This window comes from Uloborus diversus, chromosome 1, assembly GCF_026930045.1.
Source record: "Uloborus diversus isolate 005 chromosome 1, Udiv.v.3.1, whole genome shotgun sequence".
Lineage (NCBI taxonomy): Eukaryota > Metazoa > Arthropoda > Arachnida > Araneae > Uloboridae > Uloborus > Uloborus diversus.
The window spans coordinates 20,274,904-20,327,639 of NC_072731.1; the positions used below are offsets into that span (position 1 = coordinate 20,274,904).

The 52,736-nt window shown below is 32.9% G+C and overlaps 1 protein-coding gene across 2 annotated transcripts; it reads right to left on the reverse strand.

The window, feature by feature from the left end:
- Positions 1–372: 372 nt before the first annotated feature.
- Positions 373–46,158, reverse strand: LOC129234475 (probable cysteine--tRNA ligase, mitochondrial). Of its 2 annotated transcripts, XM_054868475.1 has the most exons (15): positions 46,021–46,158; positions 39,553–39,780; positions 34,892–34,942; positions 33,185–33,302; positions 27,488–27,665; positions 26,278–26,485; positions 23,997–24,130; positions 22,751–22,882; positions 21,731–21,869; positions 18,622–18,847; positions 16,105–16,195; positions 4,490–4,605; positions 1,891–1,981; positions 728–846; positions 373–615 (listed from the first exon to the last, which is right to left on the reverse strand). In XM_054868475.1, the coding sequence occupies exons 2-15, from the start codon at positions 39,759–39,761 to the stop codon at positions 559–561; spliced, it is 1,869 nt and encodes a 622-aa protein (XP_054724450.1). In that variant the 5' UTR covers positions 39,762–39,780; positions 46,021–46,158; the 3' UTR covers positions 373–558. The 2 variants fall into 2 exon arrangements, with proteins under 2 accessions (XP_054724450.1, XP_054724451.1); XM_054868476.1 differs by lacking the exon at positions 39,553–39,780.
- Positions 46,159–52,736: the final 6,578 nt, after the last annotated feature.

Genomic DNA, 52,736 nt, shown 5'->3' on the forward strand with positions numbered 1-52,736 from the left:
TGCAACATCCTCTTACAGCAAATAAATACATCGATGCCAGCAAATCAGTTTCAACTTTTGAAGACAAATTTTTTGAGTTTGCATTTCTCAGTTCACATTCCAATTCATCTGAAGCAAAACCTCAGAATGAAGAAGTGAGCGTCGTTTGAATATGCAAAAGACTGCAATTAGTAACTAACAAGATTCTTACAAAAACATGCGATTGATATAAAAGTCATGGACTCGCATTAGAAAAAGACATAGAAAGAGTTATTTAGGACAAAAAGTAGCATTGAAAAATATTTTTACCAAAGAACAAGTTGTAAGACTACATAAATGGTTGGAGCTCTGAAATATCATTTAATAAAAAAAAACTCGTTATACTAATAAGGCAAGAACATGCTTTATTTCATCATGTTTCTTAATAATACTATTCTACATTTTTGTGTAAAATTCGATGAACCGCCAAACTTAATACAGCGCCACCATAGAATCGGATCCGATAGTGGCATTATATCGGAGTTTATATACATAAGTAATGTACTTAAACACTCTTTCAATGGGTATTTTATTGAGTAACTACATATGGCTTTTGTAATTTACAAGTGGAATCCACGAGGATGCATCACTTCGATCCTAAAAAGAAAAGAAAAAAAAATCAGGAAAATGAGTCTTCAAAACTGTTTTCATTAAAAATTAGATTTTTTTTTTCAGAATAAATTTTTTGCACCAGCCAATCAAATCTTACCTTTATACCTATCCCCAACTCTTGTACAGAAGATCTAAATTCATCACAGAGAGTAAGAAGAGGAGACATTTTTTTCCTATCCTCTTTTGACATTTTCTCTTTTTTCATCAGATAAAAATCTACAACAGAGTATAAACCCATAACTTCCAACAGTATTGAAGTAAAAAAATGCATTATAATGTTCTTATAAAAGAAAATTTTGTACACGTGAGCCTTCATAAATAATTCAAAGTTCATGGGGGAAAACCATTAAGTCATTTGTTGCAGATTCAAAAAAATAGAGAGAATCTGATAGGTAAATAAACAATTTATGACATAGTTGTACAGTTTTGAACAATCAACTCTGTCCAAAACTACTAGTGCATATTTTTGATTATAGCAGTTTTTATATGAATACATACTTATTACCAACATTTTAACCCCTTGAGTACGTCCTTGAAATAAGCGTATGGTTTCCCGCTGCGAGGCTTTGCAGGAAAGCAAAGACAATTCAGCAATTCAGGGAGACTTGCAGAAGGAAAGTGCAAAATAATAAATTAAAGGTCGCACTTTACGTTACTCAACTTTAACCATGAAAAAGTTTATTTATTTACAAAATTGAAATTTGTTTTGATTGTCATCTCACATTTATTGAATTATTTAGAAGTTTACTATCTTGCAAAAACACAATACTTTGAAATTAAAAATGCGCTCACACACAAAGCAATAAAAAGAAAAAAAAAAAATCCTCGTAGATAATCCGTCCTATTGCACCTTCTTGTTTGGGTGAACGTTTCTGGTATGCTATTGATTCAGAGTTCACATGAATCAGTTCTATCCCCCCTTCCTTCTTCGAGTTAACAGCTATAGTTTCAAAGTGGTCATGTAATCTCATGTGCAAAAAAGTATATCTCCCCTATGAGACATGAGAGAAAGGACACTACAAACAGAGCATACGTAGCCATTAATATGCATTGTGCATAGCCAGAATCAAGGGGTTAACAACGTTATTTGTGTAGAGCTGTGCCTACTAACAATGTGACAGTCAAAACAAGCAACATTTTTTTCTTAATTATATATAAAAGAAAATATAAAGTAATGTAGGCGTATTCAACATAAATATATTAAACTAGAATTTTAAAATCTGAAGTTTTGAAAAATAGAAATAAATAAAAATAACTCACCATTCATTTGTTCCATCTTCATGAAAATTGAAGTTTTATCATAAAGAATATCAACTGCTTGGGAAATAAGACGATAAATTCCAAGGATTTTCTAAATAAAAAATGCACAAAAATTATTCTGCTCTGGTATATTACCAAATAACTGCATGTGCAATTATAAAAAAGAGTTAAAAATAAACTTTGATTTATACATTTTCAAAGCCTAGGTCCAGTAGAACCCAGATTTTACATTGTCTGTTTCATACATTATCCTCCTTCCAAAATTGTTCTCTGCAGGTGGGTGAAAATTACTATATATTGATAATATTAAAATATTTCGGAATTTAACTTACCCTTTTTCAGAAAATATGCTTAATATGTTTTTCTACAAACAGTTAAAAATTATTTTTCATCTACAGGAGAGACACAAACTTAAAAAAAAAAAAATCTTTTTGTCAAGATAAATTTGTTTTATAACTTTTTGAAGCCGCTTTGGCACTCTTTTTGGTCTGACTTATTGCCCTTTATCTCTGAGGGTTTCCTCTGATTGTCTAATCTTCCATCGCAATAGTTGACGAATTGGATTTAATAAACGCTTACAATAATAATGATGAAGAAATAAAAGAAATAATGGAGGATGTCCCTACAGCTGATCAAGTGATCCCCAAAGCATAGAAACTTTAAAACAATTTTTATTTGCGAGCACAAACCAAGAGGCAAATCTGCAACCAAAGCAAGAAGCAAAAAAATGTTGGTACAGAAGGTACCATGAATAAAATTGTAAATAAAAACAGAAACAAGTAAAGCCTACACTTTTCTTTCATTAGTTGAGTGGGTAGGAGTCAATTTTTAATAATGTGCTTAGATTTTTGACCCTGCCCCCGATTTTACATATTCCAGCTTCTTTCGGCTTTTATCACTAGTCTAACAGAATACATAGAATTTGGGCTCTACAGCACTGTCAGCCCCGCTTAATCAGGTAACGGATAAACGAATATAAAACCTTCCGGAACCAAATATTTCTCCATAGATGCAATGCTAAAGATACCCGAATAATCTAATATTGGTCAGCTTTTGCAAATATTTTTGCTGAGAAAAATTTTGAATAAAATAAAAATAATTTAAGTATGAACAATTATTCACGTAAAAAATGAAACAATATTTCCCGCCAACATTGTGCTAGAAAAACAACATTCACACTTCATCAAAACATTTCTGTCAAAACAGTTCCATCCAAATCTAATTTCTTTTGTCGTTGCCGTTACAAAAAAAAAAAAAAAAAAGCAATAAATAGGGCTGACGATAATAAAATCATGTAACACAAAGAAATATTAACATTGCCAACCATAAGAAATTCATAAATACTCGCTGTGTTGCCCAGCTTTGCACGGTCTACCTCAAAGATAAGAGTTATGTCAAGTGACACGTATGTGTTCAACAATCAGTGTTGAAATTTAAAAAAAAGTAAATTTTGCAGCAGATTGCATAAAAATAACCAAAATGGAAACATTTTAAATCCCCCAATCACAGGAAAAGTCTCAAAACAAAATCCAGAATTTTATTTGTTCATATTCAAGAAAAAAAAAATGGCAACAGATCCTTCTTCTCAATGATTTTCTTCATGCTAAAAATTTTGATAAAAACCTTATTATGGAAAGTTGAGATGAAGCACTGAATAATAATTTGAATGGAAGAAAGTTTTCGAAAAATAGGGATTTTATATCCAAATCTAAGTATTATAATTAATATATATATAGTTTTCAATTGATATCTCCACTAATTATTATTGGAGGATCATGTTAAATTACGAATCTATCGATACCTGGTTCGATGGTTAGTTCACTGGCATTCTGGAGAAGTAATTTGGACATAGATAAGTACATACACACGTTCAGTTTTTAATTATGTAAGATTATATGTAAAGCACGACAAACAAAGAGGGAAAAAAAGAAGTTAGAAAAGTGTTCTTAAAAACCTTCAGTAAACAATATACTATTATGAAACTTTTCAAAAACTAATGTACGAAAAAAAGGTGCCAAAACAAAGATTTTACAACTCATGTTGCAAGCTGCTTTTTTTTTAATAATTTTCGTACTGACACACACTAATTATTAAACTATTTTGTCGTTTACATAGCTTATTTCAAAATGTTTTATCACATACATTTCAGTGCAAATCACAATAAAGTTCTTCGTCAAAACCAGACAAAAAGAAACCCATTTATAAATGTAAGCAATCGTGGTTATATTTACAAAAATGGGTTTTATTTTCCTTGCTTTTTTCAATAAGTTGGGTTGAACATTGAGTTACTAACTCACAATTTATAAGACCAGAGTTGGAAGTCTTTTTATCACTTAACATCTTTGCCTTACCCCATCCGACAAGTATTTCTTATTGACTGTGGACAATAAAGAGCTTTTGAGTGATGCAACATCCCACTTATGAATTGTCCCCCCCCCAAAAAAAAGACTAAGATTTATCTTGGTTCCTGACTAGCTTTTGTGGTCCCCCTTGTGGGTCAGGGTGCATGGGATGGGAGCCGCTGTTCTGCTGTATTACATATTATTATTTAGTACACCTGAGCCACAGAAAATTAATAGAAGCTTTTAAAAAATTTTACCTCCGTTTCGGTAATAGCTTTTTCTGAACATATTTCAGAAATAATTTTCATTTTATTTGTGGATGAGTTATAAATGCATTCAAGATACTCAGAACATGTTTGTGTCTGTTCGGGAGCTAGAAAAAGAAAATAAATATGCATAAATACATGTATAGTATACATAACATGAAATACTTTTTAAATGCTTTAACTGAAAATGACAAAAACAAGTGGAAAATATATATGACAGAGCGCCGATTATTCAAGCTTCTATTTATCAAACTGCCCAATTATCCACACATTATCCCCACTCATTTAGATAAAATATTCCATATAGCTCTATACAACAAAATTCTAACAGCCAAATTCTAGCCTGCATACAGTGTGAAAGTAAACTATGTATGTACAGTATTTTTCAAATCCACCAATTCAATGCTAGATTTGATTGAAATATAAATTTTATGCATTAAAAACATGTATTTCAATTGCTTTCATCTAGTCAAAATCACCCTTGAAGCTACTTGACCAATGATTTGAACTTTTATATATCCTAACTATCATTTTGACAGCGTTGGATTACTTTTGGCTGTCTACAAGAAAGTGGTTTTGACTATTATAGTGTACTAAAATCACTTAAGCCTCTAAGAAACTTTGAAACCATCTTTACACACAAACACCAGAGCCTTTTCACGTGGTTTTATTTCACTTCACTTACAGACACCAACAGACATTGATTTACAAAAGTGAAGTAAATGAGGTTAAGCTGGCTTCATGCCAAATAATAAGCGCTCTCCATACAATTGGAAATTCTCATTAACAACCATCATTTGGCGAGTAAAGCAGTCTAACTTTCAGCCAAGTATGTAAAACTGGTCAACCCCTCTTTAATACTAAATGCCTAACACATTTGCTTCAAAAAGTTATCCTCCAGCAGTACACTATCAACGCTATCTGGCGGCAATACATGAACGGCGTTGCTATGACGATGGATCCAAAAATTCAAATCAAATTGTTAATTGGTTAATTTCAAAATTTAAATTTAGAAGTAACCAATTGTGTTCCCCTGTTGATTTCTAATACTTTCAACCTTTGATAGAAGGCAGTAGCGAGAGTACAAAAATTGTGCTTACTGGAATCATTTTGTTCTACGTTAAAAGCGAGAAGGCGATAAGCATTTAGTATTTAGGAGGCGTTGACTTGGTTAAACACATAATTTTATTCATCTGTCATTTGGCGAAAACGATGCCAAATGCAGGATGCCTGCTCTTATTTGCAGGGGTCGGAGTGGTAATTTAGAAAAATTTAGGGAACAATTTGGACAAAATTTTAAAACACTAAATAACAAATATCAGAAAACACTAACTTCACTATTTTGAGCATATGCTGCATTTTTGTCAACTTTTATGGACCTGCATCCCTCTTCTCTGAATAAAAGCTATGCGTGGATTTTTTTTCCCGTAAAGGAAAATCAAGAGCAACTCCTAAGTGTGTTTTACTATAAGTTATTTTGTACATTGTGAATAGTTAGTTCCCACTTTTCTTTTTTCGATAAGATCAATAGATATAAGTCACGCACAAAGAGGAAATTCTAGTTTTGAGAAATAGAAATTAGATGAAAACTAACTCCAACAATCACTAGTTTTGCACCCTTTGCATGTGAGGCTTTCAACTTTTTCATTACAAAAAATTTAAAAAGTATTTTTTTTGCTATATTCATGTATACTCATTTAGTTATTTTTTTCATACAAGAATTGATGGTTGACAAGGATGGATCCAGAAAGTTTTCAAGGAGGGGGTGATTGATTTTTTAAATGACCTTTCTTACAACAAACCTGATTTCTATATGCTCTGAGGCGGTAGGGGGGAGGGGTGCCACAGTATTTTTTTCTAAACCAACTAAAGTATAGAGATTTACTCCGGAGGTCCCTAAAATTATTCCGTGCTTTTTCCGTTGAGAGAGGTATTCTAAAATTGCGTTTGAGAATGTTTCGAAACCTTCCAAACATAATCGAAGGTAGTCTAAAATTAAGCTTTTTAAAACTTCAAACCCTATTCCTTTTCTCAACGTCTACAGTCTACACTTGCAATTTAGGACTTCAGTTCAAAACAACTGCCGGTGCAGGTTCCCTCAAGGGAGGGGTGGTCGCCCCCATTTCCCCTCCTTTGTATCCGTCCTTGTTGGTTGAGACAATATTACTTTTTTAAGTTCCGTTTTCCATTTCACAGTACATATGCAGAATAGTAACAAGACTCATATGCAATACTTTTCTTCATACAACAGCATTTATTGTAGTGCTTTAGGATTTTATTTATGCTGTTGACATGTTGTTTTTTTCACTTCAATAAAAATTACTTTGTTTAAGAGAGAGACTCTTGTTTCACTTATTTTGTTTCTTGTTTTTAAGTGAGTTACTAAAACAAAAGAAGGAAACAAGGTAGGATTCTCTCTTTGTGATGGGAAGAGCTAAGATCCCTAGGGAAGCATCCCTACCAACGAAATAAATATTTCAATTATCTCTTACCAGGAAACATCACGAGCTCAGTAATCATGAAAAAAGTTAAAAATGGTCGCATTCGAAAGAGTATCTTTAGAAAAAAATTTGACCCAAATATTGTGTGCCCTCGTCCTTTAGTTTTTGAGATATGGGGGGTCAAAGTTTGTCGAAATCTTACGAAAATTCGCCAAATTTAAAGACTTGGCAGGAAATGGCAAATACCACGTGATTTCATCGCCTGCGTCTAGCAAGACTCTCATTCCCATTTCTGGTCATCTGCAAAGCGCGTAAACGATGTTTCGAATTAACCCTTTACTTGTGTGTGTAAAATTAAAAAGTAACTATGAAGCCTGTGAAATGGAAACTAGAGAACTTTATCCAGAGGAGCTACAACATTACAACGAAATTGAACGTAGGATTTAACTTTGTAATCGTGATAATAATGCATTTCAGAATTTAAGTGCATTTCAAGTGTGTTTTACTTAACTAATTTAAATTTGTACTCTTGTTATGAAATGTGTTGTACGTAATTAATAATTATGTACGAGAACTAAAATGAATAAGTAAGAAAAACATGTTTATTAAAGCTTATATATTGAAAATAAAATGGATAGTTTTTGATGTTGAAAGAAAATGATCATGGATTGTAGTATCCCAGCTCTTATTTATTTTTTCAAAAGTTATTATTATTCATGAAGTTTTATTGTCTGACCACTGCTAGCGAAAATGTTTAATTTTTAATTTAAAATCAAAAAAAAAAAAAAAATAATAATAATAATAATTCAAAAAAAAGAAAACAACGGATAGTAAATGTCAAAAATTTGCACAGCAAAACTAACGATGTCGAAAATTACTTCACAACAAATTCTTATCAAAAATTTTATAGTCTACGTTCATTACAACAACCCCTGTAGTTCGAAAAAGTCTGTCACTGCAACTGAAAGTCGCTATAACGTAAATGCACATCATATTGCATGTTATTTAATCATTTTTAAAAATACCTAAGTCACTTTTACCAATTATGTTTCACGTTAAAAGGGAATTCAAATACGAGCAAAATAAAAATTAATACAGTTTTTTTTTTATTTGACTTGTTAGAGGGCATAACTTGAAAACGATACACATAACGAAAAACACACTGGAAATAACTGACAGAAATCGTTTTTTTTTTTTTTTAAATTTGAGAACATGGTTTGCAATCTTGAAAATTGTCGTTTTCTTCGTATTTAGATACTGTTGAAGACTTCAGATTTACGACTTTTCAAAAAAAAAAAAAGACTTTAAAGTGTGTTTATCGTTTCTCTACGGTTATAATATTTTTTTCAAAACAGTTTCATCATCGAATAAACTCTTTCAGTGGAAATATTTCACCCGCAGAAGCATAAAAGTTTTAAACATCAGTTTTTTAACAGACAGTCTTAAGAATAACAAAAAAGTTTAAACTTTGAACGGTATACTCAAATGTATTCAGTTAATACGTTCTATTGGATGCTAAAATATCATTACATCTGTGGAATTTTAAACGAGATTTTGTGCTCGAACCCTATGACAGATCGGTCGCAGTAATAGGAGGTCGTTCTTGTTGACTGCAGTTAGGAGCGCACTGATGGGATTTCACTGTGACCTCCCAAAAATTTTCCTTATTCGACAAAGTTCGTCCGACAGTTCGGCAAATTAGAGGACATAATTACAATTTTTTAACTCCCGAAAGTCACTTTTCATACATTATTATTTGCGCATACTCGTATTTTATCGCTCGGCAAAATTTGAATTTTCTTTGGCAAATTGAGAATTTTTGCTTTCCCAAAAGTTTAAGCTCGGGGAACCTCTCACTGCAGTATATTTTAATTTGCTTTATTACTATAGTAAAATGTCAAAAATCAGAACAAATTAGCTTTGCACAGAACCTAAAAGAAAAAATAATTAATACTTATGAGAACCTTGTTTAGAAATAAAATATATTTCACCAATAATAATAACCACGAAAAATAGTGAAGAAAAATCTACTTACATCTACTACTACTACCTAAAATGCTAAAAGACATTTTTATCTTGACCTTCTCCATAACATTTTACAGGGGGGAGGTTCAAATTAAATTATTCGAGAAAATTACTTTTAGTTATTCGAAAAGCAACAAAAGACACACCCACATTCACATTTCTGTAGTTGGAAGCAAATGTTTGTTGGAACTCCCCTCGGGGTCTAGGGGATTCGTCAAAAGAAAATATGATTTGAAGTCAATATACATTATATTTCCATTGTTTTTACAATAAAATAAAACAAATAGTTTGGGCGGTGGCTTTTCCCCTATACAGTTGCACGTTAATATCCCGGAACACAAGCCCCTAAAAATTTCAATGCCGCAGTCTGTGCCACGACACCCCGCGCCATGGTAGTCACCCCGAGTAAAGAATTAATGCGCTATTTCTCACCGCTTTGGTGGTGACCAAATATGGAAGTGAAATGTCTTGTCAGATGCAGATGTTGAATTCGCGCCGTACCTTCCATTTCTGAACAAAACTCGCTAAATTTGGCGACTTTACTAAAAATTTCGGCAATTTTTAAGACCTCATATTTCGATAACGTGGTCACGAGGGCACGTAGTTTCAGTGCCATAAACATGTTTTCCAATGCTCTTTCGAATGCCACCAATTTGGAATTTTTTTGAATTTCCTTGATCGTGATGTTTCCTGGTTAGTGGTGCACTTATTGATAGGAAGAAAGATAGAAAAGGAAGATTAGGCAATTCATCAAGAATGATGAATAGACCTTCCAGACCATGGAAAGAAATTCTTTCAAAAGAAAACGTTCAGTCTACTCTTTAATTTTTGAGAAATTAGGAAAAACAAATTGGCAGGGGAAACTGTTTGTTCTGCAGGATGTGTTACAATGCGGTTGATTCAATAGATTGATTTCAGTACTGTCTCATTGAAATCGAAATGCACATTTAAAATAACCGTAGATATCTAATAATAGCCCGGTCAAAATAGACATTCGAGTTCGGAAAAATTCCCATAAAGCTGAAAATTGGTACAGACCTTAAGAACATCATTATAAGTGAAATATCAAAAATCCTCATCGATCCGAGTGGAGCTAAAAATTTTATGCAAGGTCAAAGGTCAAAATTGAAATTTTTTTAAAAAAAAATTGAAAACATTCGTACAGTGCTGAAAATTGGTACAGACTTGAAATGCATCATTGTGAATGATATATGAAAAATTCCCATCGATTCCACTTGAACTAAAAATTTTATGGAAGGTCAAATGTCAAAATAAACAAAAAAAACTTAAAAAATCGGAAAAATTCACATACAGCTGAAAATTGGCAGAGACACAAAATACACAATTATAAATGAAATATAAAAAATCCCCATCGATCCCACTTAATATAAACATTTTATGCACGGTCAAAGGTCAAAAAATGTTTTTTTTTTTATTTTGCAATTATTTCAAAACCATAACTGTTATTATAAAAAGCGCATATTAATTTGTAAATTATACAATATGTTGAAAAGACGTTTTTATAGGAAGTTCAACTCTTTCTGGTTCAAATTATGTGAAAATGGTGAAACAAGTACAACATTATCCCTTATTTAATGGATATAAGATGCCTCTCAGTACCTATTATCCCTAATCAGATCCTTCAGATGCAGCAGCAACAATTTCTCTAGCCTTTGCATACAAAGGTTGATCCAAAGTAACAAGTAATGCTTTGTATTCTCCAAATCTGAGCGCATCCACTCTTCCCTGAATGTAATTTGATCTTTTCAGTTTGAAGGGGGTGTGTGAATCGTAAGAGGGGATAGGCATAGCGGTCAAGTGTAGTTTCTTGAGGTCACTCGAAAGAAAGAAAAGGAGCTTCAGTACTATTTCCAAGTTTCAAAAACTGCGATACCTTATGAATGTTATCATTTATTGGGGGGGGGGGGGGGCACAAATATTGGGCTTTTTTAACACCTAGGGCAGATCTAGCTTCTGGTTTTGGAAGTACTCGTTATCAGAAAGGGATCAAAGTAATTTTCGGGCACATATAGGGGGTTTAAGGTCAACAAAATATGTCACCGAATTGCAGCTTTAATTTTGTCGCTTAGGGGGGGGGGGAGGGCTGGGGGGTAAGACCACCAAGGCACAGCCTCTAAATCTCCGCTTGTATGTACATTAATGCATAGTTTTCAAACTTTGTATCCTCTATTTTAAGACACTTACCGTTTAAGAGATATTTGTGAAAAATTGATTTTCTGAGCTTCGACCTTGAATAAAACGTTTAGCTCCACTGGGATTCTTTGGGAACGTTTGAAATTTCGTTTATAATGATGTCTCTAATTATTTCTATGGTAATTTCATAGTCAAAGTGCAATATTTGGACAAAAATTGGGATTTTAGGGTGAATTTTAGGGTGAATTTTTAGAAATTTGAGTCCCTGAACTGCAGTTTTAGACTTTATTTTATTGCTTTAGGGAGAGGGGGGTATGACCCCTTGACCCATCCACTGAATGCCCTTCCGTTTGTGCATAATTATCTATTAATTATCTATTAATTTTTAATCTTTGTATCCCCTATTTTTACAATAACACTTACCGTTTAAGAGATAGCTGCGAAAAATCGGTTTTTGACCTTTGACCTTGAATAAAATTTTTAGCTCCATTGGGATCTATGGGGACTTCTGACACTTCACTTCAGTGTTGTCCTTAACTATACTTGTGTTAATTTCATAGTCAAAGTACCAAATAGGGGTACAAATAAGGGGTCTAAGGGATTTTTTTTTTTTTAATATGTCTCCAATGCCATTTTAACCTATATTTAGTAGCTTTAGGGTGGAACAGTGGCGTCGACTCCATGGGGCTTGAGGGGGCCCGAGCCCCCTCAAAAATATTTTTGAGGGGGCAGAGCCCCCCCAATAAATCAAGAAAATTCTAAGTTACATTATGCTTTCTAAACTCATAAATTTATCTTTTATTTTCCTTGTTTGAAGATAGTTTACCTTGTAAAATATATTCAGTAATGAGTTAAAACAAATAATTATTACGGTTGTGTAAGCAGGTTAACTGAAAACGAGTGGTGCGAATGATGATGGTGTTACAGTGCTGCGAGTACTGTAAAAATTTGTTCCAGTGCGCGAACTTACGGGTCAAGTCTGTTGCCGGTGGGCAGCGCTGCGGCGCGCTCACCTAAGTGTTGCTGATCTGGAAAAATATATATGAGAGTTTGATTTGTATATAAAATGGGAGGCGTGATAGTTTTGAATACTTTTGGGAATCGTGTTTAAAAGAAAACCTTCACAAAATGATGATCCTTCCCTTCCTCGGAATCGACGTGTACCAAAGAAGTATGAAAACAATGAAGGCAGCTCACCACACACTTTCAAAATCCCAAAGGAAAACATTTGACTCGCGCTACTTATGCGAAATAGCTATAAACACGATTTTTTCTCCAGTATTCAGACCTAACGCGAATTCCTCACCGCAACACGAAAATTCTCGGAAGGGAATCGTGGTGTGTTCGTATCAGCTTTGTTATTGGTTACTAAAAAATTTTTTTCATGAATGTATCTTTATCCTTTTACCATCGCTGAGAGTAGAAGTTCCCTTTTCATTTTAAATGCGAAAGTTAATGAAATATAATGACACCTAAGAGCGCTGTTTCATCTAAAGTTTGTGAAGATAAAAAGAGAAAGTTTCATGACAATTAAAGAAAAGCTAGAGCTTCTTGAAAAGCTGATGGTCAACTAAAAAATGCGTTGAAGGTAGCACGAGAATTAGATATGAGTGATTCTTCCGTACATACAATTACAAGTCAAGAAAAGGAAATCCGTAAAAATTCACCGAGTAGTGTCTTGCAAAAATTTATGAAAATGGAAACTGCTCATGTATTGTGTACGAATATCATTAATTGATCGACTGTACAGTACAACTAAATATGCATTTGCTTTTCTTACTAATTACTGTGTCTACCGTATACTGGTTTATTTTTTCTTTTTTTCCCATTAATCATTGATTTTGTACATCGTAGCAGTATTTTATGTTGAATAAAACGCTTTTTTTTAAATACAAGTAAACATTCAGTTCTTTATGTAAGAGACAGTAATGTACAGTTAGTTAAGAGATGGTTTTTAACAGTTTGAGGGGGTGTTTAGAAGTGTCTAAAATAATTGGGTACGTTTATAAAAAATTTTACACATACCCTTTTCCACAACGCGAAAATTCGACCTACGCGAGAGGTCTTGGAATGCATCCCTCGCGTAAGACGGAGTTGACTGTACTACAAGGCAATATACATTGAGGTTTGTAAAATGGTGCAATTTTGCATTATTGGGCGATTTACATCAACTGGACGCACACAGGTCATTGCAGTTGAACAAGAGTGCTTGCTTTTATTAAACAGAGGTGAAAGAGAAGAGAACATTTTGAAAAATCAACTGAGTTTTTCAAAAATGACCTAGACATTGAGAGACTGCGTTTACACTTGAATATGTTAGCCGATATCACTAATGTAAAAACAACTGGTCTTAAAAAGCATGCGTAAATTAAATTTCCTTTTTACAAAAATACTGTGTGTGTTTGTATTTATTTCTTCCGGTTTTCGAAGCCAAAAAATATGTGTCGGGCTTGTCGAGTTTTTGAGGTTCTAATGTTGATTATATGATTTTAAAAAAACTTTAAAATTCACTATTTTTCATCTCAAATTTAGAAAATGTCCTGCGGCATGCCCCCTTTCCCCGATATTTTTTAAGTCGGCGTCTCTGGCAGTGCCCTTCAATGCAAGTCAAGCGCCCTACCTTTTCCATGCCTAGCTACGGCACTGCATGACTCCCCATAAATTAGAACAAAAAAATGTCTCTTACTAAGACAAGTGACATGATCTAGTTGAACCAGAAAAATTTGTATACCAATTTTTGGATTGTTTTACTTTGAAAACGCCATGCCACATACTGTTTGTTTTTTAAATTATACACACCAGAAAATATGTAAATTGGCATTTTCAAGGCACAACAATCGACCTTTATTTGGGGGGGGGGGAACCTCCATGGGATTACATAGCCCCCTAAACCCCCGGTGATGACTGGGCCAGCCCCCCGAATGATTTTTGCAAGTCGGCGCCCCTGGGGTGGAAGGTATAACACCCATGACCCATCCTCGGAATCCCCACTTGTTTGTACACAATTGCATACCTTTCAAACTTTGTAACCTCTATTTTTTCGCTAACAATTATCGTTTAAGAGATATATATGAAAAATTGATTTTTTGACCTTTGACCTTGCATAAAAGTTTTAGCTCCACTCGGATCGATGAGGACTTTTGACATTTCATGTATAATGATGTTCTTAAGGTCTGTACCAATTTTCAGCTTTATGGGAATTTTTCCGAACTTTCGCTTTTTTTTGGTCTATTTTGACCGGGCTAATAAGTTAAATTGAGAACTCTTTAATTAAAAACTATTACTTTCAGCTAATTCTAAAAATACCAGTATTTTACCTCAGCAAATACCGGAATTACAAAATTGTAAAATAGCTTGAAATACCAGTATTCGGTATACCTGCATTGTGATCACTAGTTATGATCAAATTATCACATAATGCCCTAATGAATCTAACTTAGCCTCTGTTTATGGGGATTTGTTGATTTTATAAATGTTGAAAGTTTGTTTTTCCTATACATATATACTCAGGTTTTTGAATAAATTGTTATTTAATTTAAAATGAGTATGGAATTGCTTTCCTCCTGGGCAAATCACTAAATCTCAATTGGTTTAGGGCCAATAGTACCTACCTTCCTCTTAATATGAACAAAGATTGCCTAAAATGTCGTTTTCTGGGATTCAATCCTGAAAATATTACCAGTAATTGCCCATGAACTCTCTGATAACACCATTGAAGGTCCCCGTAGGGATACAAAGATGGCCTACAATTTCATTTTTAAGGTTTCCTTTTAAGTTCCTTTCCTAAGAAATCTCTTTTGCCAACATCACCAAAAATCATCTAAAACTGTGTTTTTCAGTTACAATGTCAAAGAAAATTCGGGGGAGAGCCCTCCTCCCCCTCTGAAGACCCCTTTTCCTTACATAATTGGAAATAATCTACCATTATGTTTTTTAAGTTTTAATTTCTAAAAATAACTAGGGGGGAGTGTTCCTAAATCTTGTTTCCTCGTAAGTAAATATTGTCAAGAATGCCTTTTTAAGACTAAATAAGGAAAATTTCCGATGGTGGGATCACAAATCTCTCCTTCCCTTAACATCACCAAAAATCATCTGAAACCGCCTTTTTTAAACAACAATTTTCAAAAGTTTCCAGCGGAGAGCCAACGAACTCCCTCCTTCTTAATAAAATTGGAGATAATCTTTGCGCTTTTAAGCTTCAATTTTGCAAAATGGACGGGGAAGCGTCTTCGAACCTCTTCCTTTATAACATACCAAAGATCGTCTAAAATGTATTTTTAAGACTACATATTCCAAACTTTTACAAGGGAAAAACCCCCTTAACCAGCATTTCTGCGTGAATATTATACTTATGCTTAGTTTCATACTATCAATACTTAGATCTAGTAATGACTTCCTTTAAAACAGAAACTGAAAATTGAAAAACATCCTCTCTCTCTGTAATTAAACGTTTGTAGTAACTCAGGGGCCACCAAATTAATACACCCTCTACTTTTTTGACATCGTAACAGTTCTGATCAATTCTTATAATTTTGTCTCTGTTCTTGCATGACCAATTTCTTTGATATTATTTACTCATGAATTTAAATTTTAGAATTTTACCACTAAATACCAGGTTTCAGACAATTTCAAGTGTGACTCAGAAAATTTCATTTGCTATCAACACACATAGACAGCAGATAATGATAATATAGTTTTTAAAAAGGGACTTTGTTTACTTCAGTGACCTTCAGTGATGTCAAAGGGACACAAAATTTTAATGAACTCAGCTGCCCTAAGAACAAAATCCTGGATTCGCCACTGCAAATGAGTTCAAATGTTAGTAGTTTTAGAAAACGTTTAATTTGTATTCTAGCAAAGTATTCTTCAAAATTAACTTCCGCTTTGATTATGGATTTTCAAGGCATTTTAGAAAAACATATGCCACATATGCATTGTTAAAAGCAGAGAATAAGAATTATTCTAAAATAATGCAAAAAGTCCTACCTAATGTTATGGGATGCAGAGCTAATAATCTAATTTGGTTTCTGAATTTCACAGCTTCATCAATGACATGAACAACACTCAAAGGCAACCTCTGAAAATTCAGGAATAAATATAAAATAGAGAAGATATAAACATAAAATGATCAAACTTTTGGAAAAGTCAATTAGTTGCAAATTCACAAACAACATTGTAAGCAGAAGAAAACATTTTTTCCCACTTGACAACAGTAATGGTCAAAAGTATTGCAAGTTTGAGAAATCTGTTATATTTTAAATATAAGTCCCCAAAAATAATATTTTTGAAGTTAAATTGATTGTTGAAAGTGCAAATGTAGAAAAGAAGTTTCATCAAACAGCAAGTGAAGTTGAGCACCGTGAAATAACGAAAGAGGTATTGCAAAACTTTGTGGATTCCACGCCTAAAAGCGCGGCTACTGTAATAAAACGCCCTCGAGAAGTGGCTGCAAAACTTAATCTTCTTCAGTTTAATTGCACTCACTTATTATTTTTTCTGCTCAGAGTGACTTTATATTTTGTTTTATTTCATTTTATTTGACGGGAAGGGGAGGGGGGGGGGAGAAAATTGCATTTTTGCTAACCTGAAAAAAAATGTATTTTTTATGAAATTAAATGATTACTAATGTTCAATAATTTGATCGCAATTGTCTTTCAACTAACTTAACATTTTGAAAACGAAAAACATATCAGTTGAATTGGAATTTTTTTCCCTTTTGGGATTGGGGGGTAGAGAAGGAGGGGGTATCATGCTTGAAAAAAATGTTAGACTTTCTCCAACTTGCAATACCGTTGTCCAGTAGTATAATTAGTTTCAGATTCACGTGGGTATAACTTTGCATTTCATTCATTGCATGCACTGCTTAAGTTTTTTTTTAACCTATTGAAAACAAGTGTGATAAAATCATGCTGGGCACAGAATTGCTCAAAGTTTTAATTGCTACACTTGTCCTAAGGCTACCAATTCAGCTGAAAGAGAATTTAACACAAATGTTGTACGGACAATTTTTCACTTTTTGTAATATCAAAATTTAAGCATGCAAGTATGTTTTCATACTTAAGATAAATATCAATTATGATTAAAATACGTTATTCATTTTTAAATTTTTTTTTTAGATGAAACATGATACTATATCCCAATGGACAATCACTAAAAGGAAAAATGATACAGACAATATAAAAATAAATAAATAAATAAAATCTAGCTTGAAAAGTTAAAAGATACACTCTGCCATGTAAAATGTAGCATGTAGTGGCCAACTTTCTTCTATACGAAACTTTCTTCTATATCTTTCTTATGAATCCTGATCCCTCCCCATGCTTGACGAGGAAGCAATATTCCCAACAAAAACAAATTACACATGCAGAAATTCGACGACCATCCCAATTCCGGAATTACTGTAAAAGCAAAGCAAAGAGTAAAAATTAAAAGTTATTTTGAAACTCTTGCTTAAAATAACTACAAATATTTTATTTGTTGACAAACGCAAGATGGCAACAGTTAAAAAGTTGGAATCATTGAGATTTTCCGGTCATTTTCCAACAATCAAAATCACCTGAAATGCGCAGAAGACAGTATATTATGATTTATCTTTTATATTGTTGAGTTAATAAAGCTATTTTTATTCCCACGAAAAAAATAAATAAAAGTCAGTCTCCCTTGGAGCGATTGGGGCTAAAATTGAACCAACGACTGTTTGCATATAGGTTCAACTTTATTCCAAATTTCATCCAAAACGTAGCAATACTTCTTGAGATGTAGCACTTGCAATGAAAAAGAAAAAACATTCGATTGCACCACCCTCTTTTCAGTTATTGACGCCAAAATAGAATCAGCTCTTGTACTCTCTAAGGGCTAATTGTCGATAAATTTTTGTTTGATTCTGTTCATTATTTCTTGAGATATAGCAGTCACAAGTGGCGACAAAAACGTTTTATAGCTCTGACCCCATTTGAGTTATTGACACCAAAATTGAATCAGCACTTGTACATGTTAAGGGCAACATATGGACCAGAGTTTGTTTGATATCGCCAGTTACTATTTGAATTTTTACAACTAACAGTAACTGCGCAGCAGAAAAAAAAATTTCTGTCGAAACATCAAGTGTGCTTTTGAAAGTGACTAATGCTTTTAAAAACTTTTATTTGGAAACTTTATAAAACTAAAACTTAATGCTCTGGTTTTAAAACAGCATTGAAGTTTAAGAATATGCCTGAAAAATTTTCCACGAAAATTTTATTTCTAAACAACAATGATAGGTATAGTTTATTTTCTATAAAAGAACCTCCTTGTTGGAGTGACCATATCCAGTATGCTATTGGTTCAAAGTGCCCATGGGATCAAATGTGGGGAAAAAAGCATCATTTCTCTCTTACAAGACATAAGCATACTTCATTGACACTATGTACAAAGCGCACACAGTACAAACTAGGTACGCACTGTACGTAGAGGTAGTCAAGTGGTTAAGAATATTTGAATGCAGGGATGACACAAATAATTTACCTTTTTACAGATCACCGTGACTCCAAGTATCTCCAGAATTGAATCCACATAATTCATGCAAGCAGCGACTGCTACGAGACCATCCACATTGTTTGCCTTAGCGTCAGCAGAAACTTGAAGGCACTTGTTGACTTCGTCAATCAAGTCAGTTAAGCAAAGAAGGGCTTGACTGCTGTTGAAATCATTAGCAAGTAAAGATATGATCTTTTCCTTTGTGCTTGACAGTCTGAACTTAGGAGAAAAAAAATACTTTCATTAGTTTAAATAATAATTTTAAAAATCTGACGCTAAATTCACTAAAAAAGAACTTGTGACATTTCTTTCACAACCCTTTTCAAATGGAGAGGAAGTTTTGGGTTTTTGAAGCAAAGGAGCTATGAACAAAGGAGGAACACCTTGGAAACTCCTACTTATTTATTTACTTTTTCATTAAAAAAGAGGCTTCCTGTAGCTCTGAAACATACAGCTGCAAAAAAATTTCTTTTCCTATGCTTCTGATAAGATTGATTTTGACACTTATTTACAACTGCTCCAAATAAAATTTTAAATTAGGTAGGAAAATCTAGCGAAGTAAAAGAAATTCATGTAACAGTAGTTTTTAACATTTCTGATACAATGCTAGATTTAAAAGAAATAAAGAAATTGCTTTCATTTATACTATAACAAGCAAATTTGTTAAATCTCTAAATGCTATCAGATGAAACAAAATAAAATTAAATATTGGGTGAGTGCAAAAGTTCGTGCGGAGTCTGTGAAAGAAAGTCATACAGTGATTAGGCAAGCAAAACTCTTTATTCAATCAATGATATATTCTCCATCATTGTCTATAATCTTCTTCCAATGTTCTGGCAGCATACGGATGCCCCGATCATAAAAACTAAGTGGTTTAGATTCGAAGAACGAAGATACAACGTTTTGTAAGGCATTCAAAGAGTCAAGATTTTTTTCATTAAAATGATTTTGCAATGACCAGAATAAGTGATAATTCGATGGTGTGATATCAGGAGAATACGGTGGATGAGTTAGGACATCCCATTTCATGCTGTTCAGTTTGCGTAGCGTCTGTCTTGAAACGTGTGGTCTAGCGTTATCTTCATGAAAGGCTATGCCTTTGCGATTTGACAAACTCGGACGTTTCTGTTTTATTTCTCGGTTCAGATTAGTTGATTGACGACAGTACTTGTTTGAATCAATCGTTTGGCCGGCGGGGAGAAACTCAAAATAAATTATACCCTTGCAATCCCACCAAACACAGAGCACCACCTTCATCGGATGCAAATCGGCCTTTGCCATTGCGTCACCATGTTCACCTGCCTGTTTCCATGTTCGTTTGCGCTGAACGTTGTTGTACAGTACCCATTTTTCATCGCCCGTGACTAATCAATCCAAAAACGGCTCATTTTTGAGCTGCCCGAGTAAAGATAGGGCAGCAGAAATTCGCTGGATTTTGTTGCTCTCGGTCAACAAATGGGGCACCCATATATCGAGCTTTAAATCGAGTCCGATTTTTTTTAAACGCCGAAAAGCGGTTGATCGGTCAACGTTAAGTGCTGTAGCAACTTCCTCCGTTGAAATTCGCGGAGAAGAACGTAAAACGTCGTCACCAATGCCGGAGGGTCGACCTGAGTGTGGCTCGTCTTCCAGCTTTAAGTCTTCGCAACGAAATTTTAAAAACCATTTTTCCACAGTTCGTTTAGCTGGTGCTTGATCTTGATAAACGTCTTGAATGTTTTTTACGGCTGCTGCAACGTTTATTCCCTTCCGAAACTCGTAAAGCATAACATGCAGTAAATGCACTTTATCAACACTCATTTTAAAAGTAATCTTTCTCGAAGCAGTTTGTATCTGCACAAATTATTTTGATTGGAATGAAAGCTGCACACGTCACCTTTCCAACGATCTGACTTACGTTGATAGTGGTATTAATGACAACACGTTGCGCCCGTTCTAACGCCATCTATTGCAACTCCGCACGAACTTTTGCACTCACCCAATAATACGTAGGTAATGAAGTAATCAGGTTATCCAAAGTGGCGTATAATATGCACAACAAAATTTGAAACTTTTTAAACACATAATCAGTAGATTATATACAGGAAAATATGTTACTTTAAAGAGTACAAACAGGTTCGTTTTCCAAAATTCTTTTTGCAAAATTTTGTCCAGAGCAAATTTGCTTCTTAAATTCAGACTTATAAAAGATTCAATGCTTCCTTTATAACCTAATGAAATGAAACTTTTAGAAGAACACATACACATAACGGTTTTTAAAGCTTCAACTAAACAAAATTGTGCTCCAATAAAAAAAATCAATAAACATGGGACTAAAGTTTTCGCTGTAGCAAAAATTTTTGTAAGATAATCTTTCAAGCATAAAATAAATTATTTGAATGTTTAGATGTTTCTTTTAAAAGTTATTTTAGGGAACCGAACTGAATAACACATCTCATCTTATAAGTCTGTTACATTTTTATATTTTAATATTTGAAAATCTTACGTATTTCTACCTTTCTTTCAGACAAATGTTTAATAAGACCTCATTTGGAGTATGCTATTCAGTTTCGGTCTCTTTATCTCAGGAAAGATGTTTCTGTATTGGAAAGGGTTCAAAGAAGGGTAACTAGATTAGTAAAGATACTTTTAGATTTAGATTATGATACCAGACTTAATAGGCTTAATACATACCTGGAGCAAAGGAGAGTCAGAGGGGACATGATTCAGTTGTTTAAATTTATCAAATTGAAAGATGTTAAAGGGTTAAATTTTTGCACAGAAAGCAAGATCAGGGGTCATTGTTTTAAGCTATTCAAATCTTAGGCTAACCAGGAAGTTAGGAAAAATTACTACTTTAGTAGGAATGTGGGCACTTGGAACAGCTTACTGGAAGAGGCAGGTAATAAGAAAGGGGCTGGATAGCTTTAAGAGGGCATTAATCTTCATTAGGGACTAATAAACTGACTAGTACAAGCCTAGTTGGGCCCAGAGCCTGTTGCTGGTCATCACATTAGTATTAAACCTAGTATCATGCTTTTACTTATTTCCTTTATTCATTTTAATATTCTTTTCTATTTTTAGGTGAAGGTAGATTAAAAGAAAAACTTTCACTTACTTTTGCAGTATCTCACTACCATCAAATGACACAAAGCCTAATTCTCCTTTTATATACAATTCAGATTCATTAATAAAGGTGTGAAACTTTTTGTGCAAGGCTTGAGCTCCAGATAACAGCTCTGTATTGTAGATAATATCTATAAGAAAGATGATGCTCATTTTATATTTTTGTTATTAAATCAAAACATCGGAATAAATAAGACAATAATCATAACACCACATTTCAATTGCTTTTTCAGATGCATCTCCGTTTTTCTAAATGTCTAAAAAAAGAAGAAAAAAAAACTGCTTTGGTTTTTTAGAAACTAAAGCAATAAATTCATGGTGGGTCTAAAAATTTCAAAGAAAGTAAGGCAATTTTGATTGTTACTTTCAAGTAAACAACTAGTTTTAAGGGATAAAAAAGCAAACAACTTGTTTCCCATGAAAAAAAAAAAAGAAAAAAAAAGAATGGACAACAATAAAGTTACTTTTTAGATCAGTAATAAAGATTCAGTAAAATATTTTTTGGGCCTAGTGTTTGTAAATTTGAGTGGATGTTTTCATAAAACTGAGTGTGAACGGTATTACCTAATAAATTTGTTACACCTTCAAAGAACATACCAAATTAAAATTCCCAGCATTCTTTGCATTTTTTTGCTTACAACTTTACATACAAATATATGTTTAGACATCATAAAAACTAATCAAAATTTGCTTATGAGTAACTAAAATTTAAATTTCTATTGCACTATGAGTAACTTTTCTTGAAGACAGTATATTCTTTTCTTACACAACAAAGCAAAAGGTGCATATCCTTATGCCGTCTGAATAATGTAATACTTTTAATCACTAAAAATTTTCTAGACAATAAAAGTTTTTAGTAATCCAAGGTGGCATGAGTTCCAGTTATCTTGAACTTTCGAGACTATGTACTAGTTTTAACAAGGTTATGAGATAGCAGTCTCAACTTTAAAAATTTTTTTTTTTTACAAATATTGCAATGTGATAGAAATCTCAAGTCTTTCTGAGTACTTACTTTTACGATAAAGTGACTGCAAACACAAAATTCGAAAATCATTTGCAGAATTTTCTCTTAAAAATTCCTTCACAGTTATTGTGTTTCCAACAGATTTAGACATTTTTGTATCCTCTTGTAATTGAAGAAGCCCTTTGACAAAAAATAAGTAATTAAATTTGATTCATAATTATTTTTGCAACAAGTAATCATTAAAAACATTTTTATGAGCAACACGTAACAAACTTTTACTAGATCTTGTATTAAATATTGTTAAAAATAAGAAAAAAATTCCTATTTTTAAAGAATAATAGTTTGTAATTAATCAAATAGAAAGGTAATTTTTCATGCTAAGCGTACTTATAAACGCTGTACATTAGTAGTATGTACTATATACATTCTATACTGTAATTGAAAGTCATCTTGCTGAATACCTTGGTCAAAGTAAAAGATTCAGATAGTTTAGTCCAGTTAATTGGAGTTCCACTGTGCTTAATCTAATATTAATGCATACAATATAGAATTATTGGATTAATTAAATCTTAAGATAAAAGAGGCACAAACATTTTAGGTTTCTTTTTCACTTTTTCAAATTTGTTCATAATTTTATTGCATTAAAGACTGTCTAACAGAGCCATTGGATCTTTCAACACACTTTAATTAAATAATAACTGAAAACAAACAGAAACTTAATTTTTGTTTCATAACAATGTATTATGAACCCTTGAAAATAAAAAAAAGAAAAAAAAAAGAATCTTAAAAATTGGTGCAGAAAGTTAGCACATTCATTGAAGACATTGAAAAGAAATTCCTTCAGAACTATTTACCATACTTAATAATTTTATAAAGAGACATAATCACTTGAATTTCAAGTAAAATTTTTTTAAAAAAATTTAAAAACTCTGAATCTGTTACTCACCTTAATTGATTATCAGTGATAACGGCACCAGAGATTCGGGCTAATGTGTAAAAGAGCTTAAATGATTTAATTTTACACCCAAGCTATAAAAGTTGGAAGGTGACATTGAGGACAGGTATTCAAGGATATATGTTATTTATCTCTCAATTCATTTAAAATGATAGTTTATGATTCATCTTTTAAAAATAATGTAGTTAGAGATTTACTAAATAGTCAGTAGGTTAATATTTTACTAAATTCTTCGAGAGTTAAAAGACATATCTTTTTAACCGTGCAACCAATTTTGTAAAAGTACTGTAAAAAACAGTATTTTTTAAAAGCAGAACAAGAGTTGAGAAGTAATGATACCTGCATGCAACCAGTAGTTGACCCACTGACTGCATCCATGGTAGGCTTCAGACTGTGACTTCTCGTTGCAATGATGAGGGAACAACAGATCAGAACCTCCAGAATGAATATCCAACTGAGACCCAAAAATGTGGCTTAAAACAGAAAGAGAATGCTATATTAGTAGCAAAGGTTATCTTTTATAAATATCTATGCTAGGATACAGACACAAAAGTTCATCCAAAGTTAGTGTCTTCAACATATAAAGACTTTTCTATGACAAGTAGGATCAGTTGGGGAAAAAGAAAACATAACTTCAATGTTTTTAACTTTATATCTTTACCTTTTTTCTGGATGGGTATATTGATTTTCTGAATGTAGTCTTGGACACAAAATTATGTGCATTGTATCCAAGACTACATCCTCCAAGAGTAATTTGGTATGAAAATTTTGATTTTGTGATTGTTTGTTAGTGAATGAAATCGTCTTCCTTTTACCCCAGAGACTGTGGGGTGAATGTAAACACACATGTGGTATCAGTTTAGAAGCTCAAGAAGTCCTACACCAACAATACTCAATCTGCAGCCTGTAGGTAAGTGCATTCAACATAGACTTTTTTTATGACAAGCAGGACCAGTTATGGAAAAAAGAAACAAAATTTCAATGTTTCAACTTTTAATCTTTCACTTTCTTCTAGATGAATTGAGACATAAAATTCTGTCCAATGTGCCTCCCGTTTAATCCTTTAAATGTAACATGACATAATTTGAAAAGAAAAATTATACAATTTTTTTTACAATGCACTGAATTCATGAAAAATTCACACAAATGTGTCATTTACATCAAAACTTAATCTTTCAAAAAACTGAAAGAATAAAAATCTTAGCTGTTTCTATTTACCCCAGAGTACAGAATTTATGGGGCAAATGGAAATACAGTCGGACCTCGATTTAATGAAGTTAGCGATTTATTAAATTTTTCTTTGTCCTCGACTAAAATGAAGGCAAAAATCCCTATTTACCGAATAAAGAACCTCAAAACAACGAATTATTTTAACAGCCGAAAAAAAAATCTTTTGTTAACACTAGAAAAACGACATTTTCCGTATACCTAGACTAGAAGCAGTCATTTTGACTGCCATACTTAAAGGATTGTAAATTATTTCTTATCGGGATTTTTCATCAGAGAAAAGGATTTGTTTTGATACTTAATGAATTAATTTAACACTTTAATTATGATATGACTTATAAAGAACTCTCAGGCCACTTTTTTAAAAATTTTGTTTGATTAAGCAAAATACACATATGCATTACGTATGTGACTTTGAGGAAGAATAAATTTGTACAAAATAGGATACATTTTTCAAGCATAAAATCACCAACAAGTATTTTCAACCATGCATGGGATTTTTTTCATAAATGCATAAATATCACAATACAAATTTACGTTATTTACAAATACTCATCTTGATCATTTCCCTTGTACATGAGCAAAAACTTTCTTTATGCAATCAGAACAAATTTTTGTAGTTTTATTTCCAGATTGTTTCATTTGACATTGCTTTCGTTTTTCTTCGAAGTAGGGACTTTATCATTTGTAGCAAAATTGATCAGTGCACTTGGGATCAGTTTATTTGGAGGAAATCAACTTTTTACAGTGCTTGTCTGCTAAATTTAACACTTTCTCGATACTCAATCTCTGCACAAGTAATCAGAGGCGTGCACACGGAGGTTACCAGAGGTACCGCGGTAACCCCATTAGCTCAAAAAAAAAAAAAAAAAAGATGAGATCAGAGAGGAAGAACTTGTATTTCACGAAATCAAGCCAGGTTCAAATTTTAATGGGAGCTTCTTTTGACACCCTTGAAAAGCACTTTACCCCCTTTTATACAAATAAAGTTCGCAACATTTTAATGCTTTGAACGCTGTATAAAAGAAAAATTATCATTTCAGCTTTGGGCTACAATATGATTACAATGAAAAACCAATGTAAATAAAGCATAGATTTTGAAGAAAATACAGCATATAGCTATTTCAAGGCTACAATGGAGACTCTTCTTCAGTGCAAAAAGCTCACTAACACAACAGAAAGCCACGAGAGAACTGACAACAACCACATGGACACCGGTTTTTATACCAAAGAGGGCCAACCAATAGGAATTCAGGACACAAGACAGCAAACAGCATGTCGACCCTGGGCTCAGAGCAAGGGGGAGAGACAACCAGTCATTTGGATTGGTTGTCTCTCCATTTTACCTGTCACATAGAAAAGACATATCTGCTGAGTTTTCCAAAATGAATACCTGGCCATGGCAGAGCATTCAATATGCCACCCTGGTCTGCCTTCCCCCCACGGGGATGACCAGAATGGCTCACCAGGTTTAGCAGCCTTCCAAAGAGCGAAATCGCGAGGATCTTTCTTTTCAGGATCTATCGTTGCTTCCACTTCTGCAGGCATCTCTTGGGCTAAGTCAGATGATATGCCTTTACTCACCACAAAATACACACTACCTAGGAAACACAAATTTAGTGTTGTAGAAGTTTTACATATATCTATATCTCTATATATTTTTGTATATATATGTGTGTGAGTCAATAATTTTTAAGTGGGGCGAACAAAAATAATGATGGAATGAAAAAAAACGAAGATAATGGTAATTGTTGATAAAACTTAGTATAATCTTTCCATCCGTAACAATCAAGAACCAAAAATAAAATTGAATCCTTACGCTTGGGAGAATAAAGTTTTAGCTTTTGATTGGTGAACGTGATTACCTTAAATATCTCACAATAACAAAAAGAAAAAAAAATCGCATAGGTAGTTGGTGCATTAAAAAAGTGGGGCTCAAAGGAAATGCTGTTAAAGGGGGAGGGAAGCTCTCTAAAGTTGCCTTCAAAAAAAAAAAAAAAAAAAGGTCTATGTTACTGGATTTTAATGTCATTATATCTTTTAAAAAATTTAAAACATGGCCTCAAAAATAGAGAGGGATGGCAGCAGTAAACTCTCTCCTTAAAATTTAAAGTTTCATTTTCATTTTTATGAAGTAGAACATAAGAAAAACATAAAACAGAAAAACATATCAAGTCAATTCTTATCATTTTAAGCTCACAAATCAATCAACACTATTATTTTTCAATTGAGAGTTAATTTTGAATTTGGACAAGTGAAAGAGCAAGGTCCCTTTACTTTTGAAAACAAGGGGGTTGCTGTCCTCGTACAAGTCGCCTATGGACTTGCTCCACAGTTAAAATAAATAGCTCTTGTGTAGATGTAGTACCATGTTCATAATGTGAGGTAGTGTTTGGACACTCTCTCAGATACAGACTTTCCGTTTTGGATAGATGATGAGGATAGTCTAAATACAAGTATGCTCATAACATTCATAATTAAAAGGTAAAATGTAAATTTTGGACCAGATACAAACAAGTTTAGTTTAAAACTTGTGGAAAATTGGTTTGTCAATTTTCAACAATAAAACTCAAAAGTTTCAAGGAACTCAAATTGATAGTTACCTTGTTTAGTAACATAAGCATAACCATTCTTGATTAGTTCTGCACAAAAGGAGATAATTAATGGGATGCTTTCAGAAACTCGAGAAATACGCGTTGGGGGTAGGACTCCCATCATCTTCATATCATCAAAATATTCCACCTCATACCTTTTAGATATTTCGAAGATGGGGCGATTTTGCTGTGGATAAAACAATTTCATCAGTTTTTTGTAAAATATACAAGGTGTTTACAAATCAGTTGGGCAAAAAAAAAAAGAAAAAAAAATATTGGATGCAACTTACAAGAAAAAAATAAAAGTACATACAAATAGAGGAGATAAGATCTTCATTGGGAACTAATTAATTGACTAGGACCAGCCTAGCTGGGCCCAGAGCCTGTTGCTGGTCGTCACATTTGTATTTGTATTAGATAGAGAGTTATAAGCTAGAGAATTGTAAGATAGAGAAATAGTCCAAGTTTACCATTATCCCATATGTTTGAGGGGACTTTTTTTTGTTACTTTGTCAATGCCCATGGCCCACTGGTAAATTATGTTGGCATAAAATATTATTTCATTTATTCTCGGCCCACAGCTGATAATTTAAAGAAAATATTTTAAGGTTGAATATTGTAACCTGCTTTTGTCCCAGGCTGGTAAAAGAGTAATTCAACTAGTCAAAGTAAACATTTCAACCGACGTTTTTCTCATGCCATAATTAATAACGACTGTTTTCTTAATCTATTGCAGATTGCGTGTTTCGATGTATCAATACGAAAATGTTGAGCTGTCACATGATGATTTTAATTTAATTCCTCTTGTTTAAGACCGCATGTACCATGAGGGAAATACTAAAATTCATGGCTGTGGTATAAACAAATGAGTTGTAGTTGAAGTTAATATCTTGGCATCATTGATGCATGCAATCTCATTGGTCATTGGTATATATAGAAGTGAGTGGCAACACTCGCTCTTTCTCCTCTCTTCTCTTTGATCCCTGGTTGTTTTGGTGGCGTCGTGAGGCCTAGCTCGGCTCAAGTGTGGGTTTTTTTTCCCCCGCTATGATGTGGTGTGTCATTTGTGTGATGTATTAGTCACACTGTTTTCAAGTTTTCAATTGAAAGTCCTGGAAATGAAATGAGATCAGGTGAAGAAGTGCTTATTTTGTGTCCGGCAAATTGACATTGCCGGGGAAAGGAGTTCCAGATGTTCTATTGGATAGCTCACCGAATCATCTCATGTGGATTACCTGTCACAATAAGTGTTGTGTTCCTGGTGTTTAATTCGGTCAACTTGGCCTAGGATTACCGACTCGGGACTACCTTGTGATATCATCAGCAAACTGGTGACAGTTTTATTCTTTGAACTATGGAACTTCATTGTTGTGATATTTTTGGGGGTCGTTTTAACGGGAATGTTTGTTACACTTTTTCTAGTCATACTTAAATAAATGAATTTTTTTGAAATATGCTTTTTACTCGTCTCCAACTTGACATTTCATGGCCATTTAATGTTGGTTTAGTTTAATTTCTTAAATAGAATATTGGATATTTAAACTTAAATTTTAATTATGCCAACAAATTAGTCCTAACCCCCTGACCCAAGACATAAATTTTCAACATATTTCTGAAAAACACATTGAAGTGCAGATTTTCCATTTTAAGAATGAATGCAGAAAGTGGTTTATATTTTCTACCACTCACACAATTCACTATAACATAGTTTTTGCCAAGTTAAAGAACTCATTGAACAAAACATGAAATTCTAAATTTTGTTTCTACAATAAAGTTATTCTCTGAATAGGAATGACAAACAACAATGTTTTTATGAATTCTGAAATGTCAGTACAATATGACCACCTTTTTGAAAAAGGTAGGCATATTGAAGTACAACCAAAATCATTCCTGGCATTCAGTTGATATGTATCTTGATGAGGACATGTATTTCAGGGTTATGATGCTGCCCCATACTTTTATGAGAATTTTTATAAACTGCTAAATGTGAAAAATTTTTAAATTAAAAAATTCAAATATCTATCTGAACTTCTTAGATCCTTTTTTAATAGCTGAGCAAAATATAACAACAGGAATAATGCAGGTGAAATTTGTTTTTTTTTCCAATGACTGACACTGGGAGTCAAAATTTTACAACGTCACACTATACAAATACAAAAGTGACGCCAGCAACAGGCTCTGGGCCCAGCTAGACTGGTCCTAGTCAATTTACAATCCCCAATGAAGATCAATGGCCTTCTTAAAACTATCTACTCCCTTGCTCATTACCACCTCTTCCGGTAAGCTGTTCCAAGGTTCCACTACCCTGCTAAAGTAATAATTTTTCCTAATATCCATGTTAGCCTGAGATTTAAATAGCTTAAAACAATGACCCCTTGTCCTGTTTTCAGTGCTAAACTTCAGCCCCGTAACATTTTTCATTTTAATAAATTTAAACAACTGACTCATGTCCCCTCGGTCTCTTCTTTGCTCAAGACTGTAAATTTTTAGCCTTCTAAGCCTGGAATCATAATCTAAATGGGAATGTCCATTTATTAGCCTTGTAGCCCGCCTTTGAAGCCTTTCCAATACATTAATATTTTTCTTAAGATAAGGAGACCAAAACTGAACAGCATACTCCAAATGAGGTCTTACCAAACTTCTGTATAAGGGCTGAAGAACTTCTTTAGATTTGTTTGAAATAGATCTATTGATAAACCCAAGCATCTTATTGGCTTTGTTGCTAGCTATGCTACACTGTTGGCTGAACTTTAAATCCTGACTTATTAAGACCCCCAGATCAGTAACTTTTTCTGCCTGACTAATGACCGAACCTTGCAAATAATAACTTGAACACTTATTTCCATGCCCTAAATGTAGCACTTGACATTTCCCAACATTAACAGCCATACCCCATTTATGCCTGACACAATGGTCGCAAGTACTGCATTTGTCTCAGAACCAGAAAATCCCGAGTTATACTGCCGGCATCGCTGTCACCACTTTGAAAAACGTGGGTGTGAAATGATTCTTATCGTAACCTGTCTAACTATAAACTGCACTTATAGTTAGATAGGTTACACGCACAGGCTTGACTGAACTTTGGCTGCATATTTAAAGACACTTTGATATTCTTTTTTACTGGGAATACAGTTCTTTATTGAAGATCTTTGAATGAAGGTGAAAAGCTTAAAAACTTTCAAAATTTAATTTGATGGAGAATACTGGTTCATTCAATGACAAGTGATCCAAAATTTGAGAGATTTTTTTCACTCACATTTTTAACTTTCTTTGAAATTTGGCTCATTGATTGTACCCTTCAAGGTAATCAAAAGTTCAAATTTTAGATTTTTATCTCTTTTATTTTTATTTATTTATGAGACTTTGATTTTTGGAAAAACCTTATTTTTTTCATGGATGCTTGAACATAAAATGGACGGTAACTCAGCACCAAATATAGATAGAAATATTTGGTAAAAAGCATTTTAGTTGCTGTTTAATATAATATGCAACATGACTAATTTTGTAAAAATTTTTATTTTTAAAAATTTAAATTTAAAATTTAAATTTCTCAGAAAACATATAATGGTTTTTTAAAAAAATATTCCCAAAACATTTGTGTATTTTATCTTTATTTGTGCAAAATTTCAAGTTGGGATCTCAATGAGATCACATTTTTATGAATTTAATAATGATATTTTTCAGATTATACTTAGTTAAATATGGGATTGGATTCCCTTACTGGTGATGGTCAAATGAGTAGTAAGTAAACATGACTATGCTTTAAATGAACTGGCATGAACTTGTAGATTGGTAAGTCCCTCCCCCCCCCCCCCCGGCTCCATCACTTTTAATCTTTCTTTAAAAAAATTTTTTTAAAGTTTTCAAAATGTAATAAAATAAAATAAAATAAAACAAAATGAATAGTAAACTTATTTAAGTGGGGTAAATGTTCTTTAAAACAAGATGAAGTATATCCCCTCCTCCCCCTATCCATACATATGATTAACATTATACTAGTATCACGCTTTACCTGAGGATTGAATTGAGAATTATTTTCACCCCATACGTTTCCTTTTTTTTTTTTCAGAGCATGTGTTTCTTTTAGACCATAATTTCACAAAAGTGTACTTGATTAATTCAATATCTGATAAGGAAAGTTATGATTCATTTCATTCCTTATCCCCTACCCCAGCCCCAACCCTCAATTTCGGAAGGATGAAAGAAATAGTTTGCCCCAAGATCATAGCAAAATAGTGTTTCCCCCATGTTGTATTAATGTTTTTCCATTATTTTCACACAAAACTACAAATAAATCAAAGCATCAGATCACATGTCTGTCCACACATAACTTTCTACAACATCTGGAAAACAGCTGTTTTTACTTTTCTTTATTGCTTGCTTTCTTTTTAATTTCTGTTATGAAGGAGAGTAATGCAATGAGATCTATCTATACATATATTAATAGCAGTTATAGATCAAACAAACTTTGCTCTTTTAAGCATAACCTTCCATGTTGTTAAGCTTCATTCCACATTGCCTCCCCCACCCTCACTCTACCATCCCACTTTCCAAAAAAAAAAAAAAAAAAGAGCTGCAAGTGTAGGGAGTGGGGTTCTATTCAGTGATGTTCCCATCAATTTTTCTCAGGGTATACTCCAAGCAATCCATTATACACAATATGTGTATGCATCATATACATAATATGTCCAAAAATTGTTTGATAGCATGCGGCATATCAGTAGTATAACCCCTGGTTCTTTTTGTCTCTTAAAGTTTCCCAAAATTTCAGTGTTTGTGATCCCCCTTCCCATTTATGAGCTTCAGTCACTTCTGATGTTTGGCAGTGTATGTTTTGATTATTACTCTTACATACCAGCTTTTTTTTATTTTTGAGTTTTTTTAAATTTTGAAAAGTTTTGAAAAAGATAAAAAGTGGTGATGGTTTGGCGATGGGGGGAGGGGGGGGGTACCAATCTACAAATTCATCCTAGCTCATATCAAGCATAGTCATGTTTACTTACTACTCACTAGACCATCACCAGAAAGAGAGCCCCATATTTAACTAAATAGAATCTGGAAAATATCATTATTTCTTGAGTCAAATTTTATTCAAAAGTTCATAAAAATATGATTGCATTGAGATCCTAAGTTTAAATTTTGTACAAATAAAGATAAAATACACAAAATGTTTTGGAAATTAAAAAAAAAATCATTATATATTTTCTGAGAAATTTTTAAATTTAAATTTTTAAAATGAAAATTTTTACAAAATTAGTCATGCTGCATATCATATTAAATAGCAACTAGTGTACTTTAAAATGCATTTTATCAAATCTTTTTATCTATATTTGATGCTGAGTTGTTGTCCACTTGATGTTCAAGCATCCATGAAAAAAAGTGGGTTTTTCCAAAAATCAGTTTTATAGATAAAAAAATAAAAGAGATAAAAATCTAAACATTTGGACTTTTAATTACTTTGAAGGGTACAATCAATGAGCCAAATTTAAAAGAAATCCAAATATTTGATGAAAAAACTTTGGATCACTTGACATGGAATGACCCTACTGTTGTATTTGTGATGTGAAATATAGAGTTTTCTTAGCTACACAACTTATTGTTCAGATCTGTAAAGGTGTTGATTTTATAGATTGGCTGTTTAAAGGTATTCTACTGAAATAACATAACATAGCAAAGAAAAATACAAATTTCTATGTAAAAAAATACCTGCTGAGCTTTTTTAATTATTTTATCATCAATATCGGTTACACCTATCAGCAATAAAACATTGATATTGAAGACTTTTTCCATGATTCTTCGAATAATGTCAAACTTGACGTAGGAGCTAAAAGGTAAAAACATCTATTAAATATCATCATTGATGTGTAACATTTTTCATGCTTTGAACGTTTATTTGAAAAAAATAGAAAGAAAGAAAAACTTAACCTACATTAGGTTTATAAATGATTTTGAGTTTAAAATGTAAGTTGATTTTTTAAATGCATGCAATTTCTTCCCAAATTCTTTTTACAAATTTTGAACAATATCATGCATTTTCAAAGACATGTTTACCAAGTGAATTCCTAAATCAATAAGGTGAATGCTCTAGCATACAAAATATGAGAAATATATAAATACAAATACAATTTATTGCATTTCTCTTATAACGATTTGAATGTACCTGCAGTGAGTCGACTTTCTGGTCGATGCCAAAATAAAAACGAGTGATAGCTAAAAGTACTTCCCTATGCTCCAGATGAAGTTACCATGGCTTCAGATAACAAGAGTGTGTAGAGATGTTGGTTATATTTCTTTTTAAAAAGCTTTCAATAAGGTACCACATGTTGCTCTACTTAGAAAACTAGTTGATATAATAGTAGAAAAGTTTTCAAATTTGAGTATGAAATGCATGGACTGAAAGGAAACAAAAAATAGTTGTTTGGGAAAATCATTCTAAATGGAGTGAGTTTTGGAGTGGGTTTCCTCAGAGATCAGTTTTAGGGCTCTTTTGTTTATTATTTTGAATGATATTAATGAAAATGTTTTTAGTTCCATGAATACTTTTGCTGGTGACATCAAAGTTATGGGGTTGTAGAATATAAACAAATAAAACAGTTGGAAGAGGTTTAAGATCATTTTACTAAGTAGGCAGATAAGTGGAGTACGGCAGTTAATGTTGGGAAAAGTCAAGAGCTACATTTAGGACATGGAAATATGCAAGCAAGTTATTATTTACAGGGTTCAGTCATTGGTCAGGCAGAAAATGTTATTGATGTAAGTGTATAAAATAAATCAAGACTTTGTCATCAGAGCAGCATAGCTAGTAACAAAGCCAATAGAATGATTGGGTTTATCAATAGATCTATTTCAAACAATTCTAAGAAGGTTCTTCTGCTGTAAGACCACATATGCTGGAGCATGCTGTTTTGATCCTCTTATCTCAAGAAAAATATTTCTTTATAAGAAAGGTTTCAGAGGGCTACTGACAGGCTAGCAAGGGACTTTTAGATTAAGATACCAGATCTATATCAAAGCCTTAACATGCATAGTCTTGAGCGAAGGAGAGTCAGAGGGAACACGATTCAGATGTGTAAATTTATAAAAATGAAAGATGTCAATAAGTTAAATTTTTGCAAGGGAAAGCAGGACAAAGGGCTCATTGTTTTAAGCTACTCAAACATTAGGTTAATCTAGAAATTAGGAAAAAAATACTACTTCAGTAGGGCTGAGGGCACTTGGAATATTTAAGTAGAAGAGGCTGCGATGGGCAAGGAGGTAGATAGCTTTAAGAGGGCCATTGATCTTCATTGGGAACTAATAAATTGGCAAAGACCTGCATAGCTGGGCTTAGAGTCTGTTTATGGTCGCCATATTTGTATTTGTAAATCATAGAACACAATCAAGATTGTTATAAATGCAACAATTTTTTTTTACCAAGCATGACCAATGTGAGAATCATCATAGACAGTGGGCCCACACATGTACCTGAAAATAAAAACAATATTTTGGTGATATTTTACACCCTTTTTTATTAACATATGCATTATATTTTGAAGGGCACTAATACAATAAACTTTGCATTATTCTTGCTAAATAATGTTCATATTCGGACAAAAGTTAATGTGTATGACAAATTAAAGTGTAATAACCAAAAAAAAAAAAAAAAATGTTGTGCAAATAAATATTGTCAATAAAATAAGTTGATAATGAATAAAAGACAATGCAGGTGGTGAGAAGCAAAGGGATGTAAGTGGCAAAATCAAAAATTTGGAGATAACCAGTACAACCTCTTGTCTGTCTTGAGGCAAGATATAGTACTAGTAGTCCTGGTAGGTTCTGTAATACAGCATGATTTCGAAAAAAATTTCAATGAAAGTCTACCTAGCCCCACAACTTTAAACGAGTTTTATTCAAAGCTTGAAAATGTCCACTTACATCCCTTTGCTTCTACCCATCTCAATTCACAGTATTTCATGTGTGTGTGTGTAGAGATGCACCGAATACCATATTTTAACGAATGCCGAATATTTGTTAAAATTCAAACTGAATATTCCACCGAATACCAAATATTTGTACTAAAAAAATTAACTGTAATCTTTGCATTTTACACCAATTTAAAATAGCAAATATTTATTTATTTTGGGAAATTCAAATGCATTTCCATTTAACATAGTAAATTTATCTACATTAAGTAAAATCTTGAAATAAACCATTCCAAAAGCAAAAAGAAATTAATATTTTTGTTTTTTATCTTTAAGTGTAAAGGATTGTTAAACTTTGATTACAATAATTAATTTTAATTAGGGTTTTTTTAAACAATATTCAATATTTCAAATGATGTAAAACTTCATAAATTGAACTGCTACAAAATTTAATATTCCAAGTGTTTTTTTTTTCTTTAGATTAATGTTCTAACATATATATTGTGTAGATTCTGTGTATTGAATATTCAAAACAAGTAACAAAAATTGAAAATTAAGAAAACTCCGATTGAGTCTCAAATGTAGAATCAAGAGGGTGAATTGAAAATCCTTTCAAAAGCCTTGAAATATTAAAAATCAATTACATCTTTTTTATTTGTTAACAAATAAAAACTGGCAACCAATAAAACTTTTAAATTATTGCATTTTCTTTCTTTGTCAGCCAAAAACGAATTCGGTTAACAATCGTGAGAATAAAGGCTTAGCCACATTTAAAATCTGGTTTAAAAAACCGATATAATTTGAATGCTATATAACATGGAAGTTCCAAACACATTCTATCAGATGCAAATACGTTTTCACTGAAAAAATCATGCAAAACCTTTTTAGAGGTTTTTAGTTAATATCTTTGCTAATTAGTGTCATCTGAAAATGCAACATAGCTAAGAACACTCTTGATCAACTCTCCTTTCGAATAACTTTTTTTCTTCAAAATCGGCCCATTCGTTTAGGCGCTAGAGTGCTACAGACAGATACACAGATACCTCAAACTTATAACCCCCTTCCTTTGTGTGTGGGAGGTTAAAATAAGCAGTTAATATTAAGTAGTACTAAATTAACCTCATTTATAACTGCATAACATTGAGTTTTTTTTTAAGTTACTGTGTCATATTTAAATGAGTTTGTGATGTTAGGTTAGTGTGTCTAAGATTTAGGAAAAACTGAAAAGCAACAAAATTAAAATTTAACATCAGAGTCTTTTTCCTCACATTCAAGTTACTTTGAATGTGGTAAAATTAGTAAGTAATAATTTAAATTAATTTCATACTGTGGTACTAAATTGTAACTTTCATTTAATGTATCAAAAAATAAGTTTTTTAACAATTATCGTGCATTTAAATTTGTTTGAAATTCGGTTTGTCTGCCGAATATGCAGTATGCCGAATACCAACGAATATTTGGTGCATCTCTAATTTCATGGATATAATTGTCAACCATAGAGCTATACACAAACTTCAAGAAGAAAAAGGCCCAGAAGCAAACAAATCCTTGATTTGAAGAACAGATTTGTTACAAATCTCTTCTTGTTAACAGACCTAGACAAAATGTAAAACTGCCTGCACACTCAAATAATTTCAAAAAAAATTATGCAAAAAAGCATTATGTGCCTCCTAAGTCCTATATCTCAGCCAACGACAAAAATGTAAGGTTTTGCGGAACTGGAGTACCACTATGACCAGTAGGATTGCCAGTAGGGCTGGACAATATCATAATTTTAATACTGCGATATATTTAGGTCATTAAATTCAACATTTTAAGGTGGGGACTGCAAAACCTATTACATAAGTATATGCAACAGAGAAAAGCCATAGGCCATCTTGGTGAATAAATATTTTAGCAATTTATTCTAATAATATAACTACAGCAAGTATTCTCATGTGTTTGTGTTAGGGAGGGGGGATCATGAGGCAGATTATATCACAGAAACGTTCGAAGAAATTACTTTAGAAGAGTTTAAGTCTTTTTATTAGTGGGTCGCAATTCTTGAGGGAAAAGGGGACTTGATAAAATTGAGGGCAGTGGCGGATATAAGGGGAGGGTCGTGGGGTCATGACCCCCACTCCTAAACGGTTAACAATATTATCCATCCACATTGTGTTCAACCAGTTTATGAATAAAATCCAAACAATTTCAGTAATATTTTTGATTCATTAATTATTTTTAACAGTAAATATTTGAAATATTACTTCTTTTCATTGCTTATGGAATTAATTAGTAACTTTATGCTTTACTAAATGCTTTATTGGCTGATTTGCTGCTTTTATTGGCCCTTAAGCAGTTTCCGCAATGTTTCGAATCCAAAACCATAGGTTCAATTATAGGGGAGGGGTCATTTTTCCACGTGACCCCGCCTTAAATGATAGTCTGTATCATTGAGGGGTGTCATCGCAGTCGAGGGGAATGGGCACCCCTAGTTACATCATCTGCATATATTAAGATATGCTACAGAGAAATGTCATTGGACATCTTGAAAAAAAAAAATCAGTTCATTCGAACAATAATAGCTAAAGCAGGCGTGCCCATTGGTGGGGGGGGGGGGGGGGGGGTCTTGATGCCGAGTATACAATTGAAATTATCAGAGAAGTTATTTTAAAAGGAGTTTAGTCTCTTCAATAAAAGGTCGCATTTTCCGGAATGATATTCATCCAATGGAACAAGCGTCTTTTGGATTCTATCCGAAGGAAGCAAGTGAATTCTCTTATGGAAACCCTGGCTTTAGACACGGTGCAGTGCTGCATTGGCGCATTCTTAGTGCCAAAACTGGTGAGATACAATTTTTTTTTTTCTGCAAAGCACGATAATACTGGAAAATTTTGCTCGTAATCATAACAAGGTAAAAAGCCATGAAAATCTGTAAAACTTCTGGGAAACCTGGAAGAGTTGGCAGGTATGATCCACTCATTAAGCAAAGAATTATGAATAAATATGCATTTTTAAGTCATTATTTCAATTAGTTCTTAGTTAAGTCGGGTGAGATGGTATATCAGACAGATTTAAATCTGAATATCATTACTGCGGCAATAAATATATATCGATACATTACGGTATATCGCCCAGCCCTTATTGCCAGTGACGGATTTATCATGTTGTGACTACAAGGGACCTGAAGGGGGCACAAAAATACTCATGATAAATGTTTTATGCAGCTTAGAGATAGATTAGACCTCAAAAAATGCGCTGTGACTGGACCCCAAAACTAAATCCGCCACTCATGAGTGCCAAAATAACATGAATAAAAAAATTTTGAGTTCTGTATGTAAATATGCACTTTTTTATCTTTTCCTTTTTTGCCCTTTAAAAATTTAATAATAAAAGTATTTATAAAAAAGTCAAAACTATCTGCAAACTTTAAACATTTTCTGGGAAAGAGTTTTTGTCTATATCAGGGGTTTCCAATCCTTTTTTACTCAAGGGGCACATGTAAATTTTTGAAAGTGAGGAGGCTAACCATCCAACAATATTTCAGTTTGGGATTTTCATTGTTCAAGTAAGTGGTAGCCACCGCTCCCCCCCCCACACAATTTATTATAATTATAATTTGGACCATTATAGGTTGTTAGAGTTAATCTCTATGAGATATTTTTTCACAAAATACTATTCACGAATTTCCAAGATTTAATCAAAGACATACTTTGAATATATCTTTTTAAAATAAAGAACAGAAAATTGTAAACTACATTTAAAATTAGGTAGCTAAATTTTAAATACGGTAAATTTCGGATTATCTGTGGAATAGGGTAGCACAGTAATCGCGAATAATCGGAATAATAGACACGGTGAAAAACAGTATTAGTTTATATAATAGCTAAAAAATATGAATAACACTCACAAATACATTTATATTATAGCGAAAAACATTGCTACATTGCATCTACTAACATTGAATGTAAAAAATGCATGTTAAAAGTTAAAAACAAACAATAACACAATCAGAAGTTCAAAAAACATTTAACAGTCCTTAAGAAAAAAAAAATTAAAAGACCTGCGCATAATCCAACCACCAATAATCAAGAGTTTACTGTAGTGTAACAGAAGAGAGGGGGGGAAAAAACCTTTCTGACCACACAAGCTCACTATTTCCCACATTATATTTGCATTTGGGTGTGCACTCACCATGTTGCAACACCTTTTCTTCTTAAAACCAAAGGTACTTTTTTACTGACAGCAGTGTTGTAAACTTTTAAGCCAGTCTCAGATCCTACAGGGGGAGTCCAGTTTCCAAGGTAACTTGAAAAGTATTTTAAGTGATTGCAAAGTGGTACTATTGGGGAAATTTGGCTCTTGTAAATGAAAAGTGAGCTTCTGAGTTTCAACACATTCATTGTTAAACTGCATTCATATCTGGAAACAAAGAAATAAATAAGTGAGTAATAATAAGTTTAATTTCAGATAAAAATAGTTAAAGTCAATATAGTTTTACGCAAAAAGGTATGGTTAAAATGAATTTTTTCACATAACTTTACATCTTTTAAGCATTATTGTGAACACTTCATAAGGAATATGGAATCACACTTGAAAAACTATAGATATCATGTGGTCTAGCATAACTTGTGGCCCAGGATAATGCATTTGATAGCTAAAAAGTCCATGTTCTAATCCCAGCTTACTAATAATTAAAAAATTGACACTGAAAAAGGTAGGGTCAGCTGGGGTAACTATGAAAATGAGGTAATTCCAAAAAAAAAAAAAAACCGTTAGCACTCCTATGAGCAGTGTAGAAACCAAAAAATATTAAAATGTGAAATGTGATGGTTCATCATTTTGTTGTGTGTTGAAATTTTGTGGCTACCTCATCACAGGAAAATCAGGTAAAGATGTTGTTCTCAAACATTTCACATTCAGTAATTAATGTCCCATCAGGATTTCAATTAATTTTTGCTAGATCTTGTTCTTACTGATTCAGGGGCGGATGGCCAGGTCGGCTAGTCGGGGATCCCAGACTGGGCCAACTGCTTAGGTAGGCCAACTTAAAAAGTTGACCCTTTTTTGCAAACAAATTTCCCCCAAAAAATTGCTTAAATTCTTATCTTTCAAATTCAAGTCGAAATTGTGTATAAACTAAAACGGAAACGGGAAAAGGTGCCGAACCTTTTTCATTCTTACTTTGGGCCACACCTTATATTAAGAAGGATGTCGTGGGCCAGAACAAATATAAAATGTATTATTTTATTCTAAATAGAATGGAAAAACAAGGAAAATGACAAACCAAAACTTGCTTCCATTATTGTTTCTTGCTTATTTTATTTCTTCGAATTTTGGATCTGTTTTTTAGAAACCAATTTATGACTTAACCGTTTACCCGCCAATGTTCCAAAAATGGAACATCATATTTAAGTGAAAATTTTCCCAAGAAATAACGTTAAAATAAACAAGTTTTTTTTAACACAGTTTAGTCTTATTTCAAAGTATTTTTTGATTTCCTGCTTGATTGTTTATATGTTTTCAATTATTTATTGCGATTTTTCAAAAATGAGTGTTTTTTTAGCTTTTTGCAACTTTTTCTTATAAAATTTACCAAAAATTGGTTTTTTCAGAAAATGTGATGATATTTATTATAGTTGTGAAAAATACTTCAATATATGATTTTAAAATGCTTGTAGAAATGTACAATGATATTTCCGAAAGGTGTACCCTTTCAAAATAGCATGTTCCAATTTTGGAACATTGGCGCTTTTAGGGAGTCAAATTTCCAAGAAGTAAATCGTTCGACCTCCAAGGGGAAATTTCATTTTTCGTAATATATGTTTCTTTTTTTTTCTCATTTTGAATGTACTCTGATGTAGATGTTGGCAAAACCAAGTAAGTTTATATTTTGAAAGGATATGACGTTTCGTTAGCAAAGAAAATAATAACAGTCTTCTGTTTGACGGACTATAATGGCTCCGAATCCACACCTGCTCGGACAGCTGCATTGTCACGTAATAATAAAAAATAATATTAGTGAGAGTTTTATTCTTCATATTTTAAATGCAGTTCAATAATTCGCTAGCTTTGTTTTCGGGCGAAAGGAAATTCTGTTTGACGTATACCAACTGTTCATAAATGTTAAAAAATGTCTACAAGATTTCTTACTGTAGAACAAGCTGTGGCTTATTTAGAGACATTGTCAGATTCGGATTTGTCAGATGTAGATATATGCCAATTACCCCCTGATGAACTAGGCAATATCACTGAGGAAGAATAGATGTTGACAGAGATGAAATCCTACAATTTTTTGGTTTGTTGCTATTGAGTGGGTACCATTCTGTTCCTTCTGAAGATATGTATTGGAGCAGTGCAGAAGATACATCTGTGCCAATTGTACTAACAGTTATGCCTCAAAATCGTTTTCGAAAAATTAAAAACAACTTTCATTTGATGGACAACCATGAATTAAAACAAAATGACGAACTAAGAAAAGTTTTCCTTATTTACGAAGAATTGTGTAAAAACCCTCAACAATTTGGTGTACCTATTTCATGAAAAATTAAGCATAGATGAATCTATGGTTCCCTACTACGGTCGGCATTCATGTAAAATGTTTATTAGATGAAAACCAATAAGATTCGACTTCAAAATTTGGATGCTGTGCTCTTCAAGTGGATACCCATAATCCATGGAGATTTATTCAGGCAAAAAAGAAGGATCCCCTGATGTGCAATTAGGATCCAGAGTTGTAAATGATCTATTATCAGTTTTGACTGACACGTCTAAGCATAAAGTATACTTTGATAACTTTTTTACATCATATGACTTAATTTCTCAACTATAAAAAAAAAAAGTGTACGAGCAACAGGAACAATTCATGAAAACCGAACTGGCCATTGTCCACGGAAATCCAAAAATGCCCTTTCTAAAGAAGATCGCGGAAATTTTGACTATCGTTCTGATGGATCAGTGTACATGTGCAGCTGGAAAGATAATGCAGTGGTTACAGTAGCATCTAATTGTTATACACATGAGCCACTTGCATCTGTAAAATGTTACTCAAATGCGCAGAAATGCAAGATAGATGTGCCACAACCTCATCTTATCAAGAGATACAATGAAGAAATGGGGGGTGTGGACGTCTTGGATAAACTTTTAGGGAGCTACAGACCTCATTTGAGGAGTAAAAAATGGTGGTGGAATCTTTTTAGTAATGCGCTGAATATTTCAGTTGTAGCTAGTTGGTTACTTCATTGTGATTTACACGAAGTCAAGATGAAGCATTTAGAGTTCCGAAGAGAAATAACAACTCACCTCCTAAGAAGAAAAGTACGAGTGGAAAGTCCTCCAGGGCCTCGTTGTCATTTACATAAACGGTCAAGAATGTCTGACGGACATTATATTGTATCTGCATCCCAAGGACATTGCTTGGTGTGCAAAAAAATACGACTAAGAAATGTTTCCATTGCGACAAACGACTTCACCAGCAACGCTTCGTTTCATATGATGGGCATTAGATATTTCTGTATTGGATTTTCTGAATTCTGATATGTACACAAATGCAATTTAAAATATTATTTTTTCCGCAATAAAGTATGCTAAGATAAAAACCGCATTCAAAACCTCTTAGTTTAAAAAAATTCTCTGAAAAAAAAACTTCATGCAAAACGTTAATGTTCCAAAAATGGAACACACTGAAAATCATCGTAAAAAAATTTTTTCTGGAAATTTTATTTTATTTCTGTATTTACTAGACATAAATAGACATAATTTCAAAAAATTACTCAAATTTGATCATCCGTCAATAGTTCGGCGGTTAAACGGTTAATGGGTTTTAATTTTGCAACTATCATTCATAAGGTCGAATGAAGATGATCAGTGGGTTTGAAATGTTTCAGAATATATTTTGCGTTTCATAACATTTAACACAACAACGAGTCACATAGATAAGCTTCGCGGGCGCCATGTGGTCCGAAGGCCGTATGTTAAGCACCATCTGCTGAACATGATATTTCAATCGTAGACCAGCAAGCATTGTGCATCCTTCAGCAATCATTGAGCAGTGAAATGAATTTAAGGCTTTTAAGAAGATGTTAGACAAAAAGTCAACAATAAAGCACTTGGGATACAGGAACAAAAGTCATTAAATATAGCAAACATAACTTAAAAATTCAATTTTATAAATTTCCGTGGGAGAGGCCCAAAACCCTTTTATCTACACTATAGCCTAAAATTGATTTCAGTTTCACAAAAACTGCCCAGAGGAAGCTTGTGTTTCCCCTAGACCAGCGTTTCTTAAATTATGTTCTGCGGAACCCAAGGGTTCCACAAATCTCTCTCAGGGATTCCGTGAGACTTGTAAATTTTCATTCCACATCCTTTCAAATTTGTCACTTAAAAAATCAATAAAAACATTTTTTTTAAATTAAAAATAAATTTACTTTTACTTTCGTATACTAATCTGAGCTTTATTACCTTTTAGAGTTAGCCACTATAGGAATAATTTCATTTGTAGCCTGAAATTGTGCCTTTAAGATTCAACTTCAAAATAATTCCAAGATCAGTCATAAAGCACCTCTTTCTCACCTTTAAACACTTCAATTTCGAAAAAAATCCTGAAGAAGCTGCTGATAATGAGTCCAATGTTTGATAGTCTGACATTTAATTCTCCCACTCGTAAAAACATTAACGCCTGGTATGAAATGGTGTAATGGAACGTTTCTCAGATAATTTCAAAAGCATAGATGATTTTCAACCGTTAGAAATCCACAAGATTAAACTTCAAACTATACCCTAGAGCTGGGCTTGGAAACCTGTGGCATATGGATCATTTGAACTGTACTCGGGACTCTTGAGTATTTCAATAAAAGGTTAAAAAATACCTGCAAGAGTGCCATTTGCCTATGTTTTGAGTAAAATCTTTCATCTTAATTCATTCTTCATATTTCAAAGTACTTATATCATTTTCATTGCAAAAAAAACTTTGTTTTCAAGTGCTTTTGCTCATACACTTTACGCCAAGATTTCCACATACGTTTAGCTGTTTCTTCATGTTTGATGTGAATAGAATCAATTTGTTCATGATCTAAATATAGTTACTAATACTTTAAGCAATTAACTTTTTGATCTATTATTCCAAAAGGAAAAGTGGTGGATGGTAATTTATACTCTAACTTTAGAATTACAGACAGGAATAGGAACATGAATATTAAGACTGTATTTAATCTTGGTTTTTGAAGATTTTGTTCCATCAAAGCTTTTTGCTTTTGTTCTAATGTTGGATGGTTTATTCCCTTTTTTGTGGCTTAATATAGCTTACTTTAATGAAAACGCGATTAGTAACTAGTGAATCCCATGATTAATTGCTTTCTGTGGCAGGTATGAATTACTTTAATTGTATGAAGCAACTTTTCTACCCGTGGTTGATCTCAAAAGTTTTTTTTTCATTCGTAATAAAGACTATTTTAAGGCTTGATTAGCAAATTTCGACTGCCAAGTGGTGCATGAAGATTTCATCGGATTGTGATGTTATTTTACATCATAGTATTTCACCTCATTGGGGACCTTTTTTCACCCTGGCTGATTTGAAAAATGATTAAAAATCATTTTTGTAAAGAAGAAAAAATTCATTATAAGGCTCAACTTTCGATTTTTGGCTGCCCATGAAGATATTATCCGACCAACTTGAAATTACACATGTAATTGTTTAGTCCTTGTGGACAGCTTTCCTCACCCTGGTCAATTAGAAATTTCCAAAAAAAATTTTTTCGATCCACCCTAATGTTCTTTTTATAACTACCCGGGATGAAATTACATACAGTAACTATTTCCTAACATACCGAATTTTCATACTTTTACGAGTGAACAAACTATTAAAACTAAGTTGGTAAATATTTGGTACAAGGAGCAAACTCTTTCATGAACATTCAATGAAAGAGCAAACATTGGTAAAAAAGCTATTTACATGCAATTCAGTAGAGATCGTTTAAATAAAGGTCAAATGAGACAATGAGAAGCAAAGGGATGGGTGGCAAAGTTAAAAATTTGGAGATTACCAGTACAAATGGTAGGTGAACCTCTCCTCTGTCTTGGAGCAAGAGATAGTACTAGTTGCCCTGGTAGGTATTTGCTTCTCACTGCCTCAAATGCCTACAACCAATTTTCGCTAATGTCCAAAAGTAATACGTTCATTTAAAACACTAGTACTCAATGTCATTTAATTAGTTTTAAATTCAGCAATTTTGTTCCTGAAACATTTAATGCGCTATAGTGCGCAAATGCTGAAAGAATTAAAAAAAATTCCCCCCCCCCCCCCAAAAAAAAGGGAAAATAATAAGCCTAAACAGAACATTGATATCAGTTAGGATTACCAGTTGTGAATGAGATAAAATGAAGAGATCGGAAATAATAGACCTAAATTACATGATAGAACAAATTTATCTAGGAGCTGATTTAGGATACTTTGAGTTCTAAGGTTACTTAAGGCCCAGGTGCTGATTATTGCACAAAGTAAACGTGACGATTTGGTGCATTTTGAATCTATTTTTTGTTTCATAGGACCTTCGAGGATTTCTTTCTGCTAAGCTACTTCGAGATGAGTGTTTTAGTTTTATGATTTGATTTATGATAGCACACATTGGGGTATATAGCTATTCTCAGCGGAGAAGCTTTTACCTCTAATAATCCACAACTTTTTCCATATTTTATTTCCGGGAAAATACACATGAAAGATGTACATTACATAGTAATGAAAGAACACCCAGGGCTACAGGCGGGAATTGAACCCGCGCCTCTGCTTAAAAAGAAGTATGTTTTGTTGAGCGGCAACGTCCGACGGCTATCGAAGTGACTCCGCTGCCGGCTGCCCGGACTCGAAAAATATAAACATTTCTTATGCTGCCGGCCGGTGATGTCATCTTATTCCTATACCCCCTATTTGCCGCTCAAGAATGGGATCGTCCAGCGTCCAACGTGCAACGTGGGTAATGGTCAGGTATGTTCTTTTGTTTTAACTCATTAATTGCTTATCTTTAAATTATGCCTTTTTTGATTTCAGAATAAAAAGCTTCAACACTTTCTTTGCTGACTTGATTTGGGTGAGAAATCAATTTCTGAAATTTGTATTGTTAAAATATTCTTTATTTCCAGGTTACCCTCATCCCGATGTAACGAATACTGTGAAGTAAGAATTGCAATTCAAAAGAAAGAATCAAAATTTAAAGTGATACGAAGTAAGTCATTTTAATTCCTCTCATTAGCATCTCAAACGAAATTAATATGTGTAGAAAAAGTGTAAGATTTAGTAGTATCTGCATTTTAATGTCAGCCAATCCATATGAATTGTCTCGATATTATTGTTTTAATAAGGAGAAATTTAAAATCCTGTAACCTAGGCGTGTGTGTTACTTTATAGACATTGTAGCTAATTAAACAAATTTTTTTAATTAGAATATTTGGGGGGGGGGGATAATTTTGGAATGAGTTATGTAGTATGAACAATTGTGTGTACGTTATTAATTATTTTATCCTTGTTTTAATCATAATCCTTTACTTATGCTACCTTAATTTACTAAAATGTCGTTGGTTATAAAAAGCAAGTCTTCCTGAACATATGTGTATATATTTTATTGAAAAATACCTTTTTTCTGTTAATAATATTTTCTATTCAATTTGTTTCTCTTGCTGTATTTTATAAATTATTCAACCTTCTTTAACGAGAAATTTGCTGCATTCTGTGAATAGTGATGTCATTTTGTAACTAATCTTGTACCTTGGATGTGCTCTTTTATGTACATTTGGCTAGTGCTGTTTGTTATGAAAATCAAGTCTCAGAAAATTGCTTTAGCAAAAGAATAATGTAATACAGAGGGTAAAGCAACTGGAAAAGTGAAATAAATAAAACAACCGGAAGTGGAAAGGATAAATTTTAGAAAGGGGGGGTGGATTTGTTTTCTGATAGTAACAGGTAGACAGACGTTACTTTTACAGACGTCCTAAAAAAACTTTTCAGTGGTTAGTCACATGTAAATGTTTATGGAAATGAAGTTGCTAACGGACTGGCACATGAGGGGAGCCGAGGGGTTTCTCCTCGTAAAGGGTGCCTTTCTTCTTCAGAAATTGCAACCAGATCAAGCAAAATATCAGCTCCGCTTAGAGACGGGCTCCTGCGCATGGGTAAAAAGCAACCCACCCTGTTTTTGCTTTACTTATGGCAATCAGCTGGGAAGATCAAATGGTACTAGCCTTACTACGAAGCGCACACAGTCAAGCACAGCAACATGTGGCAGGTCTCAAAGGGCCCTAAAATATGTACTGTGAACCCTTGATTATATAATGCAATGTATTGCTTCAAAATTATGTTTCTTTGCTAGTTTATGTTGCTTTTATTTATAGGTGAAGTATGTTTTTTGTTCAGGAATCCAAATTTTTACTGTATAATTATATTATTTACTGAATTGCAAAACACCTTTGTTTTGTCCAACGTGCAATGTGGGTAGCGGCAAGGTACCTTCTTTTGTTTTAATGCATTAATTACTTATCTTTTATTATGCCTTTTATGATATCAGAAAAAAAAAACTTCATTGCTCTCTTTGCTGACTTGATTTAGGTGAGGAATCAATTTCTGGAATTTGTTTTGTTAAAATATTCTTTATTTCCAGGTACCATTCCTGCCCGAACGACAGAAGTAAGAAATTGCTATTGGCAATTCAAGAAAGAATCAAAATGTAAAGTAATTCGAAGTAAGTTATTTTAATTACTTGCATTAACATCTCAAACAAATTTAATATGTGTAGAAAAAGTGAACTATTTAGTATCTGCATTTAAATAGAAGCCAATTTATATGAATTGTCTCAATTATTGTTTAATTATGTGTTTCAATGAAGAGAAATTTAAGATCCTGTAGCCTCTGTGTGTGCTACTTTATAGACATTACAGCTTAATGATAAATTTTCTTAATTGGAATATTTCTGTGGGAAATAATTTTGAAATGTGAATTATGTAGTATGAACGTTGAACAATTATGTGTAGTACATTAGTAATTAGTTTCTCTTAGTTTTAATGCATAATCCTGTACTTATGCTATATTAATTTACTAAACTGTCATTGATTATAAAAAGCAAGTCTTGCTGAAATTACATGTATTTATTGTATTGAAATGTACTGTTGCTCTGTTAATGCTCTTTTTTATTCAATTTCTTAAGCAAAAGAATAATGAAAACTGAAATCAAAGTTCTGCAACATAAATGCAACTGGTATAGTGAAATAAATGAAACAAGGTTTGTTTTCTGATAGTGAGAGATACAAAAAACCTGATTGAACAAATTAAGAAACCATGTGTGTTTTTTTTTCTTAATTATAAATGTTGACTTAATAGTGAATGCTTTTTTTACCTCTCCATGTTCCTGAAATACGTTTTTTGTGTCTTCTCCAAACTGAATGAAACACAGCAGGGGGATTTGGTTTCATTTTAGTTGCCATTTCCTCTGCTTGTTTTTTTCAGTGTTTTCTCATCCATGGATCGAGGTATTTTCTCTTGTTACCATCCATTCGTATATCGCTGCAATACCTCTGGGGGTGCTCGGCTCCTGGTCTGGATCAAAAAACAGCATTCTTCGGTGCCCTAAACTGTGGCACTTGGACCTTGGATTGTCATGTAATGTATTGCTTCAAAATTATATGCTCTGTGTTTCTAGTTTATATTTCTGTGTTGCTTTTATTTATTTTTGGAAAATGTTGTATGTTAAGATAATCAGGTTTCACTGAATGATATTTATATTGTTTATTGAATTCCCTAACACCTTTGTTATGTTGCTATTCTTTTCGTTCTAATTTCTGTTGGTATATTTTATAAACTGCAGGTCTTTCAAGTATAGAGACAAGTAGCTCCAAGAGTTGATTTTCACTCTAGTAAGAGGATCAAATTGAAAATTTGCAGAAACAGTAGTTAGGTACATATTGCTGAAAACTGCCTTAGCAGAAGAATCGACTGAAATCAAAGTTCTGCAACACAACTACAGTGAAACCCCTCCTAACGGACACCCCTCGTATGTGGACAATTTTTAATTCCCCAGTTCCAATGCAAATAACATTATTAAACCCCTGTTCTGCGGACACCTCTCTACTGCGGACAAAAAAAATTGTCCCGATAGTGTCCATATTAGAGGGATTTTACTGTACAACTGGTATCATCAAATAAAACAATTTCAAGAGAAGAGAATGGATTGTTTTTTTATTTTAAAGGGTTTGTGTTATCTCATAGTGAGAGATACAAAAAACCTGATTGAACAAATTACAAAACCAAGTGTGTGTTTTTTCTTGATTATAAATTTTGATTTATATTGAATGCTTTTTTTCCTCTCCAGGTTCCTGAAGTACGTTTTTTGTGTCCTCTCCAAACTGAATGAAACACAGCAGGGGGATTTGGTTTCATTTTAGTTGCCATTTCCTCTGCTTGTTTTTTTCAGTGTTTTCTCATCCATGGATCGAGGTATTTTCTCTTGTTACCATCCATTCGTATATCGCTGCAATACCTCTGGGGGGTGCTCGGCTCCTGGTCTGCATCAAAAAACAGCATTCTTCGGTGCCCTAAACTGTGGCACTTGGACCTTGGATTGTCATGTAATGTATTGCTTCAAAATTATATGCTCTGTGTTTCTAGTTTATATTTCTGTGTTGCTTTTATTTATTTTTGGAAAATGTTGTATGTTAAGATAATCAGGTTTCACTGAATGATATTTATATTGTTTATTGAATTCCTTAATACCTTTGTTATGTTGCTATTCTTTTCGTTCTAATTTCTGTTGGTATATTTTATAAACTGCAGGTCTTTCAAGTATAGAGACAAGTAGCTCCAAGAGTTGATTTTTACTCTAGTAAGAGAATCAGATTGAAAATTTGCAGAAACAGTAGTTAGGTACATATTGCTGAAAACTCCCTTAGCAGAAGAATCAACTGAAGTCAAAGTTCTGCAACACAAATACAACTGGTATCATCAAATAAAACAATTTCAAGAGAAGAGAATGGATTGTTTTTATTTTAAAGGGTTTGTGTTATTTCATAGTGAGAGATACAAAAAACCTGATTGAACAAATTACGAAACCAAGTGTATGTTTTTTCTTGATTATGACCCATCATTCCGATGTAACGACTGAAGTAAGAAATTGATATTTGCAATTCAAGAATGAACCAGAATTTAAAGTTATTCGATGTAAGTCATTTTAATTGCTCTTATTAACATCTCAAACAAAATTAATATGTGTAAAAAGTGAAATATTTAGTAGTATCTGCATTTTAATGGAAGTCAATCCGTATGAATTGTCTCGATAATATTATTGTTTAATTATGTGTTTTAATAAGGAGAAATTTAAAATCCTGTAACCTACCTGTGTGTGTTACTTTATAGACATCGCAGCTTAATTAAACAAATTTTTTAATTGGAATATTTCTGGGGGAAATAGTTTTGAAATGTGAATTATATAGTATGAACAATTGTGTGTACATTAGTAATTATTTTATCCTTGTTTTAATACATAATCTTTACTTGTGCTACCTTAATTTACTAAAATGTCATTGATCATAAAAAGCAATTCTTCCTGAATACATGTGTATTTATTTTATTGGAAAATACATTTGTTCTGTTAATACTCTTTTCTTTTCAATTTGTTTCTCTTGCTGTATTTTGTAAATTCTTCACTTTTCTTTAATGAGAAATTTGCTGTATTCTGTGAATAGTGATGTCATTTTGTAACGGATCTTAAATGTGCTGTTTTTATATACATTTGGCTAGTGCTGTATGTTATGAAAATCTTTCTGATAGTAACAGGTAGACAGACATTACTTTTACAGACGTCCTAAAATTACTTTTCAGTGGATACCGTCACATGTAAATGTTTATGGAAATGAAGTTGCTGATGGACTGGCACATGAGGGGAGCCGAGGGGTTTCTCCTCGTAAAGGGTGCCTTTCTTCTTCAGAAAGTGCAACCCGAGTCAAACAAAATATCAGCTCCACTTGGGACTCAAGCACAGCAACATGTAGCAGGTCTCAAAGGGCCCTAAACCATATACAGTGGACCCTTGATTATAAAATGTAGTGTATTGCATCAAAATTGTATGATTCTTTGCTAGTTTGTGTTGCAACTACAGATCTTTCGAATCAAGTTTAAATTTTAGAATAGAAAAAAGTGGCTCAAAGAAGTGTTTCTAGGTCTAGGAAGAGTATCAGATTAAAAATTTGCAAAAGCATGAGTTAGGTGCAAATTACTGAAATTTTCTTAAGCAAAAGAATAACTGAAATCAAAGTAATGCAACATAATTCAACGGGTATAATGAAATAAATAAAATAACTGGAAGTGAAGAGAATGATTTTGTTTAAGGGTTTGTTTTCTGACATATATATTAGCAGATAAAAAAATATTTTATTGAAAAAGTTCTGTTTGTAAAAATGAAGATCAACTATATGTTATTGATTTGTATTTATCATGTATTTTAACTTAAAAATGAATGCTTTTTTCTACCCTCCAGGTTCCTGAAATTTGTGTCCGCTCAAAACTGAATGACACGTAGTGGAGAGACTTGGTTTCATTTTAGCTACCATTTCCTCTGCTTGTGTTTTTCAGTGCTTCCTCGTCGACGTATATTCTGTTGGTGCCATATATTCTTCTATTCTCTATCCCAGGGGTGCGTGGCTCTCGGTCTGGATCAAGGAACAGTGGTCTTCAAGGCCCTAAACCATGTACAATGGACCCTTGATTACAAAATGTAATGCATTGCTTCAAAATTGTATCCTTCTATGCTAGTTTATGGTGCTGTGATGCTTTCATTTATAGGTGAAGTAAATTTTTTGTTCAGGAATCCAAGGTTTTACTGAATAATAATTATATTATTTACTGAATTGCATAACACCTTTGTTTTGTTGATATTGTTTCCATTCTAATTTCTCTTTGTGTATTTTTCAAACTACAGATCTTTCGAATCAATATTAAATTTTAGAAAAGGTTTGTTTTCTGATATTAGCAGATAAAAAACTATTTTAATGCAAAAACTACAAAAAAAAAAAAAAAAAAATATTCTGGTTGAACAAATTAAGATCAACTATATGTTATTGATTTATATTTATTATATATTTTAACTGAAAAATGAATGCTTTCTTTTTTACCCTCCAGTTTCCTGAAATTTTGTGACTGCTCAAAACTGAATGACACATAGTGGAGAGATTTGGTTTTATTTTAGCTACTATTTCCTCTGCTTGTATTTTTCAGTGCATCCTCGTCGACACATTTTCTCTTGGTGCCTTACATTCAAAGTATTGTTGCAGTACCCCTGGACGTGTTCCGCTCTTGGTCTGGATCAAAAAACAGCTGTCTTCATGTCCTAAATCATCTTATTTAT

Excerpts from the sequence above, each read along its gene's own strand:
- LOC129234475 (XM_054868475.1), bottom strand. The coding sequence starts at position 39,761 with ATGAATGTGTTGAAACTCAGAAGCTCACTTTTCATTTACAAGAGCCAA. Across the intron at positions 24,131-26,277 it reads GAATGCTCTGCCATGGCCAG|CCACATTTTTGGGTCTCAGT; the intron begins GTATTCATTTTG and ends TTCTGTTTTAAG. Across the intron at positions 847-1,890 it reads GAAGATGGAACAAATGAATG|ATTTTTATCTGATGAAAAAA; the intron begins GTGAGTTATTTT and ends ACTCTGTTGTAG.